General features: G+C 45.6%; 2 protein-coding genes across 4 annotated transcripts in view; one reads left to right on the top strand and one right to left on the bottom strand.

The window, feature by feature from the left end:
* Window positions 1–7,376: 7,376 nt before the first annotated feature.
* fam167a (family with sequence similarity 167 member A) lies at window positions 7,377–36,600 on the bottom strand. Of its 3 annotated transcripts, none has more exons than XM_002933585.5 (3): window positions 36,282–36,600; window positions 13,343–13,855; window positions 7,377–8,193 (listed from the first exon to the last, which is right to left on the bottom strand). In XM_002933585.5, the coding sequence occupies exons 2-3, from the start codon at window positions 13,703–13,705 to the stop codon at window positions 7,930–7,932; spliced, it is 627 nt and encodes a 208-aa protein (XP_002933631.3). In that variant the 5' UTR covers window positions 13,706–13,855; window positions 36,282–36,600; the 3' UTR covers window positions 7,377–7,929. The 3 variants fall into 3 exon arrangements, with proteins under 3 accessions (XP_002933631.3, XP_004915003.2, XP_031758934.1); XM_004914946.4 differs by lacking the exon at window positions 36,282–36,600 and adding an exon at window positions 27,568–27,672; XM_031903074.1 differs by lacking the exon at window positions 36,282–36,600 and adding an exon at window positions 27,047–27,162.
* Window positions 36,601–64,717: 28,117 nt separating this feature from the next.
* blk (BLK proto-oncogene, Src family tyrosine kinase) overlaps window positions 64,718–66,085 on the top strand; it is a 14,042-nt gene continuing 12,674 nt past the window's right edge. Inside the window, exons 1-3 of the mRNA XM_031903073.1 lie at window positions 64,718–64,793; window positions 65,765–65,858; window positions 66,031–66,085. The exon at window positions 66,031–66,085 is cut by the window's right edge and continues 47 nt beyond it. Of these exons, the coding sequence (XP_031758933.1) occupies window positions 65,785–65,858; window positions 66,031–66,085 (129 nt within the window). The 5' untranslated portion in view covers window positions 64,718–64,793; window positions 65,765–65,784. The remainder of the gene's footprint in view (window positions 64,794–65,764; window positions 65,859–66,030) is intronic.

Below are 66,085 nucleotides of genomic sequence, written 5' to 3'. Positions count from 1 at the left end.
CAATGCAGGCTGGATGTAATAAGGAATTCTGCATTTATTTAGTTATAGAAAATGTTATATTTCCCTGTTAGGTGCTTCACTTTTTGTTCTACAGTTTGGGCTTTAAACTGATATGGAAATGCTATAGAGCAGCAAAGCAATTTAATATACAGGTATAGGACCCGTTATCCAGAATGTTTGGGATCAGGGGCTTTCTAGATAAGGGGTCTTTCCAAAACGTGGATCTTTGTACCTTGAGTCGACTAAAAAATCATTTAAACATGAAACCAAATAGGACTGTTTTGCCTCCTATAAGGATTAATTATAATTCAAAGAATTCAGAGGGACTTTTATTACAGGGAGAGGATGAGATTTCCCATTATAAAAATCCCCACAGCCCCCAACTCCTCCACTATAAGGGGCAGGTTTATCAAAAGATGAGTTTAGAGCTTAATACTCATTTATCAATGGGTGGTAACAGGTATGGGATCCGTTATCCGGAAACCTGTTACCCAGAAAGTTCCGAATTATTGTTATTGTCACCTCCCATAGACTCCATTATAAGCAAACAATTCTAATTTTTAAAATTGATTCCCTTTTCTCTGTAATAATAAAACAGTACCTGTACTTGATCCCAACTAAGATATAATTACCCCTTATTGGGGCAGAACAGTCCTATTGGGTTTATTTCATGGTTAAATGATTCCCTTTTCTCTGTAATAATAAAACAGTACCTGTACTTGATCCCAACTAAGATATAATTACCCCTTATTGGGGCAGAACAGCCCTATTGGGTTTATTTCATGGTTAAATGATTCCCTTTTCTCTGTAATAATAAAACAGTACCTGTACTTGATCCCAACTAAGATATAATTACCCCTTATTGGGGGCAGAACAGCCCTATTGGGTTTATTTCATGGTTAAATGATTCCCTTTTCTCTGTAATAATAAAACAGTACCTGTACTTGATCCCAACTAAGATATAATTACCCCTTATTGGGGCAGAACAACCCTATTGGGTTTATTTCATGGTTAAATGATTCCCTTTTCTCTGTAATAATAAAACAGTACCTGTACTTGATCCCAACTAAGATATAATTACCCCTTATTTAATATATAGGGGCATTGGCCATTGACTTCTACACAATCTTTAGCCGTTTTGACACATTGTAAATCTTGGAAAAGTCGCAACTTATTGAAATCTGAATCAGAAAAAGACATGTGACAGTTGCTAAATGGCCCCCTAAGTGTTGCAAACACACCTATGCATGAATGTGTCGCTTTATTTAACCCTTTCCTCACTGCTGGGGATTCTTTCTAATTATAATTTATAATAAATGTAATAAAATTCATCTTTGGAATTTGCACAAATTGGCCCCTGGGCCTGTTACAGAGTAGCTAGATGGCGCTGTTGCTATATTTGCCTATAGAGGAAGGCGCAGGCAGAGGTAGGTAGGTACTACGCGCTCCCTGCATCCCATAACATGCAATGATAGAGACTCATGAGTCAGAACAAGCAAAGAACAGGAAACAAAATAACAAGGTGGGATGTATTTTCAGGTTTGTACTTGTTATTCCTGGGAGAGCCCAGCGACAAGCTGAATGGTGATTGTGCTCTTGCCTTACTATACACACTGCGCCGCCCTTACACTGCACTGCTGTCTGCTGGTAAGGTCACAGGGAACAATACACAGACTGTATCCCTGGGGGTTGGATTGTGTTACTGACACAGGAGCTGCAACAATGGGCCCCACATATCACTCCCACTGAGAGTAAGGTGCAGAAATTGCCCAATAGTAGTACCCCCTACTGTAAATTGTAAGGATTTTAGAAGTCACTGAGGGGTTCTGTACCCATATAAAGGCACAAGGCTGCAGGCTGAGTTATACAGGGAACTCTGAGTATCACTCATGTATTATAAGGGATAATGTACCCCCTACTGTAAATGATAAGGATATTAGCAGTCACTGAGGGGTTCTGTGCCCATATAAAGGCACAAGGCTGCAGGCTGAGTTATACAGGGAACTCTGAGTATCACTCATGTATTATAAGGGATAATGTACCCCCTACTGTAAATGATAAGGATATTAGCAGTCACTGAGGGGTTCTGTGCCCATATAAAGGCACAAGGCTGCAGGCTGAGTTATACAGGGAACTCTGAGTATCACTCATGTATTATAAGGGATAATGTACCCCCTACTGTAAATGATAAGGATATTAGCAGTCACTGAGGGGTTCTGTGCCCCCCATATAAAGGCACAAGGCTGCAGGCTGAGTTATACAGGGAACTCTGAGTATCACTCATGTATTATAAGGGATAATGTACCCCCTACTGTAAATGATAAGGATATTAGCAGTCACTGAGGGGTTCTGTGCCCATATAACGGTTTGACCTCATGCAGTTATAGAACCCCCAATGTGAGTTCTGACATGCTATTTTATAATAAAGGCTACATTATTTATTAATAACACACACGTTTCCCCACGTGACACCGGGCAGCTCTGGGCATTATTAGTGGGTAAGGGAATGTGCCCAGGGCATCACTGGGTACAGACTATAAGCTGCTCTCAGGGTATTTTGCTTCACGGGGGATATAAGATGTCAGCCCTCGATCCATATCCAGCTGGGCCAAAGGCTTCTCGGGGATAATAACGCACAGGACTGGTTTAGAGCCGGCCATTCCCCCTGGGGCTCAGTATCATTACAACAGACACACGATATTGTGCAACAGATACTTTTTTGTTGCAGTCTAACAACACTTGTTGATTACAACTCCCAGCGCCCCACAGACAGCATAAAGCTGCTCGAGGAACTATGGGAGTTGCAGTTCAGCCCCAGCTGGCACCCCTGATTGGCCAATTGCACCCCTATATAACAACCCAAGCCTTTCAGCTTTGCCGGGAACTCCATCTTTTTTTTACTTGCCAATAAATATGATATATGACAACTGACATATCTGTTTGTATCATTTAAAAGGGATATAAATAAAATGAACTTATAGGCCATGCACTTGGCTTATTCCCAGCCATTGCCCCAAGCGAGTAACCAAAGCCAAACCGCAGCGCCCTGCCCCCTGCTGGCACGTTACCCTCTCCAGGAGACAAGATAATTGCTGTTATTCCAAAAGCAAATTAGGGGCCGAATCCAACTGCACAAGCTCTGACAGCGCCACCTGGAACAGCAACACATTCTTTTTTAACTTGCCCTTTAGAAAGATAATAATTATTGGGGGGGGGGGGTGTGTGCCATGGATATTCAAGCACGGGAATCTGGGAAAAAAACGGAGTGAATATGAGAGTGCAGGCAGCACAGATATTTACCAATTACCCAGTAAAGGTGGCCATACACAGGCCAATCCGCTCGTGAGCGGATTTTCTCCTGATATCGCCCACCCGTAGGTGGCCCTGGTGCCAAACGATCGAATTATAACGAGGGGTATAGGCAAAGTCGGTTTGGGGACTGCATCAATGAGCCGATACAGTCCCCGATCCGACTAGATTTTCTAACCTGCCCGATCGAGATCAGGATGATTTCAGGCCAGATATCGGTCGGGGAGGCCTATCGTTAGTGCCCCATACACGGACCAATTAGCTGCCGGTCTAAGGGACAGATATCGACAGCTACAATCGGCCTGTGTATGGGGACCTTAAGGGTCATTTATGAACATGGTGCAGTGTGCAAAGTGCAGTTTTGGAGTTGCCCCCCCAGGATTTTTAATATAATTGTAACTGTGTGGGGAGCTGCATCTACCACCAGTCCTGGACTGGCAATCTGTGGGTTCTGGCAAATGCCGGAGGGGCTCCTGTAAGGTGCCATAGTCACTAATGCCATAGACAGTCACTATTTAAGTGGCACAAGCATGTGGTGTAGGGTTGCCACATGTGCGGTTTTGACCCGGGCAGCCTGGTTTTCGGACTCACTGAGATTAAAGTGGCAATCGGCCAATTGCTGCATCATAGCCCCGCCCAGTGATGTCACAGTCCCGCCTCTTCTCACTCCCTGTGACGTCACTACCTGCCCCCTGCCCAGTGATAAATGCCGGCCGAGGTGGCAACCCTCTTGGCACCAGTCTGCACTGCGGAAACCCTGAAATTAGCACCTCTTTCAGGATGGCAGTCGCTCCATGGTACTTCAGTGTCAGTTGGTGAACTTGCCCGCCATTCAGCAGAAGGGAAAGCAGGGGCGTAACTACAGAGGGGGCAGACCCTTGCAGGGGGGTCCAGGAGTGTAGAGGGCCCAGTAAGGCCCTAATTTATGAGCAATTTCAATATATCTATAACTTAGTAATGTTTTGGGGCCCTAACTTGAATTTGTTGTGGGGCCCAGTATCTCCTAGTTACGCCACTGGAGGAAGGATAAACACAATGGCGCTTAGGAACCACAAGGGTGCAAGCACCTCAACATTTATGTCCATTGTACCGTGACCTTTCTCCTGTCTCCATGGGGTGTCAAATGGGGCAACGGTCTGAATATATGGCAACTTAGCAACAAGTCGTTCTGTCAGTGTATACGGCCCATAAGGGCTCATCCGAATGAACATTGGGCCCCTTGATGTCACCGGCAGGTAAAGAAGCAACTACGCGTTCCCCATTGTGCGCAAGTTATTTTATTGTTTATACACCAACCTACAGTGATCCGCACCCCTCTCATTACCCAAACAGTCTACACAATTAAAAAAGGGGCCAAACTGGGCTGCGAGTCTGTGGAACCCCGATATCCGCTAACAAATAACTGTTACTATAAAATAATTATAAAAGTAAATCAGACAAAAAGCTGCTCCCCTAAAAACTTTATCCATAAATCTAGATATAGAAAAGAAAAAAGAAAAAAGAAAGGCATTTGGAGAAATGAGATTCCTCAAAGAAAAAGGCAATAATTGGCATTTCTAACAGCGTAAAGAAACATTAAGGAGAGAATTCCAACGTGGTTTTGTTTTACTTTCCCTTAAGACTCGAGGGGTCAGTTATGAAAATTCCGGATGGAAGTGCCGTAGTACTGGGGGGCGCATTGGGGCCCCCCATGGTGCTTATTCAGAGAGCGCTCCTCACAGAGGTCTAGGAGTTCTGGGTGCAGTCTCGGGATTGGCCCACACCATGCCGATATGAGTGCCCCCGATAATGCCCTAATAGGGTGTCTCTTGCACCCAGGAAATAAAGAGATCATAGAAACTTAACCAAAGTGTAAGACCACCCATGGCCCCGGACCTACTGGCACCAAGGCGACTCTCTTTGGCTGAGTGTTCATGGCTGCCCAATGTAACCGCACACATACGCTGATTTACTAACACAAGGGCAATGAACGAATACAACCGCCACCAGTATGTGTTTCTATAGAAACGAATGCGCTTCGTTGGATGTGACTAATGTGCCAGTGATCCATCATTGCAGCCATTCTGTAGCCTGGGGCCCCTCCCCTGTGTTAGGCCCTAATGACTCTGCGGGGGGTTTCTGGGGCACATTAATGTTATATAGTATAGAGAGGCTGAGAAAAGACATGTCCAGCCAGGCCCGGTTCTGGCAAATGCCAGGGGGGCTTCTGTAAGGTCCCATAGACAGTCACTATTTATTGGGCTGGGGGGGGGCTGTTTGTGCCTCTGGGTACTGGGAATGCCAGGGGGGCTTCTGTAAGGTGCCACAGACAGTCACTATTTATTGGGCTGGGGGGGGGCTGTTTGTGCCTCTGGGTACTGGGAATGCCAGGGGGGCTTCTGTAAGGTGCCACAGACAGTCACTATTTATTGGGCTGGGGGGGCTGTTTGTGCCTCTGGGTACTGGGAATGCCAGGGGGGCTGTAAGGTGCCACAGACAGTCACTATTTATTGGGCTGGGGGGGCTGTTTGTGCCTCTGGGTACTGGGAATGCCAGGGGGGCTGTAAGGTGCCACAGACAGTCACTATTTATTGGGCTGGGGGGGCTGTTTGTGCCTCTGGGTACTGGGAATGCCAGGGGGGCTGTAAGGTGCCACAGACAGTCACTATTTATTGGGCTGGGGGGGCTGTTTGTGCCTCTGGGTACTGGGAATGCCAGGGGGGCTGTAAGGTGCCACAGACAGTCACTATTTATTGGGCTGGGGGGGGGGGGCTGTTTGTGCCTCTGGGTACTGGGAATGCCAGGGGGCTGTAAGGTGCCACAGACAGACACTATTTATTGGGCTGGGGGGGCTGTTTGTGCCTCTGGGTACTGGGAATGCCAGGGGGCTGTAAGGTGCCACAGACAGTCACTATTTATTGGGCTGGGGGGGGGGCTGTTTGTGCCTCTGGGTACTGGGAATGCCAGGGGGGCTGTAAGGTGCCACAGACAGACACTATTTATTGGGCTGGGGGGGCTGTTTGTGCCTCTGGGTACTGGGAATGCCAGGGGGCTGTAAGGTGCCACAGACAGTCACTATTTATTGGGCTGGGGGGGGGGGCTGTTTGTGTCTCTGGGTACTGGGAATGCCAGGGGGGCTGTAAGGTGCCACAGACAGACACTATTTATTGGGCTGGGGGGGGGGCTGTTTGTGCCTCTGGGTACTGGGAATGTCAGGGGGGCTGTAAGGTGCCACAGACAGTCACTATTTATTGGGCTGGGGGGGGGCTGTTTGTGCCTCTGGGTACTGGGAATGCCAGGGGGGCTGTAAGGTGCCACAGACAGTCACTATTTATTGGGCTGGGGGGGGGCTGTTTGCACCTCTGGGTACTGGGAATGCCAGGGGGCTGTAAGGTGCCATAGACAGTCACCATTTATTGGGCTGGGGGGGGGCTGTTTGTGACTCTGGGTACTGGGAATGCCAGGGGGGCTGTAAGGTGCCACAGACAGTCACTATTTATTGGGCTGGGGGGGGCTGTTTGTGACTCTGGGTACTGGGAATGCCAGGGGGGCTGTAAGGTGCCACAGACAGTCACTATTTATTGGGCTGGGGGGGGCTGTTTGCGCCTCTGGGTACTGGGAATGCCAGGGGGAGCTGGAGGATGCTAGGTGGGGGCTGGAGGAGGCTGGGGGGGGAGCTGGAGGATACTGGGGGGGAGCTGGAGTGGACGCTGGGGGGGAGCTGGATGATGTTTAAGGGGAGCTGGAGGATGTAGGGGGGAGCAGGAAGCAGCAGGGAGCAGGCCATACTCAGCGCCAGATTTCAAAACCAGCCGCCCCTAGGCCGTCCCCCATTCGCGCCCCCTGCGCATGTGCGAACAAGCCCCCTCTCCCCTGCCGATGCAAGCGCGCATGCGCAGGCATTTAACTCCCATACGGAGCAGTGGGGAGAAATCACCACTGCTCCGTATGGGAGCAAAATTTCTAAATTCTGTTGCGGCGGGGCAGCATGCCGCCCCTAAATTTGTGCCGCCCTAGGCCCGGGCCTTTGTGGCCTCGCTCAAATCTGGGCCTGGCCATAGTATGGGGACACTGGGGGAGGAGCAGCAATGTTTTAGGGGTCCCTGCCCTGGCACCAATGCAAAATGTTGTGAGGGGTCCCATGATTTCTGATGGCTGCCCTGCCTATGGTAATTGTTCTTTTTGTGCTAAGTGCTGAGATGAGTAGGCTGGAACCAACCAGTACACAAAGGAGGGAGGAAGCAGCCAATCAGAACATTGCAATACCAACATTTTACTTATTAGCAGGGCCAATCACTAACTGTACCTACAACACAAGGTGCGAAAGCTTCACTATGGGCAACTGAGCCCATTGGTCCAACTGGTACTGACAAAGTAACCATTAGGTTTAGTTGGCCGCACTGGTCCCCATAGCTGTAACTGTATCTGACGTATAAATGACATTATTTGTGCGCTTTCCTTACACAGAGTGAATATGGGCTGTTCTGACTGGCACTTAGGCACAGTTCTGTGATACAACACGGTACAGACATTCGGGTCACTGGTTCTGAAATAAGGCAGCAAAGAGGTCTATATCATCATAAATGTCCGTCTGGGAAACCGTTGCGACTTTGTGCTCTTTTGTCGCAGGCAACTGGCGGTTTAACAGAGCGAGAACCTTCTCGAGTTGATGTTCATTTTGGTGACCCCAATAAGCTTCAGGGGGGTGGAGAGGCTGAAAGGGGACATGAGGGGGAAATCGCACAGCAGGTCCGACAGCTCGTCCCTCTCCTCCAGTTCGTAGGTGGCGTCGTTCAACATGCGCCGGTGCAAGTGGCACGTCTGCTCGATCTTCAGCTTGTTGATGTCACTGCGCAGGCGCATCAGCTGTCTCGCCAACTGCTGGTCCTGAAGGCGCATCTCAGTCTGAAAGAGACAAACGTAGAGATCGGCGCCCAGTCAGATTCTGTGGGGACAGGGTGGCGGCACAGTTATTATATATATACTGGGTTATTATTTTATTGGGGCCCCATTGGCAGGGTCCAACACCCTTGGGGCCATGTGACTAGTGAGCTAATAACTGGGTCCCTCTGGGGGGTAGGGCCCAGCTAACATGGCAGGTACTTGGTATCACTTGATCAATATACTGTATATACAGAGCAAAAAGGGTAAGTTGTGCTCAGCACTAAATTGTATCCATTAGGCAGGGTGCAATGAGGCTGTGGCCACAAAATTCATATAAACAACAATAGATCCTCCCTGCAGAGGCTATACACCGAACCCCCGAATCCACCCTGAAGGATTTGGCCGAATACTGAAGAAAAAAAGCAATGGGAGCAAAATATACTTTTATTAAATTACCAACGTTTCGGTTGAGACCTTTGACCAAAGAAGACTGAAATGTTGGTATTTTGATAAAAATGTGTCATTTTTGCTCACCTTTCATGTCCTGCGAGTGCATTGCTTTTTTTCTTCTGTACATGTTTTCTTGCAATTTGCACCCAGGCAATTTATCCTGCAATGAGTGCAACTATTTCTCAGTATATATGTATATAGCTCCTTGATTGGTCAGGTGATACCGAGTACCTGCCATGTTAGCTGGGCCCTACCCCCCCCAGGGGACCCCAGTTATTAGCTCACTAGTCACATGGACCCCAAAGGTGGTGGAATTTGCCAATAAGTAAAATGGGGCCCCAATAAAAATAATAACCCTTTGCATTCAGGTCAAGACTTTAATCTCCCCTGACCATGCCCCAAAAATGGCCAATTTCTGCCCACAACCCAACAAAGCCCACCCCCTCTCCAAGCCACACCCCCATCCACAATCCACAAACTGCTCCGTTCCATCTCCGAGGCCCCCCTTGGCCACAGGATCCCTGACTGCAGTACCCCCTGTACCCCCTGAGTGTCTATATAAGGCACAGTACAGCACATAGTAGTTGGGGATCATTCCCTAGGGTGGGCCAAATCAATGCATGGGAGGCCTCCTAGTTTTTGGGTACTCAATATATATTTGTTGAGTTGGATATTATTTGGATAATTGTTGATCATAGTTGAACATTTGCACTGTTTTGGGACTTTTACTGAGGTCCAGCCACGTATTGTAACTGTGTATTTATTTGGTTTGTGCGTAAATAGAATATATGACCAAATCAAAGGCCACATAAAACAATTCTATAACAGTCGGCATTCTATAGTTTGAGGAGTATCCCAAACATGTACCTCCAAGTGTATCTTGATTGGCTTGCAGCCCAGGCCCCTCCATCCCCTGTGTTTGGTTCTGTTGGGGGGCCTCCCCATATTTTGGGATCCAATTCCTAGTATATTTAATCATGTTTATTCTCCTTGGATCCAATGGTCGGGGGTGACACATAGATCTCAGAGGAGAGCAGAAAGAATTCCCTTTGGGGCTCGATCGCTGATTCTCCCCAAGGGACAGTAGCCAGAGCCGCTGCGGCAAAGACACAAATCCATTTATTTTTGGCAAAAGCTCAAAAGACTTTATTGTCGAAGGAGAAGTGACATTTAATTCCTTTGTTCTAGACCTGAAAGCCTCCTGTTCTGCCAGACCTTGGCAGCATCGCACCGGCGCCCGGATCAGATGTTGGAGTTGGAAGACACTACAGAGGCGCAGGGGGCCGTTGGATCAACGGGAGAGAGGGAAATATAACAAGTGGGGTCTGATACGCAGAGCTGATCATTCCTGCTGCTGCCAGAAAGATGCCCAAGCTGCGCGGGATTGTGTTACTGCACCACAAAATGCTACTTGTTGCTTAAACTTCAATTGGAATTGTGCTTAGTACAGGCTATGAGCAAACTTAGGGGGCTGTTCCTGCTGAATTGTGCTTAGTACAGGGGAATCCCTATGTGCCATAGTTTTATGGTATCTCTCTGTACAGGCTATGAGCAAACTTAGGGGACTGTTCCTGCTGAATTGTGCTTAGTACAGGGGAATCCCTATGTGCCATAGTTTTATGGTATCTCTCTGTACAGGCTATGAGCAAACTTAGGGGGCTGTTCCTGCTGAATTGTGCTTATTACAGGGGAATCCCTATGTGCCATAGCTTTATGGTATCTCTCTGTACAGGCTATGAGCAAACTTAGGGGGCTGTTCCTGCTGAATTGTGCTTAGTACAGGGGAATCCCTATGCTGCCATAGTTTTATGGTATCTCTCTGTACAGGCTATGAGCAAACTTAGGGGGCTGTTCCTGCTGAATTGTGCTTAGTACAGGGGAATCCCTATGTGCCATAGTTTTATGGTATCTCTCTGTACAGGCTATGAGCAAACTTAGGGGGCTGTTCCTGCTGAATTGTGCTTAGTACAGGGGAATCCCTATGTGCCATAGTTTTATCCATTTTTGCAGTTTTTTGCTCCCTGTTGCCCTTTACTGCCATTTATTTCAGTACAATAACTATGCAGGAACACTGAGCAAATTAATTCCTGAGTTATAATTAGGGTGATGGCTGCCGGGCGCCCCAAGCTAGGGCCTACACCCATCACAGCAAACAGTGTATTGTGTAAGTCTCCAGCAGAGAAGGAAGAAACTAATAAGACTCTAATGCCAAATTCCATGGAGAGATACAGAGTTTCTATGTAACCGCAATTGTACAAACAGATTGGGAAAGACGTCTCGTGATTATGGGATTATATGGTGCGTCCCGCCAAGCAATCACATAGAAATCATGTATGTAATGAAAATGGAGCTTCTGCCTGTCTCCCGTAGGCTGACAATTAACCACTCAATTGTATGGGAGAGATCTGGCAGCATTAACCAATTGTTGTATGGCCAAATTGCCCCCACCTTGGGCTGTTCTTTGAAGCCGCACACTGACAGATGACTTGGGCTAGACTCTAGTGTGACTGTGCTGGCAGCGTGTTGGGCAGTGGTTTTTGGGATGGAGCAGTAATGGGGGGCTCAGACTGAGTTAAGGTGAAAATCAGGGAGAATGGCGATTGGCTCTTTTAGGCACCCCTGTATGCTTGGCTTAAAGGGCAGTTTGGGTGAGAATTGGGGCGAATACGTATTTACTGTCCTAGATATTCTGGGAACTATGGCTGAATGACTGGCAGCAATATTTTCCTTTATCTGTAATTATATCATTAGCAAAGGGGGTCATGACCAAACGTTGGACCTTCAAGGGGGCCTTATCCAAAGCTGGGACTTTTAAGGGGGGCCCCTGGCCAAAGGCTTGACTTTCAAGGGGGGCCCTGTCCGAAGGCTGAACCTTCAAGGGGGGCCCTGTGAAAAGACTTGAATTTCAAGGGGGGCCCTATTCAAAAACTTGAATTTCAAGGGGGGCCCTGTCCAAAGGCTTTTTATATGGGGTGTATTTTAATGGAGTGCAATAAAGTTTATAATGTTTAACTTTTTGTAGTGGTGCGGATTTGTATTTGGTAGTTTTTCTCTTTGGCCACTAGAGGGTTTAATTTGCACCTAAATAAATAACTTGGATTTTTACTCTTGGATTTAAGACTTGAATTTAAAGGTGGACCTTCATGAGGGACCCAATCCAAAGGCTTGATTTCCAAGGGGGGCAGGGCTGAACTAGGGGCAGGCAGAAGAGGCACGTGCCTAGGGTGCAAATGTGGGGGGGTGCCAGACATGAACCTCTTTCTTCGCCTACCCCTAGTCTGGGCCCTTGTTCCCACCCTGCGCCCATGTCCCCCTCATTGGCCACATTAATTCTCTCACAATGGTATTTTTTATTAAAAAATGGGAGTAGATTATTTTATTTAGTATTTTTATACTGAAGAAAAGAGGAGATATTATCACTAAGTGTAAATACATAAGGGGGAGACAATAATAATAATAATGCTCCATGTGACCCTATTCACTAATACAGAGTATCCAGTTTAACAAGGGGAGGTCTATGTCCCCAAATCACCAGAACTGGGCCGGGGGGGGGTTTAGTTGCATTCTGGGGTAGTTCATGTTCTCTCCTGAGGGGCAGCTGCGGCATTTGCCCCCCCCCCCCAACAGGTGTGCCGCCTGGGGCAATACAACAGATTCAAAGAAGGAGTAATTCCAGCTTTAGTGCGTTTATCCAGGGATTAGGGCACTTGGAGTTTTGGAGTCAGGAAGGAACAGGATCCAGGCCCCTCAGGGGTTTGGAAAACTAACTGCCAACTTGCTTGCTGTATATTTAATGAGGATTAGATACATGTATTGATCAAGTATGTTAGTTGCATAGCGTGTATCATACAGATGCACATACCTATACAGACTTTTTTAGTCCCAATATCATTTTATATTTAATATATATCATTTCCTGTTATGCATAATATCCCCTTAGTCTATAAGGCAGAGTGCATTAGAACCTTACGGAATATATGGCAGTCATGGCGCCAGAGAGATAACTAGGAAACCCACCCTATGCAATTCCTGCTTTGTACTGAATCCCAACCAAAGGCAAAGGAATCAAGGGGGTGGGGGGGGGGCAGTTGGTCTGCGCAATACCAAAAGGCTGGGTTTTCCTAGAAAGCAAGCTTATCCATATTGTGTAATGGCGGATACAATTTCTAGGTTTAAGTAAGTGATGGATGCTTTTTCGGCAAATGAGAATAAACAATGGGACTGGTATTAAAGCTCATGGGAATAGTGGGTCATGTGACTTGCTCATTCTGTGCCACCCACAGGTATTTGGGCACTGGGGGGGAGTGGGAGAGGCAACCAGCAGAAGGCCAACCTTTATCGTTTCAGGCAATGGGCCGACTGACAAGGCAATTCAGTGGGGCTAAAAAGTGGGCACCGCACACTCTTGCAGTAGTTAAACTTCTTAAAACCAAAAGTGATTGGACATAATCTCTCCCAGGCAGCCTTTTTTCACCACTACATGACTATGGCCTAATAGCTAAAAGCCCCTGGCTATTGGTTATTCTGAACAGATTAATCTAGGGCAGGGGCCCCCAACCTTTTATACCCATGAACCACATTCAAATGCAAAAGAGTTGCATTTGAAGCATAAAATAAAATTCATGGATGTGCCAAATATGGGCTGTGATTGGCTATTCGTAGCCTGGCAGACCTGTAGGCTCAGTTTGGCACTGCACATGGTTTGGCATTATAGACTTACCAGTTCCTTCCGTAGCCAGCTCAGGGCTGCATCGATATTATCAAACCCATTTATTTTCCTGGAACCAAGATCCGGCTCCTTTGGAACCCTTGGGCTCAGTTGGACCTGCTCCATGTTCTGACAAGAAGGTTCCTCTCCATCTCCTGGCTGCTGTTTCTCCTCTTGCTCTTCTGGTGGCTTTGGGCTTTTCCATGTTTGGTCTTCGAGCTTTGCTCTCCATTCTAGGTAAGAAGGCCTCCTCGTCTCCAACCTCAGCTTCTCAGTGAGGGCCTTCAGGCTTCTAAGGTGGTCGTCATGAGGAGGCACTAAAGTGGCGTCAGTTTCGTCGTCGACATCCTCAGTTTGGATTTTTGGTATGGACATGTTGCTGGTTTGGGGCCCGGCACCAAAGAGCGATCAAGTACAAGTGGTTTAGTGCATTTTGCATCCCCTCTTCCTCCCCATATCATCAAAACGCTGCCTGTTCTCCTGACTGGAGTTGACTGGTCGCTTTGATTGCAGAGCGCGGCATATCTAGAATAACATTAAATCATGATTAGGCTGCTGGATAAAATGACACATTTAAAATAATAATAAGTGTTCATTGAATCAATGTTAGATAACCAATTTTGACGTTTCAGTGCAGGTTACGTCAATGGTGAAAATGAAAGTGTTGGATTTTCCATGAGGCGAATAGGAATAATGCGTTTGCCTTTGTTTGTGCTGCGCAGGCACCGCCGCCCGGGAACAACGCAGACAGACTGGAAATGACACAGTTGCCTTAAACCGACCGACTTATGGGCAGTGAAATAGAGAGGCTGAGACACTTGGCCAAACATCTTATTATTTCATATAATTATATTGTATCTCTCTGGACCTTATTCATGTGCCTTAAAACTGCATCATCCTCTCATCATTTTCCTTCCCAAAATAAAAAGACATAAGCACAGAACACAAAGAGAAACACAGATTGTGCGAAACCCAGTTGGAGCTGTTTGCTGAATGTCCATCCAAGGCCTGCTGAGGTTACAGGTCTCATCAAGGGATGGGGATACTTTGCTAGTAATGGTCCCTGGAGGTAGTACTCTGCTATTTAATACACAATATCATAGCTATATATAACACATGAGATCTGCTGCAGATTATATCAAGAAATATAGAATATTGGTGCCTATAGTAGCAGTGGGGGGATAATAGCCTCTGGGAAGGGACTGGGGCTGTGGGATAGCAGGTATAGTAGGGAGAGATGGTGCCTATAGTAGCAGTGGGGGGATAATAGCCTCTGGGAAGGGACTGGGGCTGTGGGATAGCAGGTATAGTAGGGAGAGATGGTGCCTATAGTAGCAGTGGGGGATAATAGCCTCTGGGAAGGGACTGGGGCTGTGGGATAGCAGGTATAGTAGGGAGAGATGGTGCCTATAGTAGCAGTGGGGGATAATAGCCTCTGGGAAGGGACTGGGGCTGTGGGATAGCAGGTATAGTAGGGAGAGATGGTGCCTATAGTAGCAGTGGGGGGATAATAGCCTCTGGGAAGGGACTGGGGCTGTGGGATAGCAGGTATAGTAGGGAGAGATGGTGCCTATAGTAGCAGTGGGGGGATAATAGCCTCTGGGAAGGGACTGGGGCTGTGGGATAGCAGGTATAGTAGGGAGAGATGGTGCCTATAGTAGCAGTGGGATAATAGCCTCTGGGAAGGGACTGGGGCTGTGGGATAGCAGGTATAGTAGGGAGAGATGGTGCCTATAGTAGCAGTGGGGGGATAATAGCCTCTGGGAAGGGACTGGGGCTGTGGGATAGCAGGTATAGTAGGGAGAGATGGTGCCTATAGTAGCAGTGGGATAATAGCCTCTGGGAAGGGACTGGGGCTGTGGGATAGCAGGTATAGTAGGGAGAGATGGTGCCTATAGTAGCAGTGGGGGGATAATAGCCTCTGGGAAGGGACTGGGGCTGTGGGATAGCAGGTATAGTAGGGAGAGATGGTGCCTATAGTAGCAGTGGGATAATAGCCTCTGGGAAGGGACTGGGGCAGTGGGATAGCAGGTATAGTAGGGAGAGATGGTGCCTATAGTAGCAGTGGGGGGATAATAGCCTCTGGGAAGGGACTGGGGCTGTGGGATAGCAGGTACAGTAGGGAGAGATGGTGCCTATAGTAGCAGTGGGATAATAGCCTCTGGGAAGGGACTGGGGCAGTGGGATAGCAGGTATAGTAGGGAGAGATGGTGCCTATACTAGCAGTGGGGGGATAATAGCCTCTGGGAAGGGACTGGGGCTGTGGGATAGCAGGTATAGTAGGGAGAGATGGTGCCTATAGTAGCAGTGGGGGGATAATAGCCTCTGGGAAGGGACTGGGGCTGTGGGATAGCAGGTATAGTAGGGAGAGATGGTGCCTATAGTAGCAGTGGGGGGATAATAGCCTCTGGGAAGGGACTGGGGCTGTGGGATAGCAGGTATAGAAGGGAGAGATGGTGCCTATAGTAGCAGTGGGGGGATAATAGCCTCTGGGAAGGGACTGGGGCTGTGGGATAGCAGGTATAGTAGGGAGAGATGGTGCCTATAGTAGCAGTGGGGGGATAATAGCCTCTGGGAAGGGACTGGGGCTGTGGGATAGCAGGTATAGTAGGGAGAGATGGTGCCTATAGTAGCAGTGGGGGGATAATAGCCTCTGGGAAGGGACTGGGGCTGTGGGATAGCAGGTATAGTAGGGAGAGATGAGAGAGGCACAGGGAGAGCAATATGAGAGAGGCACAGGGAGAGCAATATGAGAGAGGCACAGGGAGAGCAATATGAGAGAGGCGGGGCAGGAATACGTTGCTGGCACACTACTCGCTGCTGAATAGTAAATCAAGTTTGTTATGAGGAGAATTTGACTTATGAGCTCATTTTCCAGTGGAAACAAACAAGTGTCCGTCACTAACACCTCCTCATTCCGACGCAGCGACTTCCTGCTTGTGCCGTTTATCAGCGGCGCCATAAACATGACATCTCGCCCCGGAGCTCGGGCCCCTGCATGTTGGTTGTGTAACAAAGTCCCATATTGCTGGCGGATTAATATGTAAACAGAGAGGGAGAGGCCGGCTGGGTACTGGCTACGTGTGCATGGGTGCGAGCGCCTTCCTTCATTAAAGCGCCAATCTGCCTTGGAATATTATTTGTATTGATCTGATAATATTATATGTTACATTTTTATATGTTCTTTTCTCCTTCCTATAGAGTTACGGGCTTAGTATGTACTGGCACCCACTGGGAACCCCCAGCATTAGTGTGGACCCCATGGGGTTAATATAGATTAAAGTGCCAAGGCCCCACTGCTGTTAGGCTGCAGCCACAGAGGCTGATTCTCATCCTGCAGATAAATACAAGCCAAGAATCAGCACCCAAGCACCCTCTCATGTGTCAGCACCCACAGTCGCTGCGTCGCTCCGGGGCAGGCACACAGAGTCGAATTTGGTTTTAATCCACAGGCTGTGAATCAGCCCCATAAAGGTGGCCATACACGTAACGATCCGCTCGCCTGGTGACGTCGCCAAGTGAGCGGATCTTATCCCGATATCCCCACCTACGGGTGGGCGATATCGGGGGAATTTAGGCTAATTCGGTCGTTTGGCCCTGGGGTCAAACAATCGAATTATAACGACTGTTAAGGGCACGGTCGGTTCGGGGACCGTATCAACGAGCCGATGCAGTCCCCTATCTGACTAAATCTTTTAACCTGCCCGATCGATATCTGGTCAATTTCAGGCCAGATATCGGTCGAACAGGCCCCTCGTTGCTGCCCCATACACGGGCCGATAAGCTGCCGAATCAGTCCAAGGGACCCATATGGGCAGCTACAATCTGCCCATGTATGGGGACCTTAGGGCAACCAAAACCAGGGCAGCAGTTAGAAAAGAGGAGGTGAAACATGTCCTTGGCACTTCCATTTATATTTGGTTCAAGGGGCCACTCAGATGCCAGGGGCCAAAGAATGATGCCCTTTGTTCCCAGTGGCACACATAGCCATCCTGGCAGTGATTAGTAGCTATAGTGCCAGGCAGTGGGGTAACTATATGACACTGGGCCCTCCCATAAAGAAATCTTCAAAGGGGCCCAGCATGCACCACAACCCCATGGCCTTTCAAGTCGCCTCCCCCTGGCCACCTGGTCTCCTCCCCCTCTCTCCGCCCATGCACTCTCCCCCCAATTCCCTGGGTCCCCCCAAATCTGCAGGGTCTGTTTCCTCTATAGTTATGTCACTGTTGTCCGGGGGGCACAGTAATCACCTGGGGCAACAAACAACATTTTTAACTGTTTCCTAGATCTCCCCAGACCCTTACACTGTACAAAGCCGTAGCACCCATTAGTAGGTGAGAATCACAAGGTGCTCGGCTGGCACCCTGGCACAGAGCTGCGGCATTGTTCTCGGATATTGATTCTCGTTATGTGTCCTGTACTTAAAGTTCACTAAGGGGATCAGCTTACAGCTACACAATGAGGCACTGAGCTATGGGCACATCCGCTTGTGTTTGAGGACGCGAGTGCGTCATTGTGCTTTTGGGTGCTGCCCGTCCCCAAGGTCAGGTGAATGCAGTTCATCTGTCGGATGGAGTTTGTGGGAGATGGGCATCCCGTAATTTGCAGCTTTCTGGATAAGGGGTTTCCAGATAAGGGATTCTATAAATGCATTAAAAGAGAACTATCCCCCCATAATGTAGGTATATTGCAAAAGCAGCTCATATGTAAAACCCGGCTTCATCTAAATAAACCATTTTCATATAAATATACTTGTTTAGCAGTATGTGCCATTGGGTAATCCTAAATAGGAAACTGCCATTTTATGTACTAAGGGCCGCCCCCTGGGATCATAGGAGTCACAGTGCACACAAACAAGCCAAGGCACACATACATGCTAGGCCCCATCAGCCAATGAATGGGCAGAGTTCTGCCTTTTGCTCCCACACTACTTCCTGTTACAGTTAGAGCTGCATCACTTCCTGTCAGCTGATCTCTGAGGGAGCACACAGCCCATTACTAAATGGCGGCTCAAGGGAAAGGATATAAAAGGGCAATATTTACTGATATATATATTCCAGTTTGGGGAGATTCTTTAATAGGTCACTTATTATGATATAAACTGTCTGTTGGTTACGTATTCATTCTGGGGGTGTAGTTTCCCTTTAATATCCTTATCATCTGGATTGAGATATGAGACTCTCAGTTTATCCCGGGAGCAGATAAACACTCTATTAAACAAACAGAGGATATTGATTTTGGAAAAAGCATCAACTCCATTAAGTTTGGCCGTCGGAGAAGAGGGGAATATTCTCTAATACAGAAAGTATCATAAAACAATAATTTATGTTGCCGCGGTTTTAAATTGGTTCCCTCGGCAGCGCGCTCCGCTGCTCGCACGTCTAAATGGATGTTTATTCTTAGAGTGGATTTTCTTACCCTTCCTTCATTCACAGAGCAAATAGATTGCTGTGATCCGCAACATTCACCCCAATTCTCACAAATGAAATGAGACAAAAACCGCCCAAACGGATCTGTTAGACATGGGATATGACACTTATTTAAGCAAAATGAACTTGAGCAGCGCTCCGAGACCTGATGAAATGCGCCAGGGAGTATCTAGACTCAGTTTTAGCCAGGCTATTATGTCTGATTTTCTCATCATTCCTCGCATCGGGTACTAGCGGACTGGAGGAAAGGTGATGCCAATATTTACATTCTCAGCCTGGCAATTCTAAGCCTGCAAGCTTGACATCTGTAGTGAGAAATTCATTAGAATGTGGGGAGTTTTTGGCAGATATATGGCATGTGTAGGGGTTACTATACTGTACTGTGCCTGCCCAGGGGGGTTTAGGGGTTCCTTAGGAAATGAATCAACCATGGCAGAATGGCTGGGGGGGTGGGACTTTTATGGAAGAAACACATTGGCCCAGGCCACAAGGTTAACGATTTGCCTCACATAGTACCCAACATAGCGGCACCCCCAGTGTTTTAATATATAGGTTTTTTTCAATAATGCCAACTGCATATCTGCTTCAATACGTCCTCCAACCAACACATGGCCATTTTATTTCCCAAACTGTAGGAATGATCTCTGCAGAGTCGGACTGGGGTGCCAGGGGCCTACCAGGTCTACCACCTGGGCCCCCCACACCAGTTGCAAGGTCCTACTACACCCCCCAACACACCACGTACACATTTGCAGTTGCAATGGGGAGGAGGAGTACTGGCGCCCACATTTGCCGGTGGGAGGTGTGGGACCTGGGAGATGACTATGTTGCACCCGCACCTGCTTCACCCTATCGCCCTGTAAACAGTCACCTACAAAAGGGAATACCCAGGCCCTGGCACTGCTTTCCTACGGAACGTCAGCTCTTCGACCCAGCTCTTCGATGCCCAAAGTTAAACTTTAAGAAAATGGTGGCAAAGAAAGCCACAGGACACAACATGTCCAACCCACCCTCTTTTGTCCGCAGGTAGGTTATCCCTCTTTTTACAGGGTTGAACGTGCCCCCCAGAGCATCTGGAAGAACAGACTGTGGATCCTCGCATAGAAAGCTTCTGGCAAATGATAAACAAAAGACACATACAGGAGGAGAGGGACCAGGTAAGGTTTTTTCCTGGAGCCCTATCGACCCACTCTGACCCTGGGTCTCCCTGACGAAGATGACCCCATACTGATTTCCTAGACCCTCTTGGATTCCCAGGTTGAAGCCTTTAGTAGGATGAGTTTGGCCTTCAACAACTGGATTATAATGAGGTTCAAGGAGACCCATTGGGAGGGGGCTGCCTCAGTGTCCCTATACACTCCTCATCTGTTGGGATTTTCAAACCTGCACGGTTTCCAGCTAGACATTGATATGGAAAGGACCTCCCAAGGCCAAGGCACATTTGCCGAACAGCTGTTTACTTGGCCAGGGTTGAGACAAGTTGGCGGCTTTTATTGGCCCGGGTATGGCCAGCTTTAGTTTTCCTTTTAAAGCGCTGCCTGTTTGCTTGGATCTGCAGTAGGCAAAACATAAATACCCTGAAAAAATAAATACCCTGGGCAAACGGTCAAGGAATAGCTCAGTCCATAGCACAGTAAAGGTAAAATTCCCTTTTCTAACAGACCCTACAGGGACCCCAGGCACGTGTGGCCCAGCTACAAGCCAGAGACAGACACAAGCAGCCCTAATGTCAATGCCTGGCAGTCCATTCCCACAGTGCTCATGTTGGCCGCCCCATCTCCCCGTTGCTACCAGACAGTAGATCCAGTGAAGCAAGGGAGGCGGCAGAACCTTCACAAAAGCATCAGCACAAAACGTCTTCTATCTGCGCACAATATGGAGTCATTAAGCGCGAGCTTTGAGCTGTAACGTTATAACTCACTTTTGTCATCCTCCCTGTACAAAAGCGCAAGTTCGAAATTCCAACAAGTCCCTGGGATTCCCTGGGAACCAAAGGCTTGCACCCCGGTGCCGAAGGTCACCGACACAATGGCACACAAAAGCATGTAGAATTTCACTATTTATTCATAAAAAAGGAGCCCATTCTTGGGAGAGTCGGATCTGCCAGTAATTGGGCTTATTATTCCGTCTCCCCGGGGCTAATCTCTCAGCCAGCAGTTTATACTCTCGCACTTTAGTGTCTGTCTGTCGCTATTAACATTTAAATGGCCGTGGGGAGGGAATAGGGAAGCTTTCTATAGAGTCAGCCATTCTTCCTGCCGTAGTGCAGAGAAACTCCCATCAGTTCCTTAAGGGGTGAATAATGTAGCGTTAGGGAGGCTTGGGCTTTGAGACCCCCCAAAAATACTTCAACTGCTAATAGATTGCAATTATAACTTCACCAGTGTAAGGGTTTCTATTTGTAACCACCCCTGGCCAGTCCCACAGCTTCTGCTGGTTATTAGGACCCAGTCGCCAAGGAACTATAAACACTATGAGTTTACTTTCCCTTTAGTTCTAGAAGTGTGCATTAAAGAGACAAATACATATTGAAGGTAATTCTGCACAAAGCGCCTTACTGGTGCGTATGACTGTATATACATATATAGAATGTATATGACTATAAATATAGTCTCACTGAGAGTTGCACCATGAGGCATTGAGACACGGCACAAAGTGCTAAACACATGTTTTTTTTGCATTTTTCGGCCATATAATGAGAGTTAATGAGAGTTAATGCAGAACAGGATTAGGTACAAAAAGCCCCGTCAGTAGGAGACAGAGCTGGGAGCCATTAGTACAACAGACAGAGTGACTAAGCCCAGCTGCTCAGCGGATGAGATAGCTGGTAATGGGGGAAGGTTTAACAGATCCTGGTTAGTTGGAATTTTTCTTCTCCCCTGAGAAGAAGTATTCCAATTTTTCATTAAAACCACTGCCTGGTTGCTAGGGTAATTTGAACCCTAGCAACCAGATACCTGCTGAAATTCCAAACTGGAGAAAATCATTCAAAAATCATAGAAAATTAAAAATGATGACCAATTGAAGTTTACAGAATATTACTCTCTACAGCAGTGATCCCCAACCAGTGACTCGGGGGTAACATGTTGCTCCCCAACCCCTTGGATGTTGCTCTCAGTGCCCCCAAACCAGGGAGTTATTTTTGAATTCCTGACTTGGGGGCAAGTTTTGGTTGAATAAAAACAAGATTTCCTACCAAATAAAGCCCCTGTAAGCTGATAGGGTGCATAGAGGCCCCTAATAGCCAATCACAGCCCTTATTTGGCACCTCCATGAACTTTTATGGTGCTTGTGTTGCTCCCCAAGTCTTTTTACATTTGACTGTGGCTCACGAGTAAGAAAGGTTGGGGATCCCTGATCTACATCATAGTAAAAGTTAATTTTAAATATAAGGGAAGAAGGTAAAGTTCTGAAGGTAGGTGACCCTGTAAAGGAGTTAGGGATTTCAGCTGTAGTGTAGGAGAAGGGTAAGACCTGTTTCTGGAAGGGAGGAGTGTGGTACCGGGAGTTTGAGGCAGAAGGCCCCAGGGAGTAGCTGGAAAGCTTCAGGCCAGACAATGGCTACTAACTCATTGCTAAGGGAAAAGGGCCAAATGGTGGTGTCCCCCAGTACCAGAGTAACTGGGTAATGTATTTAAAAGGGGAAAACTTGGACAGATTACATCATTCTTCACAGCCAATCAGATATTTGCTTTCAAGCAGCCAACCAATCAATGCTGGTTTCTGACTGGTTGCTATGGGTTACCAGACCTGTAGCAAACGTTGCACCTTTCAGGATTACACATATGGTGAGCTCTTGGATAGGATCCTGAGTATATGACGGCAGGGGGTACTGAGTAACGGTATGGAATCCCTGTGGGAAATATATCCCTACAAGCTTGGAGCTTTAACATCATGATAAACAGGTTTCCCAGTGAGTAACCCCCTGCACTCCAGCACTAATGGCCGCCTGGGTGATTTATAGCTTCACTTAAGCAATCAGGTCCATAGAGCAAAGAAATAAAAGACACAATCAGGCTGCAAACGGAGCAATTAGACTAAATGCCAAGGTTTGTAACTTCAGGGAGACAATCGGAGCGGATTGTGGTTTCAACCTCACTCAGACCTACAAGGCCAATGACTGGCGCATCTAATAACCCCAGTATGGCTGCTCCGACACACTCACCCCTTGTTATGTCTAAGAATAAAGGGCAATTTGCCTTTTGGCAGAGGCTTCTGTAGCGAGACAAACAGGTACGTAGGGTATTGTTCCCATGACTGGAGAACACTGACACGCAGATCCTCTCTTCCTATTGTAACTGTGCTCTTGAAGTATAAGAAGGTAAATACAGGATTGTTTCTCTCTTACATTGTGTATTATAGCGATGATCATGTTTGTTCTGCTGGCAGCTTCAGACTTGTGCAAATCTCCATTGTTTTAGGTTTAGTCACAAGCCTGTACTCAGCAGCAGGAACCCAGAAAAGCCAATCAGCAATTCTGATCAAGAAGATCCATTTGTCTGACCAAGGAACATTGCTATGGTCACAAGTTTAGTTGGTCATATGTTTGGTCCTTGGGCCGACAAATGGATCACACCCAAAGGGGGTTTCTGCCTAGCCAGATAAAGAGAACCAGGGTTATGGAAGAGGGTACAATTCCAGTATAAAACATATATTGGTGAAGGATGGTAGAACTGAGAAGAGGTGTACTCTATAGAAACCTGCACTGGGGGCCAGAGAGCTTGATGGAGAGGTGGGAATAAGGGGGTTCTCTATTCAGAGGAATACACCGTCTCATTCCATACTCTGGATTTTCCCTTTTTACTCTAAAGGTCCCCATACACGGGCCGATTGTAGCTGCTGATATGGGTCCCTTGGACCGATTCGGCAGCTTATTGGCCGGTGTAGGGGCAGAAATGAGGGGCCTGCCCGACCGATATCTGGCCTGAAATTGGCCAGATATCGATTGGGCAGGTTAAAAGATTCAGTCGGATTGGGGGCCGCATTGGCTCGTTGATGTGGTCCCCGAACCAACTGCCCCATTGCCTGGGGCCAAATGATCGAATTTAGCCTACACATTCCCCGATATCGCCCACCCGTAGGTGGGGATATCGGGTGAATATCCGCTCGCTTGGCGATCTCGCAAAGTGAGTGAATCTTAACGTTATGGGGACCTTTACTTGGAAGAATGTCTTAATACTGCAAGGCCATTAGTATGAGCTTGGCATTTCTTATTATTAATAACATTTATTTATAAAGCGCCAACATATCCCGCATCGCTGTACAATAAGTGGGTTTCATACATTGGACATACAGAGTAACATATAAAGCAATCAATAACCGATACAGGAGGGGAAGAGAGCCCTGCCCAAAAGAGCTTACACTCTACAAGGAGTAACATATAAAGCAACCAATAACCGATACAGGAGGGGAAGGGAGACCTGCCCAAAAGAGCTTACACTCTACAAGGAGTAACATATAAAGCAACCAATAACCGATACAAGAGGGGAAGAGAGCCCTGCCCAAAAGAGCTTACACTCTACAAGGAGTAACATATAAAGCAACCAATAACCGATACAAGAGGGGAAGAGGGCCCTGCCCAAAAGAGCTTACAATCTACAAGGAGTAACATATAAAGCAACCAATAACCGATACAGGAGGGGAAGAGAGCCCTGCCCAAAAGAGCTTTCACTCTACAAGGAGTAACATATAAAGCAACCAATAACCGATACAAGAGGGGAAGAGGGCCCTGCCCAAAAGAGCTTACAATCTACAAGGAGTAACGTATAAAGCAACCAATAACCGATACAGGAGGGGAAGAGAGCCCTGCCCAAAAGAGCTTACACTCTACAAGGAGTAACATATAAAGCAACCAATAACCGATACAAGAGGGGAAGAGGGCCCTGCCCAAAAGAGCTTACAATCTACAAGGAGTAACGTATAAAGCAACCAATAACCGATACAGGAGGGGAAGAGAGCCCTGCCCAAAAGAGCTTACACTCTACAAGGAGTAACATATAAAGCAACCAATAACCGATACAAGAGGGGAAGAGGGCCCTGCCCAAAAGAGCTTTCACTCTACAAGGAGTAACATATAAAGCAACCAATAACCGATACAAGAGGGGAAGAGGGCCCTGCCCAAAAGAGCTTACAATCTACAAGGAGTAACGTATAAAGCAACCAATAACCGATACAGGAGGGGAAGAGAGCCCTGCCCAAAAGAGCTTACAATCTACAAGGAGTAACATATAAAGCAATCAGTAACCGATACAAGAGGGGAAGAGAGCCCTGCCCAAAAGAGCTTACAATCTACAAGGAGTAACATATAAAGCAATCAATAACCGATACAAGAGGGGAAGAGAGCCCTGCCCAAAAGAGCTTACACTCTACAAGGAGTAACATATAAAGCAACCAATAACCGATACAAGAGGGGAAGAGAGCCCTGCCCAAAAGAGCTTACAATCTACAAGGAGTAACATATAAAGCAACCAATAACCGATACAAGAGGGGAAGAGAGCCCTGCCCAAAAGAGCTTACACTCTACAAGGAGTAACATATAAAGCAACCAATAACCGATACAAGAGGGGAAGAGAGCCCTGCCCAAAAGAGCTTACAATCTACAAGGAGTAACATATAAAGCAACCAATAACCGATACAAGAGGGGAAGAGAGCCCTGCCCAAAAGAGCTTACAATCTACAAGCATAAAGCAAGGTAGAGATTATCAGACTGCTTCCACCACTTTAGTGAGGATGGACCATACCAAATGAAAACCATTATAGTAATGTGGGATCATACCAAACAAACATCAGTATAGTTAGTCATATATATATATAGTCATAGTCATACCAAATGAATACTGATATAGCCATGATGGATCATACCAAGTAATCTCAGTACTGACAGACTGGGCCATACCATATACAGGGGTTTGCCAATGCGCAGTATATACAGTAACTGCTTTACATGTTCTTACAAACCACTTTCTGGAATTTAGTGGCAGAAATGATTTCTCTGGTACATTAATAGTCCCGGGAATGGGAACAAAGAATATGTTCCTAATACAGTAATACAGGCATTATGTGGTACTCACGGAAGGTTTGTTTGAACAGTGTCGTTATTATAGTTCTGCATTCATCGCTTCCTCCTGTGTTTACATACAGTGAAGTCCTTAAAGGGGAACTGTCATTATATGAAAAACCCCACTTCACTCCAGCGGTTGTTTAACAAAGTTTCACTTATGGTGTTTTTTTTTCAAGAGATAAAAGGGCCAATTTAAAGTCAGAAAAGCTCTATTACTGTGTTTTTAATTACCCTTTTCCCTTATTGCTCTTTTTTGCACCTTTTGTTTAATATTAAAACAAAAAATCACCAAAAGAAGACAGCAAGCTGTATTAAAATGCCAGTTTCCACTCCGTATACAGAAAGTTCTTTTGAAAGGTAGACTTCCCCTTTAAAAAGAATCGATAGTGATTATGGGGTAAATGCTCTCTCTCCCCTGAATCTGTCTGGGGGTGCTCAATTGGGCAGATAGAGATGGTAAGGTTAGCCATAGCACAGACTGGGCAACAGGAACAGATACGAGTGGCACAGAGGCAAATGAGGGCACAATGGCACCTCCGGTTCACCAGTAAAAGTAGGAGAATTTGTTTCATGCAACTTTGTTGACCCCTTGTATCAACCCACACTATCGGCAGTGAAAATCTGGCTCAGATACAGGCAGACGTGGACAGATAAGCCCCCAGGCAGAACATTGGGCAATGGAAGGAGTGTGGGGTTTAGAGCATTGACCCAAGGTCTACAAGATCCAATCAGCGAGATTTCACCCACAGCTTTGAGTGGGACAAAGGGGCAAAGATCTATCAACTTTATACGTGGCCACCATGTGTGCTCAGCTAAACAGCATACGTAGCATTGCAAAGTCATATATGCCCGGAACATGTGCAATAAGGGGAGACAAGGTGAGCCCAGTGTTGCCAAGGTAAGTTACCCACTGATGACCAAGCTCAATGCCCACTGCTAAAGATATCCGATGGCCAGATACTAATTCAGTCCATTATATCCACTAATCCTTTCCATGCCAGTGGCCCAGGGCAAGCACCGAACCATTGGGCGGTTGAACTAACTTTGCAGATCAGCATTGGTGCCAAAACCAAGAAGATCTCCCAAGACCCAAACTGATTGTGCCGCACTCACACAGGCAAAGGCACAGCTCCGACTGAAATCAACCCAAACTCTGAGCATAACATTGTGCCAAGTGTGGGAGAATATTTTCTCACCCAGGTGACAGGTTCATTCATACAACGTTACCCGCTTGGCATATGCTTCTTCCCAGTGCCCAGTCTGATTAATGTGACACGGCCCATTACCACTGGTACCTTGGAAGCAGGATACAGTAGGTCATGTTTTCTTTACAAAATAAGTGCCCCCAGCACCTCAGTCACAAGGGGTGACTTGGGCACAGATGCATAACTTAAACTGGAACTTTATCCAAAAACTTTTTTCCATTAAGAAAGAAAATACAGTTTTAAGCAATTTTCCACATTCCAGTGGTTTTGAAGTCATTTTTACATTGTAATTGCAATTGTCCCCTTCTGTCCTGTGGTTCTGACTCCTGCAGCAATGTAGCAGAAGTCAGTGTATTGTAGCATTGCCCGCAGCTGGCTGATTATGTTATTCTACTGCCCAGTGAGTGAATGTCCTGTTACAGGGAATTGGAAAGCAGAATATGACAGGGCAGCCATAGGGGTTAAAGTTCCGCAGAGATAAAAAGTAGATAAATAGAAAGAATAGAAAGTGAAATTATGAGAGTAGAAGGAATCCGGGCTCACCTCTCGCAGTGATACCTCCGAGCCGATTCATAGCCAAGGCAGAGTCTGCTGCTGTCTTTATGCTTCTGGCACATCCTCCCATTCTACCACTCCCACTCCTGAGTAAATAAGCCCATTAATTGCCTTTCTGTAGCTGTGAATGACTTGCACAAAGCTGGGCATCTGAATGGAGAGCAGAATGGAACCTAGAGATGTGTGGGGCCCTCAGTACCGAGACAGAGCAACAGATACAAAGGAAGTGTCTATAGCACCCAGACAGGTGCCCCCCACCCCCAAAACAGCCCCTGGTTCCTGTCAATGCATAGTGTGCTAAGCAGGGCCCCTAGTTGTCTGGGCAGTTACAACTACACTGCTTCTTTACATGGTGTGACCCAATATGACTGCAGTTATATGGCTGTTACCCCAATGTTTCTATATATCTGTAACCTTGTTATGGGCTAAGGGGGCCCAGCCTGAAGGCCAGTTAGGGGGGATTTGGGGTGAGTGCTTATTTGTGCCCTGGGTACCCCTGGAACTATAGCGGGGTGACTGTTACCCCAATGTTTCTATATATCTGTAACCTTGTTATGGGCTATGGGGGCCCAGCCTGAAGGCCAGTTAGGGGGGGATTTGGGGTGAGTGCTTATTTGTGCCCTGGTACCCCTGGAACTATAGCAGGGTGACTGTTACCCCAATGTTTCTATATATCTGTAACCTTGTTATGGGCTAAGGGGGCCCAGCCTGAAGGCCAGTTAGGGGGGATTTGGGGTGAGTGCTTATTTGTGCCCTGGGTACCCCTGGAACTATAGCAGGGTGACTGTTACCCCAATGTTTCTATATATCTGTAACCTTGTTATGGGCTAAGGGGGCCCAGCCTGAAGGCCAGTTAGGGGGGGATTTGGGGTGAGTGCTTATTTGTGCCCTGGGTACCCCTGGAACTATAGCAGGGTGACTGTTACCCCAATGTTTCTATATATCTGTAACCTTGTTATGGGCTAAGGGGGCCCAGCCTGAAGGCCAGTTAGGGGGGGATTTGGGGTGAGTGCTTATTTGTGCCCTGGGTACCCCTGGAACTATAGCAGGGTGACTGTTACCCCAATGTTTCTATATATCTGTAACCTTGTTATGGGCTAAGGGGGCCCAGCCTGAAGGCCAGTTAGGGGGGATTTGGGGTGAGTGCTTATTTGTGCCCTGGGTACCCCTGGAACTATAGCAGGGTGACTGTTACCCCAATGTTTCTATATATCTGTAACCTTGTTATGGGCTAAGGGGGCCCAGCCTGAAGGCCAGTTAGGGGGGGATTTGGGGTGAGTGCTTATTTGTGCCCTGGGTACCCCTGGAACTATAGCAGGGTGACTGTTACCCCAATGTTTCTATATATCTGTAACCTTGTTATGGGCTAAGGGGGCCCAGCCTGAAGGCCAGTTAGGGGGGATTTGGGGTGAGTGCTTATTTGTGCCCTGGGTACCCCTGGAACTATAGCAGGGTGACTGTTACCCCAATGTTTCTATATATCTGTAACCTTGTTATGGGCTAAGGGGGCCCAGCCTGAAGGCCAGTTAGGGGGGGATTTGGGGTGAGTGCTTATTTGTGCCCTGGGTACCCCTGGAACTATAGCAGGGTGACTGTTACCCCAATGTTTCTATATATCTGTAACCTTGTTATGGCTAAGGGGGCCCAGCCTGAAGGCCAGTTAGGGGGGATTTGGGTGAGTGCTTATTTGTGCCCTGGGTACCCCTGGAACTATAGCAGGGTGACTGTTACCCCAATGTTTCTATATATCTGTAACCTTGTTATGGGCTAAGGGGGCCCAGCCTGAAGGCCAGTTAGGGGGGGATTTGGGGTGAGTGCTTATTTGTGCCCTGGGTACCCCTGGAACTATAGCAGGGTGACTGTTACCCCAATGTTTCTATATATCTGTAACCTTGTTATGGGCTAAGGGGGCCCAGCCTGAAGGCCAGTTAGGGGGGGATTTGGGGTGAGTGCTTATTTGTGCCCTGGGTACCCCTGGAACTATAGCAGGGTGACTGTTACCCCAATGTTTCTATATATCTGTAACCTTGTTATGGGCTAAGGGGGCCCAGCCTGAAGGCCAGTTAGGGGGGATTTGGGGTGAGTGCTTATTTGTGCCCTGGGTACCCCTGGAACTGTAGCAGGGTGACTGTTACCCCAATGTTTCTATATATCTGTAACCTTGTTATGGGCTAAGGGGGCCCAGCCTGAAGGCCAGTTAGGGGGGGATTTGGGGTGAGTGCTTATTTGTGCCCTGGGTACCCCTGGAACTGTAGCAGGGTGACTGTTACCCCAATGTTTCTATATATCTGTAACCTTGTTATGGGCTAAGGGGGCCCAGCCTGAAGGCCAGTTAGGGGGGATTTGGGGTGAGTGCTTATTTGTGCCCTGGGTACCCCTGGAACTATAGCAGGGTGACTGTTACCCCAATGTTTCTATATATCTGTAACCTTGTTATGGGCTAAGGGGGCCCAGCCTGAAGGCCAGTTAGGGGGGGATTTGGGGTGAGTGCTTATTTGTGCCCTGGGTACCCCTGGAACTATAGCAGGGTGACTGTTACCCCAATGTTTCTATATATCTGTAACCTTGTTATGGGCTAAGGGGGCCCAGCCTGAAGGCCAGTTAGGGGGGATTTGGGGTGAGTGCTTATTTGTGCCCTGGGTACCCCTGGAACTATAGCAGGGTGACTGTTACCCCAATGTTTCTATATATCTGTAACCTTGTTATGGGCTAAGGGGGCCCAGCCTGAAGGCCAGTTAGGGGCAGCTGCCTGTGTATCAGCACTAGGCCAAGAGTGAACTGCTCTTTGCCAATAACACTTCTATCTTAGTGCCAGTTGATATTTTGGCTAGCTCCCCACTGTGCAGGAATCCTAACCTTATTCTGTAGAACAATAAAATAAGTGATAAATGTGCCTGACTATGGGACTCACCATATCACAATTTCTAGTCTAGAATGGAGGTGAGGTGACCCCTAGGTCTGCAGAGCAATATTAAGAGGTGAGGGGGCATCTGGGGAGGGGGGATTATATGGGGTATGGGTAACAAGATTAGTACAGACCTGGAGAATGCTAATACCCATTGTATAGCTACAAGACTAATGTAACAATGGCACCATCCAGCTTCAGATGAAAGACCCATTGGTTACACCTTATCCTCCCACAGATGATTATCATTTATGCATTGGCAGCAGGGAGGGAAGAGATTTATTGATTTAACAAGTCGATACAAATGGAAGTTCTTGTTTTACATCAAATAAAACCATGTCCAAGCCGCTCGGGGAAAGGTACAAAGTATTGATACAAGGGGGCCGCGCCTAATCTGCACCTATTGTTATAGGCGTAACTGATGGAAGGCAACTTGCACAATGCCTGTACCAATTACATAGAGATACTGCTATATATATATACTCTATATATATATATATATATACAACTAGTTTATGGTATAGGGGGAAAGGTATAAGGGGATAACGTAATAACAGGTGCAGTCAATGCTACCTGCTGATTGGTTGCTATGGGTTACTAGACCTGAAGAATGTTGCAATTGTAATTACATTGCATTCTTAAACCCCATTAATGCCTCTTGTTAATTGGATGGACAGCTAGCCAATGTGCTTATTTGTTCATATACAGCTTAGAGAGGAGAAATGTGACGGAATGGATGTCTTTGTAGCAGAAGATGGTAAAAGAAATGTGGGTCAGGCAGGGGAAGTCAAACTGCTGAATATGGAATCTGTAAGGAATGTGTTTCCCCTCAGAGGCAGATTGACAATGGCACCTAATTGTTGCCTTGCTCTAGATCATTTACCAGCTAAATAGTAATTATGGGAGTAAAAGGGATAGTGACTGATGGATCTGTGTCTCTTAATGCTCAGTAGCCATGTTACATTGTGTTTACAACTTAAGTCCAAATCCGCAGTAGTTCTTATCGCACCTTAGTTGCTAAAGCCCAAGGCGCTCTGGCCAGGCTTGTTATCTTTTCTAGAGACAAACTACTAGTTGCAGAAATCCTTATTAAACCTTCTTTAACCCCCAAACCTCCTATGTGGCTAGGGTTGTTATTGGTAATGACTTATTACTTATGGGTAACCATCTTCCCAGAGGCTATTATCCCCCCACTGCTACTATAGGCACCATCTCTCCCTACTATACCTGCTATCCCACAGCCCCAGTCCCTTCCCAGAGGCTATTATCCCCCCACTGCTACTATAGGCACCATCTCTCCCTACTATACCTGCTATCCCACAGCCCCAGTCCCTTCCCAGAGGCTATTATCCCACTGCTACTATAGGCACCATCTCTCCCTACTATACCTGCTATCCCACAGCCCCAGTCCCTTCCCAGAGGCTATTATCCCCCCACTGCTACTATAGGCACCATCTCTCCCTACTATACCTGCTATCCCACAGCCCCAGTCCCTTCCCAGAGGCTATTATCCCACTGCTACTATAGGCACCATCTCTCCCTACTATACCTGCTATCCCACAGCCCCAGTCCCTTCCCAGAGGCTATTATCCCCCCACTGCTACTATAGGCACCATCTCTCCCTACTATACCTGCTATCCCACAGCCCCAGTCCCTTCCCAGAGGCTATTATCCCCCCACTGCTACTATAGGCACCATCTCTCCCTACTATACCTGCTATCCCACAGCCCCAGTCCCTTCCCAGAGGCTATTATCCCCCCACTGCTACTATAGGCACCATCTCTCCCTACTATACCTGCTATCCCACAGCCCCAGTCCCTTCCCAGAGGCTATTATCCCCCCACTGCTACTATAGGCACCATCTCTCCCTACTATACCTGCTATCCCACAGCCCCAGTCCCTTCCCAGAGGCTATTATCCCCCCACTGCTACTATAGGCACCATCTCTCCCTACTATACCTGCTATCCCACAGCCCCAGTCCCTTCCCAGAGGCTATTATCCCCCCACTGCTACTATAGGCACCATCTCTCCCTACTATACCTGCTATCCCACAGCCCCAGTCCCTTCCCAGAGGCTATTATCCCCCACTGCTACTATAGGCACCATCTCTCCCTACTATACCTGCTATCCCACAGCCCCAGTCCCTTCCCAGAGGCTATTATCCCCCCACTGCTACTATAGGCACCATCTCTCCCTACTATACCTGCTATCCCACAGCCCCAGTCCCTTCCCAGAGGCTATTATCCCCCCCACTGCTACTATAGGCACCATCTCTCCCTACTATACCTGCTATCCCACAGCCCCAGTCCCTTCCCAGAGGCTATTATCCCACTGCTACTATAGGCACCATCTCTCCCTACTATACCTGCTATCCCACAGCCCCAGTTCCTTCCCAGAGGCTATTATCCCACTGCTACTATAGGCACCATCTCTCCCTACTATACCTGCTATCCCACAGCCCCAGTCCCTTCCCAGAGGCTATTATCCCCCCCCTGATACTATAGGCACCATCTCTCCCTACTATACCTGCTATCCCACAGCCCCAGTCCCTTCCCAGAGGCTATTATCCCCCCCACTGCTACTATAGGCACCATCTCTCCCTACTATACCTGCTATCCCACAGCCCCAGTCCCTTCCCAGAGGCTATTATCCCCCCACTGCTACTATAGGCACCATCTCTCCCTACTATACCTGCTATCCCACAGCCCCAGTCCCTTCCCAGAGGCTATTATCCCCCCCACTGCTACTATAGGCACCATCTCCCCCTGCTATACCTGCTATCCCACAGCCCCAGTCCCTTCCCAGAGGCTATTATCCCCCCACTGCTACTATAGGGCACCATCTCTCCCTACTATACCTGCTATCCCACAGCCCCAGTCCCTTCCCAGAGGCTATTATCCCCCCACTGCTACTATAGGCACCATCTCTCCCTACTATACCTGCTATCCCACAGCCCCAGTCCCTTCCCAGAGGCTATTATCCCACTGCTACTATAGGCACCATCTCTCCCTACTATACCTGCTATCCCACAGCCCCAGTCCCTTCCCAGAGGCTATTATCCCCCCACTGCTACTATAGGTACCATCTCTCCCTACTATACCTGCTATCCCACAGCCCCAGTCCCTTCCCAGAGGCTATTATCCCCCCACTGCTACTATAGGTACCATCTCTCCCTACTATACCTGCTATCCCACAGCCCCAGTCCCTTCCCAGAGGCTATTATCCCCCCACTGCTACTATAGGCACCATCTCTCCCTACTATACCTGCTATCCCACAGCCCCAGTCCCTTCCCAGAGGCTATTATCCCACTGCTACTATAGGCACCATCTCTCCCTACTATACCTGCTATCCCACAGCCCCAGTCCCTTCCCAGAGGCTATTATCCCCCCACTGCTACTATAGGCACCATCTCTCCCTACTATACCTGCTATCCCACAGCCCCAGTCCCTTCCCAGAGGCTATTATCCCCCCACTGCTACTATAGGCACCATCTCTCCCTCCCACCATCTCTGCTTGGACCACCCCTAATGATGACTTGTTTGAGGGTGACTTTTACATCCAGTTAATTCGCCGTATTGTCTGTAAGTGTCTATTTAAAAATAAATCAAGTCCTATAGATCCCATTGTGCTGCCACTATCCTATATAGGCCAGGGCAGGGAAACCCATCTTGGACATCTGAGATAATAACGTCACCGCACTGTTATTACCCTGTGCCAGGGGTCCCCAACCTTTCTTACTCGTGAGCCACAGTCAAATATAAAAAGATTTGGGGAGCAACACAAGCACCATAAAAGTTCATGGAGGAGCCAAATAAGGGCTGTGATTGGCTATTAGGGGCCTCTATGCACCCTATCAGCTTACAGGGGCTTTATTTGGTAGGAAATCTTGTTTTTATTCAACCAAAACTTGCCCCCAAGTCAGGAATTCAAAAATAACTCCCTGGTTTGGGGGCACTGAGAGCAACATCCAAGGGGTTGGGGAGCAACATGTTGCCCCCAAACTACTGGTTGGGGATCACTGCCCTGTGCAATCTAAATGGTTTACTCCCATAGGAGCAGTCTTGCCAAAAGTGGGAAAATTGCCCTTTAATCTGACATTGAGTTGTTGTGTCTGGCAATTAATACAGTGTGAGTGCAGCAGATGATGTGAATAAATAGAGATTATTGTAGCCCTTTCCTAGTTAGTAAACAGTGTTTGCAAAATAAAAGAAACCACAGAGGAGTAACAGAGAGGAAGCAGACCCTGCGGCTGCAGAGAGGGGAGGGGACTGGGCCCATAAGGAACACACCAGGCTTCTGTCTAATAGGAATTATAATATACAGTAAATTGCATATTTAATAAATTCATAGCCAATAAAGTAATCTAGCGTTATTACTGTATAATTATTATGTTCATAATCATCCTTCATTAATATGGCACCAAGATGGCACGCAGCTTATTGCTGAGATTCCCTCCCTGCCCTGGGGTCCGTGCCATCCCATGAAGCTGTGTGAGTGTGGGAAACCATACGGCACAGGGGGAGTATACAGATATATACAGTATATGTGACGGATGGGTTCCCCTTGTGTACATCACATGACTTTACAAATTGCCCCCTCCATACTTGATGGGTATCCTGGGCCAAATGTGTTAGAACTCTTAGTGGGACAGACATTGCAGAACGTGCAGGGGGTTCAATCAGGGACACAGTGGATCCCTATAGAGAGAAAGAGCAGCTGGCAGTCAGGACTAGAAGGTGACAGTGAGATAAGATGTCTCAGCAGAATGTAAATTTTGACCGACTTACTGCCCTTGAGTTCAGAGTCAGACTGGGTCGATGGGGCACCAGAAAAAAACCCTTGTTGGCCTTGCTTGCCCCGACCCGATCCCCACCGGCACTCATCACAAGTCATTTGTTGAAAATATAACATCCAGCACCCATGGAACCACCCCCCACCCGTACCCACCCTGTGGAAAAGCTAGATTCCCAGGTAGCAAAAGCAACAGAGCTTTTGGGGAGAGTGGAGGGAGGGGCTTATAGATTATGGGAGGAGTTTGGGCATTATTTGGGAGTTACTTAGGGGGATCATGCAAGGGACTTTTTTCCCATTGTGACCCCATTTTACTTGTTGGCAGAATTCACCACCTAGAGGGCCCAGGTTACCAGTGGGCTAATAATTGGGGCCTCCTGAAGGAAGGGCCCTGCTAACGTAGTAGTATAGGGAGCCATAACTACTGATATTTATTTATTCCCATGATCATGTCATCTGACTGCTAACTGGCCCACAGCATGGCAAGAGTTGGACAGAGATAGGCTAATTGAATTTCCAGGGCTCAATAGGAAACACACTAAGGTTACAAATCCCTATAATCCCTATGGAATATTACTGCATGAATATTTCAGGGCAGACGGGCCAATGAGATTCCCAGTTGGAACATCTGTTCTTCTAAACCAGGGGTTTCCAACTGAGGCTCAGCTACAATACCCAGCACCCCCCAAGGCCCAACAGTGGTACATTCGGGGGGGGGGATACTGGAAGTTCCATATCAACAGTTGGGTGGCTCCGGGTTGGCCGAGCCTGTTATAAATCAGGACAGAGCGGCTGCGGCAGGGCTATAACATGGGCTCAGGTGTAACATACAGAGAATAATGCAGATAGATGCACCACTATTACCCCCAGTCTGGAAATACAAAATGTAGACTAAATAAAAAAAAAAATATATATATACATTTGTGCCCTTAATAAATTACCAAGGCACAATGACCCACAATTACCCTCACTGGGGCACCACGCCGCAGCCCCATGGCACTTACCCAGTGTGAGAGGCGCAAAGGCATCAGGGTTTGTATTGCATTGGGCACATCCAGCCGCTTCAGGCTCTCCTCCCTCTGCCTCCTGTAGGTTTCTATTCACAAGATGCTGCAGATCCCTTCCAGGCTGCAGGTTATTATGGCCGGCCGCATCTGCATTCTCTCCCTGTGCCTCGGGATTCTCTGTCTCTTCCCAGAATTTGCTTTCCCCCCTCTTTTATGTAACGACTTTTTTGTTGCGTCAGGAGAGTTGCCAGGAAACAGCATAGCAATTCCATCCCAACATCTCCCTTTCTCTCCCCATCTCCCCTATTCATTCAGCCTCTGCTATGGGCACAGCATTGCTCCTCAGCCCCACTCAGCCCGGAGCCCCTGGGTCCTACAGCCTCCTGCTCTCTATCTGTCATTGATGCAATGTATATATATATATATATATATATATATATATATAGGGGGAGATTTGGGGTGACTGTTACCCCAATGTTTCTATATATCTGTAACCTTGTTATGGGCTAAGGGGGCCCAGCCTGAAGGCCAGTTAGGGGGGGAATTGGGGTGAGTGCTTATTTGTGCCCTGGGTACCCCTGGAACTATAGCGGGGTGACTGTTACCCCAATGTTTCTATATATCTGTAACCTTGTTATGGGCTAAGGGGGCCCATCCTGAAGGCCAGTTAGGGGGGGATTTGGGGTGAGTGCTTATTTGTGCCCTGGGTACCCCTGGAACTATAACAGGGTGACTGTTACCCCAATGTTTCTATATATCTGTAACCTTGTTATGGGCTAAGGGGGCCCAGCCTGAAGGCCAGTTAGGGGGGATTTGGGGTGAGTGCTTATTTGTGCCCTGGGTACCCCTGGAACTATAACAGGGTGACTGTTACCCCAATGTTTCTATATATCTGTAACCTTGTTATGGGCTAAGGGGGCCCAGCCTGAAGGCCAGTTAGGGGGGGATTTGGGGTGAGTGCTTATTTGTGCCCTGGGTACCCCTGGAACTATAACAGGGTGACTGTTACCCCAATGTTTCTATATATCTGTAACCTTGTTATGGGCTAAGGGGGCCCAGCCTGAAGGCCAGTTAGGGGGGGGATTTGGGGTGAGTGCTTATTTGTGCCCTGGGTACCCCTGGAACTATAACAGGGTGACTGTTACCCCAATGTTTCTATATATCTGTAACCTTGTTATGGGCTAAGGGGGCCCAGCCTGAAGGCCAGTTAGGGGGGATTTGGGGTGAGTGCTTATTTGTGCCCTGGGTACCCCTGGAACTATAGCAGGGTGACTGTTACCCCAATGTTTCTATATATCTGTAACCTTGTTATGGGCTAAGGGGGCCCAGCCTGAAGGCCAGTTAGGGGGGATTTGGGGTGAGTGCTTATTTGTGCCCTGGGTACCCCTGGAACTATAGCAGGGTGACTGTTACCCCAATGTTTCTATATATCTGTAACCTTGTTATGGGCTAAGGGGGCCCAGCCTGAAGGCCAGTTAGGGGGGATTTGGGGTGAGTGCTTATTTGTGCCCTGGGTACCCTTGGAACTATAGCAGGGTGACTGTTACCCCAATGTTTCTATATAGCTTTGGGGAGGCTGGCCATTGCTGGATCACTAAAGCCTTTGAATCACAAATATTTGATAACTGTTGCCATATATATATATAGGAAGCTCAGCAGAGTATTTCTACATAAGGCAACTGAGCAATACAGACTATTTTGGAACAGACGCCACTTCCAATACAAACAACAGGGTGGTTACTTGGACTCCTCAGAGCAAATTGTTATTCTGCCCTCCCTGGCTAGGAGTGTTTATCTGCCCTGGAGCAGGCATTATCATAAGGTGCCCGCTGGGCAATACTCTGCCCTGTAGCACATACATATATTCCAGTAAGGACTATAATAAGCCCCGGCCCCACTGTGACCTACTCATCTGCCTCCTAATGTCTCTCTCACTGTCCTGTCCTGGGAGCCTCACACACATCCTGCCCCTCGTTGGAAGGGGAGATTGAGGGGTTAATAGGTGGAGTCACAAGAGAGTCAATATATTAATATGTATGATAATCATGGGGTTTTATTCCTGAGTGAGGAACACGAGGAGAGACGTTATGTTTCTAACAAGAACTCACTGTTAGGGCCTTGGGCAGATCCTGAATGCAGAGCTATGTTATAGAATGGTCAATTCTAAGCAACTTTTAGATTGGTCTTCATTATTTATTTGTTATAGTTTTTGAATTATTTTGCCTTCTTCTTCCAACTCTTTGGAGTTTTCCAAATGGGGGTCACTGACCCCGGCAGCCAAAAACGATTGCTCTGTGAGGCTCCAGCTTTATTGTTATTGTTACTTTTTGTAGCGTTCTTTTCTATTCCCCTATTTATCTAAGTCACTCCCTTGTTGCTAAGGTAACTTGGACCCTAGCAACCAAATAACTGCCAAAACTCCAAAGTAGAGAGCTCCTGAACTGAAAATGAAATAACTATAAACTACAAATAATATAAAATGAAGACCAATTGCAAATTGTTTCAAAATATTACTCTCTACATCATACTTTTTCAATTAGGCAAAAATCAATTGCCCCGGGGTACATGGATACATTCCCCATTATCATACGAACAGAGACAATTTGCAATTGGTCTTCATTTTTATTATTTTTGTTTTTTTTTTAATTACTTCAAGTTTATTCAGCAACTCTCCAGTTTGGAATTGCAGCAGCTATCTGGTTGCTAGGGTACTAATTACCTTAGCAACCCGAGAGTGGTTTAACTCTTTTTATTCTTTTTATTCTTAACTTCTTATATTCTATATTATTCTAATTTGAGGTCATTAATAGTAGTCGTCTAAGCATTTCACTGCATATCATAATTGTATGACTGTGTATGTGACAAATAAAATTTGAATTTGAATTTTAACTGAGAGACTGATTATATTTATAATAGGAGAGGACCTAAATATAAAAATAACTCATAATAATGAACTTCAGTTGAAACGTGGCTTACAATTGGCCATTCTGTGCATTCTAAAAGTTAAAGGAACAGTAACACCAAAAAAAAATGAAAGTATATCAAAGTAACCGCCGCTTTAAACATTGAGACCCTGAAATGTAGGGAGTAACCGGAGCCACTTTTGCTACTGAGTCGCAATCTATAGTGACCGAGCAGCGATGCAGCATTTCCCATGGCTCTTATAGAGAAAGTTCCCACCCATTCGCCCCATGAGAAAAGTGATACTTATCTGTGACATGGAACTGTCCCTAATTAATCATGATTGCCTTAATTGCAGGAACATTTCACTCCCTTTGAACTTGGTTATGGCTGTAATGATCACTTCTCAGCCCCAGGAACTGTACATTGTACCATCACCTTCAGGAAAATGTCCCTGGCCCTTTAAGAAGATTAGGGAAAAAGGAAGCAAATAAAAAGGCAAAGTAAAGAAATATTTGGTTATAAATAATGCAGAAATTGAGTTGAATCTTCATGACCCTTACCGCTCCCTGTAACCACTTATACAGCACTTAGAGAGCGTGTGTGTGTTTAATAGGCAGTTAGTGCCCATAGCGATGCACTAGAGAGGGGCCACGGGCCCCCAGGGATGGGGGGGGGGGGTACAGTGCGGCACACTGACTGCTTATTTAGCATCCAAAGACCTTTAAACCAGTGAAAATGTGCAATGAATGGATATTGGGACGTTGCTGAGAGTTCCATTCTCCCTTATACAAAATACAATATTTGGGTAGAGTTCCCCTTTACGCAGAGATAAACAGGGGCCACGTTTATACAGGGTGAAACATTCTCCCATATAAACCAGAACTGTTGCTGCCGGGAAATACTTTATCCGGAGGAGCCTGACAAACAGATCTACAACTGTAAATAAACTATTTTCACTTGAAGGTGTGACCTGCCCTTTAACCTCTTAAAGTGACAGTAGCACTTATAGGTTTGATGTACATTCAGTTATTAAATATGCCTGTCAGTTTGTATAATACTGATGGGCGCTGGTGTAGGTGCAGCCGGGACCTTTGGATATTGCTTTGGGGCAATTAATCACGGCTTTTATATTGTTGCCCAAAGAGCTTATCCGTTTTTGCTGCAGGGATCTGAATAGCTGCCTCCGGGGCTGTAAAGGAATTTTTTGAACAAAAAGATAAAGCAGGATATTGTCCCTATTCATTATTTATGTGACTGGTCTGTTAATAGCTGCTGTGCGGCCGCCCCACACCCCGCTCTGTTAGCTTTCTCACTGGGTGCAAATAGCTCAGGGATCGATGCCGCCTTTGTACCCTCTGTACTTTGAGCTGGGAATATTTTCACACTCATTTTTCAGCGTCTTCTGGGTTTATTCAAAATGTGTTGTGTTTTTAATGCTGTCTCTTGATCAGGTTTACAAGGGCGCCACCTAATGGCTGGATACAGGTACTGCCTGGGGAAATGAATTCACTGTTGGAGACTATACTATTCCCTGATCTATAGTAATAATTCACAGAAATAAAAGATTTTCTGAAAACAGCAGAATGGAATATACAATATGTTTCTGGGTTCAACCAAGGGGGGCTCCCACTCCCAACAGATTGTTTGCATACCTCCCAACATTTTGAAAACAGAAAGAGGGACAAAAATAAATGCTGCGCGGTGAATTTTTTGACCACGCCCATTTTTGAGGCTACACCTCCTAATTACCACTCCCATTTGACTAAATTTGGCAGGTTATTTATAGTTTGAACACATTTGTGGGGGTTTCGGGGTCCTGTTTTATGTGTTATTACAGTTTTGCTAATGAAGGTAAAGTTGCCCTTTAAGCTGTGAGTCTCCGTTCCCCCAAGAGACCTGTTTAGCTTATTAGTTACAATTGTATCTCAGTGCAGGGGGGGCTTTTTACCTTTCTGGGCTCTGCTAAATGCTACTTATTTAATTAAATGTGAGAAACACTGTATCTAAGTGCAAGTGATGCTGGTTAAGATTTCTGGGCTCTCTGCCAAAAGCTACTTTTAATTAAATTTGTATCTTTTTTAGCTTCAGTGCAGGAGATCAAAGGGAAATGAGGGACTTTTCAGTAAGAATCCGGGACTGCGGGCTGAGCTGTTAAAAGAGGGCCCTTGGTGAGTGAGTCTGACCATCCAGCCTGATCAATTTCCATTCTCCTCACATAGTAACTAAGACTAAGGGGTATATTTATCATGCTGTGTAAAAAGTGGAGTGAAGCATTACCAGTAATGTTGCCCAAGGCATCCAATCAGTAATCAGATTTCAACAGTAGCAAAGCATCTATTGGCTGCTATGAGCAACATCACCGGTAATGTCTTACTCCAGTTTTTACACATTGTGATAAATATACCCCTTAGTATCTTACTAAGTATATTAATAAAAAATTTGGCCCCCTTATGTGATTGAGTTTGACACCCCTGATATAAAGCAATCAATAACCGATACAAGAGGGGAAGAGAGCCCTGCCCAAAAGAGCTTACACTCTACAAGGAGTAACATATAAAGCAACCAATAACCGATACAGGAGGGGAAGGGAGCCCTGCCCAAAAGAGCTTACACTCTACAAGGAGTAACATATAAAGCAATCAGTAACCGATACAAGAGGGGAAGAGAGCCCTGCCCAAAAGAGCTTACACTCTACAAGGAGTAACATATAAAGCAATCAGTAACCGATACAGGAGGGGAAGAGAGCCCTGCCCAAAAGAGCTTACACTCTACAAGGAGTAACATATAAAGCAATCAGTAACCGATACAGGAGGGGAAGAGAGCCCTGCCCAAAAGAGCTTACACTCTACAAGGAGTAACATATAAAGCAATCAATAACCGATACAGGAGGGGAAGGGAGCCCTGCCCAAAAGAGCTTACACTCTACAAGGAGTAACATATAAAGCAACCAATAACCGATACAAGAGGGGAAGGGAGCCCTGCCCAAAAGAGCTTACACTCTACAAGGAGACATACAGAGTAACATATAAAGCAACCAATAACCGATACAAGAGGGGAAGGGAGCCCTGCCCAAAAGAGCTTACACTCTACAAGGAGTAACATATAAAGCAATCAATAACCGATACAAGAGGGGAAGAGAGCCCTGCCCAAAAGAGCTTACACTCTACAAGGAGTAACATATAAAGCAATCAATAACCGATACAAGAGGGGAAGAGAGCCCTGCCCAAAAGAGCTTACACTCTACAAGACACCCCTATTCCCTTTGGCACAGTCCCCATCTAATTGTTGTTGCCCCTGGATGCAGGTTCCCTGTTTGGCCCCTGGGGGAGTAATTGCAGCACTGAGCGCTTAGGGTGACAACTCCCAGCAACCCCCGGCAGGCATATTGCCTTTAGTTATTCTCCCTCTAGTGAGTAGTATCCAAAGGGTTAACTGATGGATCCCCTGGAATATCTGTCAGCGATGGATTGAGTAGATAAATAAAGCAACAAGAATTCCTTCAAACAATGAACTTTGTTTATTCTCTCCGGTAGGATCAATACTCGGCTCAATGGTTTATCCAGTATAATTGTATAAACCTTCCCAGGCAGGGTATGATATCAGGCTCAATATAAGTTCTATAGAGTTGGTGTCCCTGCCTTAGTGCAAATCCGCAGGAATCTCACACACTGGGGCTCATTTATCAACACTGGGCAAATTCACCCATGGGCAGTAACCCATAGCAACCAATCAATGATAGACTTTTTTCAGCCAGCTGCATGTAGCGCAATGAATTCAACAATTTGATTGGTTGCCATAGGTTATTGCCCATGGGTAAATTTGCCCAGTGTCGATAAATGAGCCCCACTGTGTCCCTGAACTCAACCACTTGAATCCCTAAGATGTGGCCCTTGTACACAGCAGGGTTCTAACCCTCTGTTTTCCTTGTTGGAGCTTTGAGCTGCTCATACTATCTATCTGATCCTTCCCTCCTGAAGTGACTATTACAGAACTAATCTAACACTAAGGGTGAAGACACACAGTGCTACTTAGTAGCAGCTACTAGTGATGAGCGAATCTGTCCCGTTCCGCTTCGGTCTATTTTTCTTGTCGCCCACGCTATTTTGACGTGACCACGCCTTTTTGACACGATAGCGCCCAATTTGATGCGATCAAGCTCAATTTGACGTGACCGTGCCCTTTTTTTGACGCAACAGCGCCCTTTTTTGACGCAACCAATTTGATCCATGCCTGCCGAAAAAATTTGCTCATTACTAGCAGCTACTTTTTCATGGCTACTAAACCCCAGAAAATCCCCTGCCATAGACAATACTGAGAATTGCCTCTGCTAAAACACATTCATTACAATTATCAGTAAATGATCAGCATTGTCTATTTTAGTAGCCATGACAAGTAGCTGCTACTAGTAGCTCTGTGTGTCTTCACCCTAGGGCTAATGCCACATGCAGCTACTAGTAGCAGCTACTTGTCGTGGCTACTAAGCTAGACAATGCTGATCATTAACTGATAATGGAGTTAACTGGCGTTTAGTAGCCATGAAAAAGTAGCTGCTACTAAGTAGTTCAGTGTGTCTTCACCCTATATTTTCTAACCTATAACCACCTCCCGGTGAGGTGAGGTCCCAGGAAAGATCTTGAGCACCTGTAGCCTCTTTTTTTTTTATTGTGGGTCAACTGCCACCTACTGGGTATTCCTGGAACTACATGGGAATTTACTTGTAACCTGGAATGGGAAATAGTTTTTTTCACACACACAGGTGTCACTGAATTATCGGGGTTACTGCACTAGGAATATGGTTTATTTCCCATCCCGCTGCCTGGATTGGTGACAATAGGAACTCTAAGGGAGAAATGCCTGAAGATGAAGCCAGGAAACAGGCCAGATCCAGAATCAGAGGAAACAATCTAGAACAATTTTGAATTAATAAATCTCCCCCAAAGTGTGATTTGCTCCCTGCGTGACGCACACAGACCTGTGTGTGATTATTTGACTCTGTCAGTGTGAAATTGAATCGAACCTCTTTCCCTCATGACGTTTATCTTAAAATTCTCCTATCAAACGATCTTTAATGCTTGTTATAATCCCGCGGCTGATTGGGCGCCAGGATCCTGAGGGGCAGGAATTATCACTAAACAATACTTATCATCATCATAGAAAGATGTCGGCAATTTATCCGCCCACATCTCCAGATTCAACTAAATGTACAAAATGATGTGGATTTGTAATTGGGCATAAAATAGTTCCCTGCCTGTACCATCCTGTACTAATATCCAGAAACCACTAACGAGCGGCTTTATTACAATCACACAAATTAATATCCAGAAACCACTAACGAGCGGCTTTATTACAATCCCACAAACGAGCACCGACTTGCAGCTCTTCTCTCATCTTGTGTCACTTTCTTTATATAATTTCTCTTTGTATAAATGAATCAGATGAAAGAGAGTCCGGACAGGACCCCATATAGAATGCAAAACCATTTTGTAATTTGCTTATAGTGAGCTCTTCTGAGCACATTTGCATTGTACATTCATTATTTGTGACTTCATTATAGCAGTTTAACACTGCCAATATCATTGTGTAACAGGAGCGCCCCCTGCAGTCCTGTCCTGGGCAGAATGGCAAAAGCTAAAGTTACTAATGCAAAAGGCATCTCCTAATCTACATTTATATATATATATATATATATATATGTATATATATATCAATGTATATAACATTGAAATGAAAAAATAATAAAACTAGCAATGTTGGAGTTTTTTTGGCCAGTGTTTCTGATCTGGAGGAAAAACACAAAACACGGTGTCTTTTTCATTGTCCTAAAACAAAGACAGTGCTTCAGTGCCCTATAAGTTGCAGAATTTAACTATAATGCCCTATGCACAAAGCCAGGTTCATACAGAATGGGTTTTCCAATATGGGAGTGAAAGAACTTGACTTGTCTGCACAGAGCCCTGACTTTAACCCAACCGGAAACCTATGGGATAAACTAAAACCTCGGCTGTGAGCCAGGCCTGATTCCCCACCTTAGGTGCTAAGCTCTTGGGGCTAACTTAAAGAAAATCCAATATCTAGTGGGAACCTTCCCATAAGAGATGGGGCAGTTATAGCAGGCTATATAGGGGCATATTTATTATAAAGGTATGGGATCCCTTATCCCTAAGCCCTATTAGGTTTATTTAATGGTTAAATGATTCCCTTTTCTCTGTAATAATAAAACAGTACCTGTACTTGATCCCAACTAAGATATAATTACCCCTTATTGGGGGCAGAACAGCCCTATTGGGTTTATTTAATGGTTAAACGATTCCCTTTTCTCTGTAATAATAAAACAGTACCTGTACTTGATCCCAACTAAGATATAATTACCCCTTATTGGGGACAGAACAGCCCTATTGGGTTTATTTCATGGTTAAATGATTCCCTTTTCTCTGTAATAATAAAACAGTACCTGTACTTGATCCCAACTAAGATATAATTACCCCTTATTGGGGCAGAACAGTCCTATTGGGTTTATTTAATGGTTAAATGATTCCCTTTTCTCTGTAATAATAAAACAGTACCTGTACTTGATCCCAACTAAGATATAATTACCCCTTATTGGGGGCAGAACAGCCCTATTGGGTTTATTTCATGGTTAAATGATTCCCTTTTCTCTGTAATAATAAAACAGTACCTGTACTTGATCCCAACTAAGATATAATTACCCCTTATTGGGGACAGAACAGCCCTATTGGGTTTATTTCATGGTTAAATGATTCCCTTTTCTCTGTAATAATAAAACAGTACCTGTACTTGATCCCAACTAAGATATAATTACCCCTTATTGGGGACAGAACAGCCCTATTGGGTTTATTTCATGGTTAAATGATTCCCTTTTCTCTGTAATAATAAAACAGTACCTGTACTTGATCCCAACTAAGATATAATTACCCCTTATTGGGGCAGAACAGCCCTATTGGGTTTATTTAATGGTTAAATGATTCCCTTTTCTCTGTAATAATAAAACAGTACCTGTACTTGATCCCAACTAAGATATAATTACCCCTTATTGGGGGCAGAACAGCCCTATTGGGTTTATTTCATGGTTAAATGATTCCCTTTTCTCTGTAATAATAAAACAGTACCTGTACTTGATCCCAACTAAGATATAATTACCCCTTATTGGGGCAGAACAGCCCTATTGGGTTTATTTAATGGTTAAATGATTCCCTTTTCTCTGTAATAATAAAACAGTACCTGTACTTGATCCCAACTAAGATATAATTACCCCTTATTGGGGGCAGAACAGCCCTATTGGGTTTATTTCATGGTTAAATGATTCCCTTTTCTCTGTAATAATAAAACAGTACCTGTACTTGATCCCAACTAAGATATAATTACCCCTTATTGGGGGCAGAACAGCCCTATTGGGTTTATTTAATGGTTAAATGATTCCCTTTTCTCTGTAATAATAAAACAGTACCTGTACTTGATCCCAACTAAGATATAATTACCCCTTATGGGAGGATGAACAAGCCTTTTGGGTTTATTCAGTATTTAAATGATTTTTAGCAGATTTATAGAGATCCAAATCACGGAAAGATCCCTTATCCGGAAAACCCCAGGTCCCGAGCATTCTGGATAACAGGTCCCATACCTGTAGCGTGTAAGCCAAAATCCCCGGTGATATTGCCCATAGCAACCAAATTGCAGTTAGATTGCTACAGTCACCTATACGTTAGAAAACCAAAGAATAAGATATGATTGGTTGCTATGGGCAACATCTCTGGTGATATTGGCTTACACACTGTAATAAATATGCAAACCTACCTCGGAATGTTCCAGGCTATGGAGAACATCTCTAACTTGGGTATTTCCCAACAGATATACATTTGGAGAACCATATTCAAAAGTTTCTTTTCTTACCCAGTAGCCATTAATCCTGGAAATCCGGGGGGGGGGGGGGGGGGGGGGTAGGTTTTTCCTGAGAATGCCCCCCCTGCCTGTAAGTGCAAACGTTAGGTGAAATCCAGGCTTCCCCTTTGAGAGAAAGGGAACATACAGAACCACGCGGCCCAGTGGGCTCATTACTGACAGAGGGAAATAGATGTGAAAGTGAGAACCAGACGGCACTTCTGCCATAAACACACGTAAATAGCACTAACTGTCAGCTACGGGGCTCATTACTGACATGTAACCGCTACCAGCAAAATCTGTATTTTACTGAAGTGAAACCCTGAGACAATCCAGGCTCCCATTCTCTGCTCATTCCAGCAAATAATATCAATCTATGCAAGAGTTAAATAGAGGCTGTTCCTGCCTTATATAGGAAAAATGGCTTGTTTAGTACAGATGTGCAGGTCAATATTTTGTATTTATAGACCCGCCCCATATCTAAAACCACAGAGGGCGGGGCAGGCAGGTGTAAATAGAGGCTTCCTGGGGTGAAAGATGGGCAGTGCCAGGTTGTGGGAGGGAATGGTGGCAGCTAGAGCTCATTCCAAACCCACCCACAACCCGCTAATATTGTGTGAGTGTCGACCCGAACCCTTCTGACCCATCTGGGTTTTGGGCGGGCCTACAAGTCAATACAATAGATCCCTTTAAAGGCAATTCAAGCAATAGGAATTACCCTTTTATATAGATAATAGATGTGAATTAAGGACGTCCCTAGGCTTGTGCCCTGCTGTGGCCCAGGGGTCTGGGGGTGCCAGTTGGGCACTAACCCCTTCCTTCCACCTTGGTAATTACATGGCCTACACTTATTTCTCACCATCTAAGGGAAGCTCAGCAGAAGCTGCCCTCACACTAAAGTGCCGTTATCGGAGAGATCCCCCTCATTGGCCAAAGACACCCACAACACATTTCCTTATATGGGCTTCCAGGGAATCCCCTCCAGCTTGATTGACACCTACTTCTAGAACCTTCAACTAAGAGAATATCCTGAGCAAAGTCTCTAGTGATGATAGTGTAGACAGTGTAGTTAATAGTGTAGACAGTGTAGTTAATTTAGTCTTGTGCTCCAACGAGGAGATATAGTGTTGGAAGTTCCCCGGTGGTTTATTATAGTCTGTAAGCCAACATCACCGCAAAAGCAACCAATCAGCAATTAGATTTGAACATCCACCTACAACTTAGAAAACAAAAGGAAAGATCTGATTAGTTGCTATGGGCAACATCACCGGTGGTGTTAGCTTATACTGTATAATATAATAGATATGCCCCCAAGTGTAGTGAAATTCTGATTGGACTCCCTTGGAGCACCCATGGGGCAGCCTGAGACAGTGGGGGACAATACCTGCAGGGCGTGTGAATAAACCCCAAGAGAACTCCTGGCTGCCTGATATATTGAATATACTGAGATTTACTGCTGCTAAATGTTAATACATTGTTTATTTGGGTCAGTAACCCCTGGCACCCTTCATTGTTTCAAATACTGGGGGGCTCATTTATAAACACTGGGCAAATTTGTACCTGGGCAGTGACCCAGAGCAACCAATCAGTGATTAGCTTTTTTCAGCCAGCTGCAGGAAAAATAATGAAAGCAAACATCTGATTGGTTGCCTTGGGTTACTGCCCAGGAGCAAATTTTCCCAACGCCAAGGCTTTTCTTCTATTGGAGTAACAACTTTAATATTATCTTTTTTCAGAGTAGTTACAACTATACACTCAGGGGGCATTTTACTAACATTTCGATTTTTATGGTTTTATAGTTATTAGAATCCACGAATGAACTCATTTACACAAATGACAAATGTAATTTATCAAAAGATCCGAACTGAAAAAGCAGACTAAAAAAAGACGTGAAAAAAAGCAAAAACCGCAACTTTTCCCTTTTGCTTCAGCCTTTCTGTAGCGTCAAATTCCCCCCCAAAAAACCTCTAAAACCAAGAAGCAAAGAGAGAGCTTGCAATTGTAAGAGACATCTACATGATCCTGACAGGTTTTAGATGATGTATTTTTCCATTCAGATTTGTTGCATAATAAATCTCAAAAAATTGTGTTTTGTTCTGTGATAAAATCAGGATTTGGTGTCAAAACACCCTAACTGAAAACATAGAGCATTAGTAAATACCCCCTTAACTGTGCCCTGCTCCCAATCCCTCCCAACCCTAACTCTAACCCCCAACCCTGAACCCTAAGCCTAACCCTAAACCCTAAACCCTAACCCCCAACCCCTAACCCCTAACCCTAAACCCTAACCCTAAACCCTAACCCCCAACCCCTAACCCTAAACCCTAACCCTGAACCCTAAGCCTAACCCTAACCCCCAACCCTGAACCCTAAGCCTAACCCTAAACCCTAACCCTAAACCCTAACCCCCAACCCTGAACCCTAAGCCTAACCCTAAACCCTAACCCTAACCCCTAACCCTAAACCCTAAACCCTAACCCTGAACCCTAAACCCTAACCCTAAACCCTAACCCTGAACCCTAAGCCTAACCCTAAACCCTAACCCTAAACCCTAACCCTAAACCCTAACCCCTAACCCCCAACCCCTAACCCTAAACCCTAACCCCTAACCCTAAACCCTAACCCTAAACCCTAACCCTAAACCCTAACCCTGAACCCTAAACCTAAGCCTAACCCTGAACCGTAAGCCTAAACCCTAACCCTAAGCCTAAACCTAAACCCTAAACCTAAACCCTAAGCCAAACCCTAAGCCTAACCCTAAACCCTAACCCCCAACCCCTAAGCCTAAACCCTAAGTCTAACCCTAAACCCTAACCCTGAACCCTAAGCCTAACCCTAAACCTGAACCCTAACCTTACTCTAAACCCTAACCCTGAACCCTAAGCCTAAACCCTAACCCTAAGCCTAAACCCTAAGCCTAAACCCTAAGCCTAAACCTAAACCCTAAACCCTAACCCTAACCCTAAACCATAATCCTAACCTTAAACCTTAACCCTAAATCATAATCCTAACCTTAAACCCTAAACCTTAACCCCAATCCTAAAACTAAACCATAGCCCTAACCCTAAACTATAATCCTAACCCTAGACCCTAACCCCAACCCTTAACCATAACCCTAAAACTAAACCATAACCCTAACCCTAAACCCTAAAACTAAACCATAACGCTAACCCTAACCATAACTCTAAACCCCGACCCTAAACCTAAACCCATAATTTTAAGAGTTGGTTATGCAGGGCAGGGCTGGCAGGGATAATACATGGAAATCCAGGCGTTACATCCAGAACCACATGGTTTTGTATTCATGTGAGGGGGCCATCACCTGAAACAGGTACTGTTTTTTCCTCTGCAGCCCAGGGGGAGCCCAAGCATGGCCGGGGGGGGGGGAATTGTCCTTTGAAGGGGTGACTATAAATGGTGCCTCTGCTTAGGGCTCTGCCATTCATCATGGCCAGCCACAAATGTTTTGGGACAAACCCATAGACACAGTTACTCAGCAACTCGCTCGGCTTCCCTTACGGGGTTTATAAAGGGCCTCGAGAGCCGGAGCTGGATATGATAATGAGCCGGATTTTATAGAATTCTGATAAACTGCACATAAACCTGGTTTCATGCACCGATGCACTAACTCAGCCTGTAAGGTGCAATATATGGGGTGCCCAGGTACAAGGGAGCCCTGGGGTGAGCATTAAATAATAAATAGAACACATATTGATACTGTGATCTGCACTACAGGGATAAAGGGGTGCAGAAATGATCCAGAGATGCACAGTTTATCTACATTTATACATTTACATACACACAGGGGAACTAATGCTAATAATTCAGTAAATTAGAAATATCACTGGTCAGTTCTTTGCTCCCAGAGCCAGGGCCTACCTCACTCTCTCTTAAAGGAACAGTAACATCACAAAATTAGATTAAAATATAATGTACAGTTGCCCTGCACTGGTACAGCTGGGGTGTTTGCTACAGAAACCCTACTATAGTTTATATAAATACCCCGCTGTGTAGCCCCGGGGGCAGCCGTTCCTGCACTGGTAAAACTGGTGTGTTTGCTACAGAAACCCTACTATAATTTATATAATAAGCTGCTGTGTAGCCCCGGGGGCAGCCATTCCTGCACTGGTACAGCTGGGGTGTTTGCTACAGAAACCCTACTATAGTTTATATAAATACCCCGCTGTGTAGCCCCGGGGGCAGCCGTTCCTGCACTGGTACAGCTGGGGTGTTTGCTACAGAAACCCTACTATAGTTTATATAAATACCCCGCTGTGTAGCCCCGGGGGCAGCCATTCCTGCACTGGTACAGCTGGGGTGTTTGCTACAGAAACCCTACTATAGTTTATATAAATACCCTGCTGTGTAGCCCCGGGGGCAGCCATTCCTGCACTGGTACAGCTGGGGTGTTTGCCTCAGAAACCCTACTATAGTTTATATAAATACCCCGCTGTGTAGCCCCGGGGGCAGCCGTTCCTGCACTGGTACAGCTGGGGTGTTTGCTACAGAAACCCTACTATAGTTTATATAAATACCCCGCTGTGTAGCCCCGGGGGCAGCCATTCCTGCACTGGTACAGCTGGGGTGTTTGCTACAGAAACCCTACTATAGTTTATATAAATACCCCGCTGTGTAGCCCCGGGGGCAGCCATTCCTGCACTGGTACAGCTGGGGTGTTTGCTACAGAAACCCTACTATAGTTTATATAAATACCCCGCTGTGTAGCCCCGGAGGCAGCCATTTAAAGATGAAAAAGGAGAAAAGGCACAGGTTGCATAGCAGATAACAGATAAGTTCTGTTGAATACAATGGGATTCTACACAGCTTATCTGTTATCTATTATGTACCCTGTGCTTGAATGGCTGCCCCTGTACCTACTCAGCAGCCTATAGTAACGATATTGAAGCACACACACCAGTTGTACCAGTGCAGGGTAACAATACACCACATTGTCATTCAATTTTAGATGTTACTGTTCCTTTAAAGCAGAAATCATGATACAAGTGGGGGTGCCTGACGCTACAACGAGGGGTAAAAATTTATTGATCTGAAACCAGGACTCACCTCCCAGTTCTCAAAAATAACTGGTTCCCACCTGGTCCGGCCTGGCTGCGCGGCGCCTGTCGGCGCATTATTTGCATGGTTCCACTGGAAGGAGCTGTGCCGGTTACACTGGCAGATAATACATGTATTTGCCCTTTAGGGGACTGGTGGGTAAACCCAGAATTTTAATAGCAAACCGTCACCCTGCGCTCTATTTATAGCACTTTGTCCTCGTCACTAAACAGAACCCTACAGATTGCTCTGCGCGCAGGAAACCACAAGCACCATAATAATCTCACAGCGATGTGTTGCTCTATGGACGTCTGTCTGTCCCTCTTGTAACTGCTCCTTCCCTCAGCCTGACGCCTGTCTCTCTGGGATGCAGCGATACTAAAGGGCAAGGTAAGGCTGCTGTTATATTCTCACTATAATTACTATATACAGTACTGCTGCTCCCAGCCCCCCGGTAGCCTTTGGCTGTTAGTGAGGGGCTACTGTTTCTTATGCATCCAGATGAACCATCACTGAGCTCCATAGTAGCTGAGGTTGAAAAAGACTCACATTAATGAAGTTCAACCTCATCCCAATAATTCTTCTACTTTATTACCGTAAATACAAACCCAACCCAAAATCCTCTCCCCATTATGTTTCAGGGTATAATTCTCATATAATGATCCACATTGCTCAGGGGGCTGTCGGAGTGATACCTACTGAACTGTCACCACTTGAGCGAGACTTTTACTGTATATTATTACTGTATAATACTGTATAATACTATTTAATATACTTTACTAAGGGGGGAATTTACGAAAAGTCGGCAAAAAAAGTCAAAACTTTTCTGAGATTTACTATGCGACAAAACTGTGATAATTCTGAATGTGAAAATACTCCGTCTAAAACCTGTTGGGATCACGTAGAAGCCAATGGCAGGTGTCTCTTTTGCAACTGGAAGATCTGAATTTTTGAGGTTTTCAGATTTTTGACGTTGGATTTTATCGAACGATACGGAAACGTCTCAGTTTTTCTGCAGCTTTTTCCCCCTACGTGAATTTTGATAGATGTCAGACATTCATGGAAATGAGTTTATTTGATATCTAGTATAAATAAATCTAAAGCAACTGGACTTGCTGAGTAATCATTGAAGATGTTTCACTACTCATCCGAGTAGCTTCTTCAGTTTATTTGATGTTTCAAAACAATAAAATTGAGGAGAAATTCAAGTTTTAGTAATTCTGCCTCCTCGGCCCTTAAATCGAATAATATTTTCCCCGTTTAGAAGTAGAAATTATAACCACGTGTTGCACAAGTGAATCAGGGGTTTCTCTAGTCATTAAAGTGCATTTGTTTCTTATTAAAATACTCTGTTGATTACAATACGAGCACCCCCATTCCATTCATCGGCAGGGTCGACTGGGCTGGGGGGGGCACCGGGAAACCCCCCGATACCTGTAACTGTTCCTCCCCTGCTGCCTTTCCACCCCTGTGGGGGGGGGGCTGGCGTGGAGCTAGCGGATTGGCGGCAGGGGCCCCTGAGCATGTGTTGGGGCCCCTGGGACAGCAGCCCTGTTGGGACTCGGACAACCAGTTCGAAACTGTTCATCAGAGAAGGGTAAAATACACTCAGAAAGTGGGAGCCACTACTACAAATCATCTGTAACTCAGTTATTAATGATAAGGCAAAAATATTTCTTAGAAACCTCTTTGAAGTTAGAAAATGTAATAAACTAAAATTTAAAAAAACAGCCTAAGGTGGAAAATAGGGGGAAACGTAGAGTAAGATGGTGGCAGTAGAGTCAAATGGTGAGAGAAGCTCAAGATGGTGGCAGTAGAGTCAAATGGTGGGAGAAGCTCAAGATGGTGGCAGTAGAGTCAAATGGTGAGAGAAGCTCAAGATGGTGGCAGTAGAGTCAAATGGTGGGAGAAGCTCAAGATGGCGGCAGTTGAGATGCCCGTATGTAGGGGCTGATATAAGCTGCTGATTTAGTCCCTTCAGACTGAGGGGCAGCTTATTGCCCAAGTACCGAGGCCTCCCAATGGCCCAACTGATAGCTCTCCAATAGGCCCACAGCTTTATCAGATCGTTGGTCACTTAGTTGGGCTTTATTGTTAGTTTATATAAAGGTTTGGGCATAAAAGGTCCACAATTGGATCAGTATGATTTGGCCAAACGTGTTAGTGACCAATAGGGCAGAGATCCTCTCGTCTGGCAGCTGCACTGTCACTGTTGTGGGCTAATGAAAGGCAAGCTCTTAGACAAAGGATTTCAGGGGTTGCTGGGAGTTGTAGTTTTAAAACAGCTAAAGGACCACAGGCTGATGGAGGCCGTAGTTTGTTCAACCCAAAGGTTTATCGATTTAGGAATATGGGCTTTGTAGGGTTTGCCATTCGTCTTGGTTTCCAAAATATTTCTATAATTATATGTAACAGTCAGTTTAATGGGACAGTCTGTCTGTCTGTCTGTCTGGGCACTAAATGGATTAGTGATGAGCCAATCTGTCCCATTTCGCATTGCTGAAAAATTCACGAAACGGTGAAAAACTGTGGTCAATAGGCGACTTTTTTTTACGTACAACATTGTTACGTGAGACTTTTTTTCTTACTCAAATGCATTAAAGTCAATGTGTTGTTTTGGCCACTTTTTTGTTTTTGTCTAGTTTTGTGAAACCATTCGCCGATGACAAAATGCAGAATTTTGGTGCAAATCCATGTCTGGCGAAATAACGTGCCCATCACTAATGATAATAGGTTATAGCTGTGGTTTCAAATGAACTGAATGGGAGCCTTAATCTACCTGTATTCCGTGTCGCCAATGCCGTATATCTGAGCGCCATCCTCAGCGTGGCATCAATTTCTGAATTCCAATTTCTTTCTGCAATTTTGATTAAAAACCTCAACATTTGGAAAGTTTTTGAATAATTTGCCTTTTTCTTCTGCCTCTTTGCAGCTTTCAAATGGGGGTCACTGACCCCGGCAGCCAAAACCTATTGCTCTGTGAGGCTCCAGTTTTATTGTTATTGTTACTTTTTATGAATTATCTTTCTATTTAGGCCCTCCTCTATTGATATTCCTGTCCTTCTTTCAAACCACTGCCTGGTTGCCTGGGTAAATTGAACCCTAGTAACCAAATAGCTTCTGAAATTCCAAACTGGAGAGCTGAGCACAAAACTTTAAATAATTTAAAAAAATGAAGACCAATTGCAGATTGTTTCAGAATAGCACTCTTTATAGCATACTAAAGGTTACATTGGAGGTAAAAAACCCCTTTAATAGAGAAGACCATGTATTGCTGTTGGGGAAGGAGAACAGAGTAGTGTGTTTATATCCCCAAGCCCCCCAAATGGCATGTCCATTGCTGTATTGGCCAGGGTGCCTGACTGGGACACAAATAGTCTGAATATACCCCTAGATGGGAAGCCCCCTTTGTGGGGTTGTTATACCTAATATATAATAAGGAGAATATTATTATGCTATACACTTTGTGCTAGTGGGGGTGAGCGATTAGAGATGCAGTTGAACGCCCTGCTAGGGGTCAGGGAGGCTAATTGGCTGCTTGTGGAGGTGTCAGTATTGCCTAGGCATTTTCAATATATGTTACTGCAATTGGCTTTCAAGCTGAAGGATAGAGTGTTCATGGAAAGGAGAGTTCATGGCTTCCATCAACCACCAAGGTTGTCCATTCTAAACTGCACCACCGACAGATGGCTTATACAGACACTCAGCTGAATATAGAAAATCCCTTTTCTTAGTTGAAATGGCAACCAAGTTCTTCAATATGGGCATTAAGGCCCATTCTAAATTAGGGGACACGGTATCCTACCAAAAGTCTCTCCTCATTCCCGAGTATTTGCCCCTTCTTCATTAGCAAGAGGTCTAGTCCTATTGCCCTGCCTATAGAACAGGGGTCCCCAACCTTTCTTACTCGGGAGCCACAGTCAAATCTAAAAAGACTTGGGGAGCAACACAAGCACCATAAAAGTTCATGGAGGAGCCAAATAAGGGCTGTGATTGGCTATTAGGCAGCCTCTATGCACCCTATCAGCTTACAGGGGGCTTTATTTGGTAGGAAATCTTGTTTTTATTCAACCAAAACTTGCCCCCAAGTCAGGAATTAAAAAAAAACTCCCTGGTTTGGGGGCGCTGAGAGCAACATCCAAGGGGTTGGGGAGCAACATGTTGCCCTGAGCCACTGGTTGGGGATCACTGCTATAGAACATCACCGGCCAGTAGAAAGTAACAATAGCTAGAACCCCCACTCACACGTTGAGTATGGTTCAATGTTTACCTGGGAGCTGGACATGTGAACATATAAAAGACACAGTAGTGTCCCATTGTACCAGTCGGAAGGAATTCCCAATGAGTTGTTCAGTCTGTCAATTAGTTGTTTTATTTTGTTGGCAGTAAGTTGATGATTTGCCAGTTGGGGTCCTAAATGAACTGCAGGTGGAACATAACTTTCTAGAAGTTTTACAGGGATCCAGAGACCCATTGTGTGTATATAACTAGTAAGTATATTCTTTATGGGGTTCAACACATTGTATTTAGTCGCTCTGTACGGTATCTTATTCATATAGTCTCTACTCTTCATCACTCCCTTTTCAAACCCGAATAAGTCCCTTCCACGTCTCATACAGAGCTGTCCCATATACCAGTGTCTCTTTGGGGGGGGTGTTGACCCTGTGGGGTTTCTCTAACAGAGTTATACAGAAAGGAACAGAACAATTTCTGTTTTTGTGATGTTTGGTGTGACACAGGGCTGGAACAAGCAAAGTCAGTAGGGCAGATAAGCAAAGAGAGATGGCAGATATGAGAGATAACCGGGCAGGCGTGTCGGGGGAGAACAGAGGCAAAGTTGAGCAGAGAGGTGGAACAGACAGAAATGTTTATCAGAAGACGCCTAGATGGGAATCTGAACTCTGGTGGAAAATACTGAAATGTGGGTATTTCATAAATGGTGATTTGTCTGCATTTTGTCCAAGAAGTTTTCTCAGAAAAGCTATTGGTATAAGTGGATATAAGTGGATATAAGTGGCTGGTACTTACAGTTTGGGCAGGTATTGGTGGCACTCCCTGGTAGGGATAATGGCGACGGGTTGGACAAACAGCTCAAACTGAAGGTATCTGTAATATAGACTGGGTTGTGTTCAAACAGTGAGACCTGGTTAACTACATGGCCAAGAGGGAAAATAGGTTTGGAGGAGTTTTAGAAGACCAGAGGGCACAGTACCAGGCTGCTAGTATTAAAGGACAAGGAAACCCTCATTCACTAGGGGATGCTGATATAGTAGGGTCCTAAAAAGATTTATTGCAGATAATGCAAGACTCAGGATAATAAGGTAAAGCAAATTTCCCTTCTAGATCTGATCTGGTCATCTGGAATCCCCATCTCCAGAGAACAGAAAGGGTGAAGACACACAGAACTACTTAGTAGCAGCTACTTTTTAATGGCTACTAAACGCCAGAAAATCCCCTGCCATAGACAATAATGAGAATTGCCTCTGGTAAAACACATGTAGGGGCAATTATCAGTAAATGATCAGCATTGTCTGTTTTAGTAGCCGTGACAAGTAGCTGCTACTAGTAGCTCTGTGTGTCTTCACCCAAAGGGATAAACACACGATGCAACAGCTTTCACAAGTAACTTTAAAACCATTCGCAATTTGCCTATGGGCAAGTCGCTTACAATGACGCATTCTTTCGTTATAGGGAGGATTTCCCCTTTAAACCACCTGTACAAGAACATTCTAGAAACGTAAATGAAATGAAGGTCTGCTCATGAGCAACACAAAGACCTGGGGAAGCAGGGAAGGGGTTAATTCTCGTATATTGTACGTAGCCCCCATAGGAGCTGAGAGAAGAAGGTGCAGAGGGGAAGGGGGGCAATAAGCAAGCGCTGACAGGATACTGGCGCTGTGGAGCGGCCGCGTCGCTATGCAAAAGGAACGCAGATGAGCCTGTGGTCAGCCGAGCCCCGTTCCGTTACAACAGAACAGAAATAGGTCTCTCACTTCCTGTCCAGATCGTTCTCCAGGAACCTCAGACACAAACCGCTCTTTAGGGGGGGTCTGTGCAGAACAGCTTGTGTTCTACGCCAAAGCCCGGCTAAAGGGGAACAACAAGAACTAGTAATATATTTAACCTTTCCTATGTGCAGGGTTAGCCCTCAATAACAAACATTTCAGAGAGAACTAAACCCTACAATGTATATGGCTAGAAATGCCATGAGTTATGAACTAAATTTATTCATCTCATTCATGTCAGTGGCACTGCACATGCTCAGTGTGCTCTGACTTGGCCATTGTGGAAAAATTCATTCTAGAGACAGGCCACCAGGGAAATATAAATTCTAGAGGCGGGCCATTGGGACAATATCAATTCTAGAGGAGGGCCATGGGGGGAAATATCAATTCTAGAGGCGGGCCATTAGGGAAATATAAATTCTACAGGCGGGCCATGGGGGGAAATATAAATTCTAGAGGCGGGCCATTAGGGAAATATAAATTCTACAGGCGGGCCATTGGGGAAATATAAATTTTACAGGCGGGCCATTGGGGAAATATAAATTCTACAGGCGGGCCATTGGGGAAATATAAATTCTACAGGCGGGCCATTGGGGGAAATATAAATTCTACAGGCGGGCCATGGGGGGAAATATAAATTCTACAGGCGGGCCATGGGGGGAAATATAAATTCTACAGGCGGGCCATGGGGGGAAATATAAATTCTACAGGCGGGCCATGGGGGGAAATATAAATTCTACAGGCGGGCCATTGGGGAAATGAAGGATGAAGCACAGCATGAATGTCCCTTTTGCCTCATGTTCAGCATTCTCAGTAACCCTAAAAGAAGACCAACTGCCAAATACTGTTCTAAGCTTGCCAGTAGCAAGCCATCTATTGGTAGCCCCTAAACAAATATCTGCTGGCTCTACAATGCCTAACTTTTATATCCACCATTCAGTTGTTTGGGCCCTTAGTCCCTTTAGACCCTTGTGGTTACACCCCGTTATTTTACTTTAGCAGAGGAAGAAGTGTCCCAAGCTCAATGTTTCTAGGAAAGTTGAAAGTTACTCCTATTTAGTAGGGTGATGCTCCCTGAATGCTCCTGTTGGCAAATGTGGTGGTGATGATGGCGGTTTGGAAGCAAAAACTTTCCTGCGATTAAATTGAGTAAAGGATAAAAAGTAATGTATTCTTAGGTTCTAGGCTATGGGTCCCCAACCTGTTTTTATCCATGAGCCACATTCAAATGTAAAAAGAATTAGGGAGCAACACAAGCATGAAGAAGGTTCCTGGGGTGCCAAATAAGGGCTGGGATTGGCTATTTGGTAGCTCCTATATGGACTGGCAGCCTACAGGAGCCTCAGTTTGGCAGAACATCTGGTTTTTGTGCAACCAAAACTTTCCCCCAAGTCAGGAATTCAAAAATAACTCCCTGGTTTGGGGGCACTGGGAGCAACACCCAAGGGGTTGGGGAGCAACATGTTCCCCCCGAGCCACTGGTTGGGGATCACTGGTCTAGACAGTTCAGGTTTCCTACTACAGTGCAAACTCTTACTAATGGTGCATTTGTATATGAGGATTACAGGTCCGTACTGTTGGTACATCACTGTTTCTGCAATAAATCATTGGGGCTTCACTGTATGTACAGCAGACAGCAAACCCTCTGGAGTGGAACAGTAATGAGCAGTTTGGTTCCCACCGAGACAGGAAGTGGGTCATGAAATGTTTGTCCTTACATTACATTCATGTACTTACATTACTGAATCTAGAAAAGTCTGGTTTGGTTAGGGCACCTGCATCTGTAAAATACAAAAGTTAAAGCAACACTGTTATGGGAAAACATGTACAAAACCCGTCAGTTAATAGAGCTTCTCTAGCAGAATCCTGCATTGTAATCTGTTTTTCCCATGGGGCTAGCCATATTCTTCATTTCCCAGCGTGCCACAGCCATGTGACCTGTGCTCTGATAAACTTCAGTCTCACTTTACTGCTGTGCTGCAAGTTGGAGTGATATCCCCCTTCCCCCCAGCAGCCGATCAGCTGAACAATGGGAAGGGAGCAAGATAGCAGCTCCCAGTAGGTATCAGAATAGCACTCAATAGTAAGAAATCCAAGTCCGGCTTGGGACTCCTCCAGTTACATGGGAGTAGGAGAAACAATAGGTTAGCTGAAAGCAGTTCTAATGTGTAGTGCTGGCTCCTTCTGAAAGCTCAGACTCAGGCACACTTTACTGTTGCGCTGCAAGTTGGAGTGATATCCCCCCCTCACCCCCAGCAGCCGATCAGCAGAACAATGGGAAGGGAGCAAGATAGCAGCTCCCAGTAGGTATCAGAATAGCACTCAATAGTAAGAAATCCAAGTCCGGCTTGGGACTCCTCCAGTTACATGGGAGTAGGAGAAACAATAGGTTAGCTGAAAGCAGTTCTAATGTGTAGCGCTGGCTGAAAGCTCAGACTCAGGCACAAGGCACTGAGATGGCGCCTACACACCAATATTACAGCTACAAATACATTTGTTGGTTCAAGAATAAAAGGTTAAATGGCAGAGGGAATTATTTAGAAATAAAAAGTGCCCCATAAATATCACGGCAGTGTCCCTTTAAGGTCTCAAGGAAGCTTCTGCTGGAATAAATGGAACATGTGCTGTTTGGTAAAGGATAAAGCAACAATAACTTTTTATGTAAAACTGAAATACAGGAAAGAGATTGGCGCTGAGGCAGGGTTCAGGGGGTGTAATTGTTATAGGTCTGTGCTTTTCTGTATTTCGGGAGGATTAACAAAAAACATTGATTTTTCCTGATTAAAACAACAGCCAAAAAGTATGTTCAGGCCAAGTCCTACTCATTGCACTCATTTTGCACAAGGGGGTGTAATGTCCATTTACTTTATCTCTGTCTATTGGTATATTACCATTATCATTTACCCACTCTATCATCAACCCTTTCCATATCTGCACCCTACATCCAATTCCAGTTATTGTCTATTCCTTCTTCTTCTTCCTTCTTATCTTCCTTCTTCCCAGTCCAACACCCATACTGGAGTAGCCTGTACACAGTGCCCTGCCCCGCTATATATCATTTAACTCCCTATGAGGCTCCCAATACCCTAGTCCTTACCACTAACAAAACAAAAGCAACAAATGATCTACTTGTTGATAAACTGAAAGGGCCATTAGTGCCTTTTAAGACAATGGTGGCCGTTCCTTGTTATTCGATATTTTGGTTATTTGATTATTTTGGGATTGAGGACCCTGTAATATCCTATATATCATCCTATTTATACAATTAAGTCTATGGAGCCCTAAAGCAAACTGGGGGCCATAAAAATCCATTGGACAGCACCATCTTGTCCCCGGGCTTCCAGTAGGATAGCCTTGTTGTAACTGATCCTTCGTGTCCCCCATACTCATCCTCTCTCAGCCTGGGTTACTGGAAGGCTCTGGTCTTGGACCCCTGCAATTCTCCAGTACCAGTCTTGGTGAGCTCATCAGCTCCTTTGGTTTCCAATATCAGCTGGAATTGCCCAGGTTTCAGGGTTGAAAAGCACTGGTCAGTAATTAAGATATAGACCACTGATCTTGACTCTGCTATGCAGACAGGTAGAAGCCAGATGAAAGTAGGTAGTCACAGATGTAGAATGAAATAGATTTACTTACCCAACACTATCCATCTTACCCAACACTATCCGTCTTACCCAACACTATCCATCTTACCCAACACTATCCGTCTTACCCAACACTATCCGTCTTACCCAACACTATCTGTCTTACCCAACACTATCCATCTTACCCAACACTATCCGTCTTACCCAACGCTATCCGTCTTACCCAACGCTATCCGTCTTACCCAACGCTATCCGTCTTACCCAACGCTATCCGTCTTACCCAACGCTATCCGTCTTACCCAACACTATCCGTCTTACCCAACACTATCCGTCTTACCCAACACTATCCGTCTTACCCAACGCTATCCATCTTACCCAACACTATCCGTCTTACCCAACGCTATCCGTCTTACCCAACACTATCCATCTTACCCAACACTATCCGTCTTACCCAACGCTATCCATCTTACCCAACACTATCCGTCTTACCCAACACTATCCGTCTTACCCAACACTATTCATCTTACCCATCACTATCCGTCTTACCCAACACTATCCATCCTACCCAACACTATCCATCTTACCCAACACTATCCATCTTACCCAACACTATCCGTCTTACCCAACACTATCCGTCTTTCCCAACACTATCCGTCTTACCCAACACTCTCCGTCTTACCCAACACTATCCGTCTTACCCAATGCTATCCGTCTTACCCAACGCTATCCTTCTTAACCAACACTATCCGTCTTACCCAACACTATCCATCTTACCCAACACTATCAATCTTACCCAACTCTACCCATCTTACCCAACGCTATCCATCTTACCCAACGCTATCCATCTTACCCAACGCTATCCATCTTACCCAACGCTTCCTATCTTACCCAACACTATCCGTCTTACCCAACGCTATCCATCTTACCCAACGCTATCCATCTTACCCAACGCTACCTATCTTACCCAACACTACCTATCTTACCAACACTATCCGTCTTACCCAACACTATCCGTCTTACCCAACACTATCCGTCTTACCCAACGCTATCCGTCTTACCCAACACTATCCATCTTACCCAACACTATCCGTCTTACCCAACACTATCCGTCTTACCCAACGCTATCCGTCTTACCCAACACTATCCGTCTTATCCAACACTATCCATCCTACCCAACACTATCCATCTTAACCAACACTATCCATCTTACCCAACATTATCCATCTTACCCAACACTATCCATCTTACCCAACGCTATCCATCTTACCCAACGCTACCTATCTTACCCAACACTATCCGTCTTACCCAACCCTATCCATCTTACCCAACGCTTTCCATCTTACCCAACGCTATCCATCTTACCCAACGCTACCTATCTTACCCAACACTACCTATCTTACCAACACTATCCGTCTTACCCAACACTATCCGTCTTACCCAACACTATCCGTCTTACCCAACGCTATCCGTCTTACCCAACACTATCCATCTTACCCAACACTATCCGTCTTACCCAACACTATCCGTCTTACCCAACGCTATCCGTCTTACCCAACACTATCCATCTTATCCAACACTATCCATCCTACCCAACACTATCCATCTTACCCAACACTATCCATCTTACCCAACATTATCCATCTTACCCAACACCTGCTCCTGGGCAAACTTAGTGTCTTTTATTACATAACCCCAATTGGGTTTTAAGATTCACCAACTTGCTAACTTGTTGTTTTGTGTTTTTGTAGAATGGGACAGACGGGCAGCAAGAAGCCACAACAGAATACAGGAAATTACCAGTATGATAGTTTTTGTCCTCCTGGTCAGAACTACCGACATTCTTTGCCTCCCCCTGTAAGTATGAGCAGGATGAAAGGTTTGAAGGGCAAGAAATAAGCAAATCATTATGTAGAGTCACCTATAGTGATGAGCAAATCTGTCCCGTTTCGCTTCACTGAAAAATCTACAAAACTTTTAAAAGAAAAATTCTTAAAGCACAGCAAAATAATCCTTGCCTGGCAAAAGGTTTCCCTCATCACTAGTCACCTACATTTCCACTCATACATTGGCTCTATACAAACTAAATGGCAAGGCTCTGACTTTAATACTTAGTATTTCTACCCTTGCGTCTTCCCTATCACAATGCTCTGGGTGGGGAACATGCACTTTAGGGATCTGACAAATGGACTGGGCCAATGGAGCAGAAACAAGCAACACAATTCCTTACCACAGCATAACTGTGCCACCACCCAGCAGACAGAAGGCACTAGATAATGAAGGAGAGAGTAGAGAGTATTAACTTTGGTGCCTGGGTATTTACTTTCCATTGACTTGGTCACTGTTGTACTGACCCACCTGAGTACCAGAGGATCTTCTGGTTGGGCCGGGCCAGGACCATTCTCATCAGCCTTCTTCTAATTTATTTCCACCATAGGTCTATGTTGGACGTGATATATTATCATCCACATCTAAATGGAGTACAAATCGACCCTAGATGTCAGGTTCTTTGGTTGACGCTAGGATGCCCCAGCTGACATTTCAACTCCCTCTATTTAAAGTAGTTGAGGGGTTGAACTCAATGACATTTTGTCTTTTTTCAACCCAAATGATCCATATATACGAGTTTTATTTTGCTTGTAAAGGGATATTATACCGACTTTAGGTTTTGAAAATAACATGCGATGCATTAGGTCTTGTTAGTGCGCCCCCATATTGAGGGATGGGACCTGATTTCACCACTTGGGGACAATGTCTCATTATAGCCAATTAATGATCTCCCATTATGCCTTGGAAGAAGATGGAATAAAGCAACGAAGAGCCCTAGTTTCAGGGAAGGGCACCCCTCTAGGTGTTACTGTTGGACTCTTCCCCAACATCTTTTGGCTTCAATACTGGGAAGAAAGGACTTTAACTGCCAATCCAGGAAGCCCAAGTTGCCCAATGTGCCCAGACTCAGAGCCAAGTCAGTAGAAATTACTGAGGGAAATTCATTTGTGTATTTTGTTCTCAGGTCCCCACCAGCCGCTCCCAGAATGCCGCGCTGCGCACCGCTAAGTCCTATGATGGTAACTATTAATAGCTGCACATTTCACTCAACACTTCAAGTTTAAGGGGCACATTTACTTGATTTTTTTTTTTACTTCTAGATATTTTCTAGATTTACGAATGGGTACTCGATTTTTCTGATGTTGTTTCTCAAAAAAAATCATGCTTTCCTGAAATTTTCCCCCAAAATGTTGAGTTTTTCTTAAATAATTCCCATAATTCATAATTTATTAATGTTTAGTGAACTTTCAGCAGGTTTGATCTGTCGAGCACCATTGAGTCCTATGGAGGCTTAGAATAGTAGAGGAATAGAATAGTCCTGTTTTCTGTTTCACCCACTTTCAAGGGAAAGTTAACACAATCATTGTTTTCTATTTCACACGTTTCAAGGGGAAGTTCACCCAGTTTCAAGTGAAATGAAGGTGAACAATGCACATTACACTGAATGATTAGGGGCTGATTTACTAAAATTATATATTTTTTCTGGCCTTGAATGGTATATATTTGAATTAAACTCCATCATAGTTGTATTTATAAAGTGTCACCATAATGCTTGTTTGTACGAAAATGTAGAGTTTACATTAGAAAATCACACATTTTTCAAGCCAAAAGTATTGTTAAAACTCGAAAAATTCACATTTAAATGGACGTTCGTTTTCGTGAAGCCATTTTAGGAGCATTGGCGCCATTCTTGGAAAACAGTAATGTGTTTGTTTCACTTGAAACTGGGTAAAATAGAAAAGAATGATGGGATTAACTTCCCCTTGAAAATGTGTGAAATAGAAAGCAATGATGGGATAAGGCAATGGGCCAATTGCTGATTGCCACATCATAGCCCCTCCCTCAGTGATGTCACTTCCTTGACCCCCTACCTTGGATTTCCAGCCACCAAAAGGTGGTATCTCTATACCCCCCCCCCCCAGTGATTATACCTTGAAAATGAAATGTATACGTGTGTGTATAAACTGGTGATTCATGGTGTTTCTCTCAGACAATAAGTACGTTACCGCCATGTACGACTATGCGCCCATTAACAGCGGAGATCTGCAGCTTCACAAAGGGGAGAAACTTCAGCTCTTGTCTAAGTAAGTTGCCTTTATTTGCCATAAACGGGGCAATAAATGATAAGGATTTTATCTCCTTATAGAATACTCCCTTTTGCCTCGGGTAATTTCATTTTCCTGTGTTCAGTAATAAAAGGGGCAATGACATATCTGACCTGACGCTTCTCTGTTGATCTGATTCCTGCCTATTTAGGGACAAGGGAGAATGGTGGTTGGCCAGGTCTCTGACCAGCGGACAAGAGGGATAT

This window comes from Xenopus tropicalis, chromosome 5 (genome assembly GCF_000004195.4).
Source record: "Xenopus tropicalis strain Nigerian chromosome 5, UCB_Xtro_10.0, whole genome shotgun sequence".
Classification (NCBI taxonomy): Eukaryota; Metazoa; Chordata; class Amphibia; order Anura; family Pipidae; genus Xenopus; species Xenopus tropicalis.
The sequence above is the reverse complement of the archived record's forward strand: the minus strand, read 5'-3'. Positions and strand labels throughout refer to the sequence as shown.

Bases quoted from the DNA above. Each gene is read 5' to 3' on its own strand.
- fam167a (XM_002933585.5), bottom strand. From the start codon at position 13,705: ATGTCCATACCAAAAATCCAAACTGAGGATGTCGACGACGAAACTGAC. The intron at 8,194-13,342 runs GTAAGTCTATAA...TGTCTCTTTCAG, and splicing joins GCTGGCTACGGAAGGAACTG to ACTGAGATGCGCCTTCAGGA.